The sequence below is a fragment of the Heloderma suspectum genome, chromosome 1 (assembly GCF_057233095.1).
Source record: "Heloderma suspectum isolate Gila_16-S chromosome 1, 16-S_ref, whole genome shotgun sequence".
In the NCBI taxonomy this organism is placed as follows: Eukaryota; Metazoa; Chordata; class Lepidosauria; order Squamata; family Helodermatidae; genus Heloderma; species Heloderma suspectum.
Genome location: NC_139458.1, coordinates 246,289,911 through 246,344,598, shown reverse-complemented (window position 1 = coordinate 246,344,598; position 54,688 = coordinate 246,289,911). Strand labels below are relative to the sequence as shown.

At 45.6% G+C, this 54,688-nt stretch overlaps 1 protein-coding gene across 1 annotated transcript; it reads right to left on the bottom strand.

Annotated features, from left to right (window-relative positions):
* Window positions 1-11,909: 11,909 nt before the first annotated feature.
* Window positions 11,910-44,492, bottom strand: LOC146358911 (uncharacterized). The gene is made up of 8 exons (XM_084809272.1): window positions 44,378-44,492; window positions 24,201-25,838; window positions 22,992-23,057; window positions 22,403-22,503; window positions 20,201-20,289; window positions 18,471-18,616; window positions 16,485-16,637; window positions 11,910-12,244 (listed from the first exon to the last, which is right to left on the bottom strand). Exons 1-8 carry the CDS (start codon window positions 44,490-44,492, stop codon window positions 11,910-11,912), a joined length of 2,643 nt encoding a protein of 880 aa, XP_084665398.1.
* Between the last annotated feature and the right edge of the window lie 10,196 nt (window positions 44,493-54,688).

Below are 54,688 nucleotides of genomic sequence, written 5' to 3'. Positions count from 1 at the left end.
TCTTAAGGCCCATTCAACCTCACTCTTCAGGATGTCTGGCTCTAGCTCACTGACCACACCGTCAAATCTATCCCCGATATTATCCTTCCTATACAGATCTTCCGTATATTCTTGCCACCTTTTCTTGATCTCTTCTGATTCTGTTAGGTCCTTGCCATCTTTGTTTTTGATCATACCCATTTTTGCCTGGAATTTACCTCCGATGTTTCTAATTTTCTGGAAGAGGTCTCTTGTCCTTCCTGTTCTATTATCTTCTTCCGCTTCCGCGCATTGCTTGTTTAAAAATAATTCCTTATCTCTTCTGGCTAACCTCTGGAATTTTGCATTTAATTGGGCATATCTCCTCCTATCACTGTTGCCTTTTGCTTTCCTTCTTTCTTGGGCTGCTTCCAGTGTCTCAGCAGACAGCCATCTTGCTTTCTTGGTTTTCTTTTTCTTTGGGATGTTTTTTGTTGCCGCCTCCTGAACAATGTTACGAACTTCTGTCCATAGTTCTTCCGGGACCCTATCTACTAAATCTAGTCCCTTAAATCTATTCTTCACCTCCACTGCATATTCATTAGGAATATTAGTGAGCTCTTATCTAACTGCTCTGTGGGTCTTCCCTATTCTCTTTAGTCTGATTCTAAATTGTGCAATAAGAAGTTCGTGATCTGAACTACAATCAGCTCCAGGTCTTGTTTTTACCAACTGCATAGATGTCCACCACCTTTGGCTACAAAGGATGTAGTTAATCTGATTTCAGTGTCTGGTGAAGTCCATGTATAAAGTCATCTCTTAGGTTGTTGGAAGAGAGTGTTTGTTATGCACAGTGAGTTGTCTTGGCAAAATTCTATCAGCCTATGTCCTGCTTCCTTTTGTTCTCCCAGACCATGCTTGCCTGTAATTCCAGGTGTTGTTTGACTACCCACCTTACCATTCCAGTCTCCTGAAATGAAAATAACATCCTTTTTTGGCGTACTATCCAGTAGGTGCTGCAGATCCTCATAGAACTGATCTGCTTTTTCAGCATCTGAGGTTGGGGCGTATATTTGGATCACTGTGATGTTAAATTGCTTACCCTGAATTCGAATTGAGATCATTCTGTCATTTTTTGGATTGTATCCAAGCACTGCTTTAGCCACTTTATTATTAATTATGAAGGCTACTCCATTTCTTCTGTGGTCCTCTTGTCCACAGTAGTAGATCTGGTGGTCATCTGATGTGAAGTGGCCCATTCCAGTCCATTTCAGTTCACTGACACCCAAAATGTCTATATTTAATCTTGACATCTCCCAAACAACCACATCCAATTTGCCCTGGCTCATAGGTCTTACATTCCAGGTTCCTATGGTGTGTTGATCTTTAGAACATCGGATTCATCGTTCACCACCAGCACCATTGGCCGCTAGCCGTCTTTTCAGCTTTGAGCTAGCTGCGTCATCAAATCTGGGGCTAGTTGAACTTATCCTCTGTTCCTCCATCTTCCGACCTGGGAGTCCCATCTTCCGATGGTATACCGACATATCTCTGGTTGTACTGATCCATTTAGTTTTCACAGCAAGAATACTGGGGTGGGTTGCCATTTCCTTCCCCCGGGATCGTATTTAGTCTGACCTCTCTGCCATGACCTTCCCGTCCTGGGTGTCCCTTCATGGTTTAGCTCATGACGTCACTGAGGTGCTCAAGCTCCAGCACCTCGACAAAGTAACGCTCTCCTTTGCTGAAGCCTCTACTGTGTACCTATTTTCTAATGAAACTTACATCTCTGAATATGTATTAAGGTTATATTAAACAATAATGTACTTCTATGAAAAGTGATGATTAAATAGAATCTTCCTCACTAGTGATTTGAACTAAATCATTAAAACTGAGTCCTTCAGAGAAGTGATTAAAATCATGATTTAAATCAAATCAACCCTGGATGCGGATGGACTTAATTCAACACTATTGAATGGGATAGCTGATAGTGTTATTATCTGCCCATTAAATAAGCAGATGTAAAATATACCTAAGGAGTAAGCACGCATTCATTGTACCCTGACCACCTTGAACCTCCCCCCCCCTCCACACACACACACTTCTGGGGTCTCTACATCCAAAGAAAACAAGACCGGCCCTCGGTTAATGGGCCTAGACCAGTCTAAAGATGTGGCCAAGTGTCCCATTTTACAGAGGACAGTCCTCTGTTTGAAGGGCTGTCCAGTTCAAGTCTGGTTTAAAGATACAGAAGGTGAGCAACAGGGCTTTGAAGCTGCCTATCAACAGGAAGCACCTCGTCAGCAGACTGAACAGGCACACAGGCCGCCTGGTCAGCCTTCCCTACTATGGTGAGATGCATTGTATCTCTATTTAAATTGTAGTTATCATTTCTAAATTTGCATCTATACTTATAAATTATCACATGTAAATGTTATGGAAACTGGTGTCCTCTTTTTTGGTAATACATTTCCTCTTTTATGGCGATGTGTAAGTGGCCGCCTGATCTCACGATTTCCCATCGATTCCTTTTGCAAATGAAGCTTAGCCAGTGTTGCATTCAGTGTGCTCCTGATCCAGATCAGAGCCTTGCACTAGTTTCCTGCAGAAAATCCCCTCCCCTGCTGCTCTTCTGCAGTGAACCTTTGGGAGAAAACAGAAGCCGGCGGGGGGGGGGGGGATGCCTACAAGAGACTGGTGTGGAGCCCTGAGGCAGATCACAATCCACATTGAGCTTTTTCTTCAAAGTGGCCAGTTCAGGCATGCTTTTTAAAATGGGTGAATAATGCAACAAACTCAGAACCAAACCGCAACTTTAACTCCTATGTTGGGAAAAAAATAGCATATGAAGGAGTGGCCAGATGTGTAATGAATGTAGCTTAAGGTCTGCGACAAGAATAATATGGGCCTCTTTGGCCTGCGGTGTTCACGTCAGGCTAGGTCTGCTCACTTGCTGAATATTGGCACAGTTGTGAGCAGGGGCAAGATCTGCGAAGTGCTGAGCAATGATTCTTGTAGTTCTCAGAGTCCCCCAGGCACAGGCAGGCCTTTCTGATCCCAACAATAGTCTCTTTAGGAACTAGCTAGTCAGTGGTCAATCTGGCATGCAGCAACTGTCACATGAAAACCTGGGGTGAAAGACTTGGGCCACAGAAAGGCTGAACCTTTCCGAAGAGCTCAGCAAACCCAGAAACCTAACAAAGGAAGGCCTTTGTAAGTCAAAGAAGAAAGAAAAAACATACATTTGTAAGAAATTATTAAAAACTGCAAAAAAGAAGGACTCAGCATTATCATTAGCATTGTAATTTGCTCTTGGCCTCACTGCAATCAGTTACTTAGCTCTGGGAATTATCATACATAAAATCTTTTATCAGGTTGCCATGCTCTGTTGGAATGAAGCATGATGTGTGGGTGAAACAAAATACTTGTGAGGCTCAAGTTATTTGTACTACCATGGCAGTTCCCTCCCCAAAGGCTTTTAGAAATCACCCCTGACCTAGGCACAAGCACATTTATATACCTCTTCACTACCACTACTAGAACTATCATTAATTTCCATAGGATCCACAACCACTGGACACTGAAATAATTCTAGAAAGGCTCTGAGATTCAAGAACGGTAGGGCAGGAAAAGAACTGCAACTCCAGAATGCTCTCCCACAGGAGGTACACCTGAAATCAACATTAATGCCCTCACCCCGGCGCCAGCTTGTCTGGCTGAAAGGGGGGGGGCATTGCTGGCGGGTGGGGTGACAAGACGTAGGGGCCTCTGATTGGTGCACCCCAGTGGCACCACCATGCAGGGAGGGGCAGGCTGAGCTGCCTTAAACTCAGCTCCCCCTCCCAATCTCAGCTCTCTGGCTCTACGCAGCTAGACAGAACTACAGCTCCGCCAAGAAACAACGAAGGAGACTTCGTAGTTGTTCCAGCCACTTGAACTCCACATGCTATCAGCGCGCCCAAAAGCCTCACTACCACGGCTCGGCGCACCTGCTGCGGCTCCGGGTTTGCCGGTGTTCGCAGCGGGGGCGCACGTTGGTTTGTTCCCATGCGACGACCCCAGCGGTTGTGGTGTCAGCGCTCCCGCCCCCTCCTTCTCCTTGCTCCTGAGGGCTCGGCGTGCCTGCTGCGGCTCCGGCTTTGCAGGCAGCCGCGGCGGAGGCGCTCGGGTTCGGACGCCGCCCCCTCCACGGCCGGCACTTGTCACACTGGCGGGGGTGCCGGCTGCTGCGCCGGCAGTGAACTCCCAGGGGCAGCGCCTGTTGCCCCTGCTCCTCGAGCGCAGCCCCTCCGGACGAGGCTTGCCCTCGCTCCCCCCTTTCTTGCCTCCCCGGGCGGCTGTGCACGGGTGCCACCCCCTCAGCCGGCACTTGAGGCCCAACGGGAGAAACACCTAGTGCACTCCCCTGCTGGGGCGCCCGCGCTCCAGGAGGCCAAGCGCCCTCTCTGTCTCGGCCCCGGGATTGCTGCTATTCACTGCGAGGGCGCGTGTGCGCGTGCGCCGCCCCCTCGGCCAGCGGTTGCTGCTCGCCGAAAGTGCCGGCGACTGTGCCGGCGCGCGCCCGGGCGCGGCGCCTCCTGGTGCACTCCCCTGTTGGGGCGCCCGCACTCCCGGTGGCTGCGCGCCCGCTCCAACGCAGCCCCAGGGTTGCTGGCGCTCGTGGCGGGAGCGCGTGTGCAATGGAGCCGCTTCCTCGGCCGGCACTTGCCGCCCGGCGGCTGTGTTGGCATGCGCCCGAGCGCCTCCTCATCCACTCCCCTGGTCGAGCGCCTGCGCCGGTTGTGTTGGCGCTTCCTTGTGCGCTCCCCTCCTGGGGCGCCTGCCCCCCCTTATCGCTTCTAAAGGCAGTTGCCGCGCGCCTTAGCTGCCGTGGCCCCAGGGTCGCGGGTGCTTGCGGTGGGAGCACGTGTGCGCATGCGCTGCCCCTCGGCTGGCGCTTGCCGCTCTGGCGAGAGCGATGGCGGCTGTGTTTGCGCACGCCCGGGTATGGTGCAGGTCCATCTGCCCCCTGCTGGGACGGCGGCTGAGCGCCCACCCCTCTGGCAGTTCCACGAGCCCGGGCGCCAAGCAAATCGGCACCAGCTCTTGCTGCCCCCGGGCGCTGGCGGCGGCAGCACGTGCATCCCCCCCCAAAGGGTGGGGAACCATACACGAAAATAAACAAAACAAAACAAAAATAACCACCTGGGGGCACCGCGCTCAGGAGCGGCCCCCGTGGCCGCGGGCCCTTTCTGCGCCTCTTGGGCACGGGGCTTGCAGCAGGTGGCAACTGCGCCCTCTTCAAAGCTACTGCGTGGTAGTAGCTAGAGCGTCGGACTTGGACTTGAGACACCCAGGTTCTAGTCTCCTTTCCAGTGACATCATTAGGGCTGGAGCCCCTGCTGGGCATGCAGAAGGTCCCATGTCCAGTCTCTGGCATTTCCTGGTAGGGCTAGAAAAACCCTATCTGGACCCCTGCAGAGCCACTGAGGGGGGCCACAGATTCTCCACCCCTGCCCTATAAGCCAATAAGGTAAATGGCTAGACACACGTAAATATTTACGTAGGCTAAAATGGCGAATCAAAAAGGGACGCAAATAGCGCCCGCTACGCTATTTGCATTCCCCTTTGTTTTCGCCGTAATAGTCTACTTAAATATTTACGTAGACTAAGACGGCGAAAAATAAGGAATGCAAATGGCGGCGGCCGTAGCGGCCGCCATTTGTGTACGCGGTTGTTTTTTGTTTTGTTTTTCTACCCAGAGCCCTCCGTGGCCAGAAATCCGGCTGTGGACGGCTCTGGCCTGGGCTGGGCCTGGCCAGCTGCTCTGCGGAGCCGCCACAGAGCACAGCTGGCCGTCGAGTATTCCGGGGGGGAGGAGGAACGGATTGCCTTCCCCCCCTGTTAAGGGTTCCGGGGGGAGGGACGGAATGCCTCCCCCCCAAAAACATAATCCGCGGAAAGGTAAGTGACTTTCGTACATCCCTACCCCAAAATACACCACTGTAAACCTACATGGGAGTATGTTGGTGTAGCTAAGGTCTGCAAGGTCCTGCTCAAACACTGTGGTTGCTAAGCTGTGGATAGCTTAGACATCTGATGCAAGTTTTCACAAACTAATGATTGAAATCAAACCACAATTGCCTTTCCTCCTGATATATTTAATATATCCTCTCTGTAGCCTGAGTAAAAAAGGCCATACGTTTCTCAGGCTAACACAAAAGGACTAAGAAGCTAGTCATGCACAGCTCACAGCCTGCTCTTATTCCAATGGAAATGAGTGACTCAGCTGTGAAAGGAGAAGTATCTCCTAGCAATAAAAAAGTGTTGCACTGACTCCAGTCAGCATAAAAATGCAGCTCAGTGATTATCACTGATATTAGTAAAATAACATCCACAGAATGAGAACTAAATTTCTTTTAATGCCAGTGATTAAGAAAAATTGTTAAATAAAAGAAATAAACTCATGCATGTTCTACAGTTCATGACTGCGACATCCAAGCCCAGTGCAATTAGAATCATGTGAGGGGAGTACAAGGGTACACTAACTAGCGCTGCCCACCTTGCTGCATCCCCACAAGTGGCTCGGTCCTCCACACATTGGAGGGGAAATTCATGCAGCACGGAGCCTGTTGTACTTGTGTTGGCCCCCAGCACAATACAGAACACAGATCGTGCTGCGTTCTAAATAGGGATGTACGAAAGTCATTTACCTTTTTGCTGATTGTGTTCACGGTGGGGGGGAGGTGCTCCATCCCTCCCTCCGGAATCCTCGACGGGGAGGAGGCAATCTGGTCCTCCCACCCGGAATCCTGCCTGGCCGGCTCCGCTCTGCAGCTGGCCAGGCCCGTCCACAGCCGGAGTTCCGGCCACGGACGGGCTGCTGCGGACGCAAATGGCGGCTGCTGTACCGGCTGCCATTTGCGTCCAGCCAGGCAGCAGTGATAGGCTACATAAGTATTTACGTAGCCTATCATGGCTGGGCAAACAAACAAACAAACCAACAACAGCGTAAAACAAATGGTGGTGGCTACAGCGGCCTCCATTTGCGTTCCCTATTTTTCACCATTTTAGCTTACGTAAATATTTACGTAGGCTAAAACGGTGGGAAAAAAGGAAAGCAGATAGCGCCCACTACGCTATTTGCGTTCCCTTTTTTTTCGCCGTAATAGCCTAAGTAAATGTTTATGTAGACTAAAACAGCGAAAAATAGGGAATGCAAATGGCGGCCGCCATAGCTGCCGCCATTTGCGTACGCCGTTTTTTTTTTCTTGGCTTGCTGTGATAGGCTATGTAAATTCTTACATAGCCTATCACAGCAAAGACCCGGATGTAAATGGCAGCCGCGGCAGCTGGTCGAAAGACCCGCCGCACCTGCCGCCAGAGGAGCCGCCGTCCGGAACATCCGCCCCAGGTAAGCCTCGTCCTGGGGGGAATCCGTGGGGGGGCAGGCCGTTCCACCACGGATTTTGGGAGGCCAAATGCCAGTGCATTCCTAGTTCTAAATTATAAATTGGAGCCAGGACCAGCCTGAGACACTCTGTTGCCTGAAATGAAGCAGTGGATTATGCCCCACCCATGTCACGGTCCATAATACCCAAAGCTAACCAAGTTATTTTGGCATGTAAGGCAGAAAATCCCACAAGCACCTCTCCCAATCCCTAATAGTAAAAATACCACCATCACAACAAATTAAGTAATCGACATAAGAACACAAGAAGAGCCCTACTGGATCAGACCAAGGGTCCATCTAGTCCAGCATTCTGTCCACACAGTGGCCAATCAGCTGTCAGCTGGGAACCGACAAGCAGGACATGAGTGCAACACCACCCTCCCACCCACATTCCTCAGCAACTGGTGTATAAAGGCATACTGCCTCCGATACTGGACGTAGCATATAGCCATCAAGTCTAGTAGCCATCCTACTGTTACTATTAGTAGTGGTCCTCTCCTCCAGGAATTTGTCTAACCGCCTTTTAATTTTTTTTTTTTATTATTGCAATTATATCCTGCCTTTTTTCCTCTTGCAAGGAACCCAAGGCGGCTTACATTATCCTCCTCCTCTCCGTTGTATCCTCACAACAACAACCCTGTGAGGTAGGTTGGGCTGAGAGTCTGTGATTGGCCCAAAGTCACCCAGTGAGCTTCCATGGCCAAGTGGGGACTAGAACCCGGATCTCCCGGCTCCCAGTCCAACACTCTTGCCACTACACTACACTGGCTCTCATTTTACAAGCCATCCAAATTGGTGGCCAGAGAAAAATGTCTCCCTATCCACATTCTCCACACTGTGCATAATTTTGTACACCTCTGTACACCACCTTACTTGCCTTTTTTTTCTTAGCTGAACAATGCCAGCTATTGTAACCTTCACTCACAAGGAAGTTGCTCCAGCCCCTTGATCATTTTAGTTGCCCTTTTCTGTACTTTTTCCAGCTCCACAGTATTTCTTTAGGTGCGGTGTTCAACAATTTGCTGCCCTTTCATGAGACTCACAGTCTGCTGCCTGAGCCATTTGCTTCACTCTGCCTAATGGTGGGGCTGGCCCTGCAGGGAGCCAACACGAGTGCAGGAGCCAGCATGAAAATAGCAGGCTCCATACTGCAGACATTTCCCCTCCAATGTGGGGAGGGTGCTGGGGTCAGCAGTGGAGATGCGATGGAGCAGGCAGAGCTAGCGAACGCATCCCTGCACTCCCTTCACGCGATTCTAAATGCCTGTATAGGGCTCCAGTGATCATGGGAATTATGACTGGCTCATCGCAGCATTAACCCTGCAGGCAACTCTTTCATATCATTTCACATACCATACTTGCTCGGTGGAGGCAGCTCTAACCTTCAACTGTCTATGAGTGAACCGTAAATCGAATGCAGGAAATCGCATGCATGTGACTCTGCCTTCGGCTATAGAGGATGTGAGTAAAAGAACCCTCATGTTTATTTGAATGGAGAGGGGGAAATGCTCATGGAGTAGGTGTGAGAATTACCTACATCTCTGCTTCCTTGTTCATCAATTCTCAGTGAGAAAGAGAAACTGTGAACACTTTGGCTAACCAGTCATTAGAAATGCATAGTGACAATCTCCAACTGTAGACCAAGCTAGCATTACCTGATATAGAACTCACTGGTCCAAGAGCTTAGACTCGGCCCCTTTTTAACTTACATTCCAACAGCAGTTGACTTTTTTCCAGCAAACCTTCGATTCTATTGCTGTTTATGTTTTGCTCTGGCCCTCTGGATTCTTTTTGCTGCTTTTAGCTTGGTTATAGGTTCATCATATCGGTTTATCCTCTGAATTTGTTGGCTTGTTTTTAACATATTATTTTAAATATAATATGAGGTATGATTTTCTACGTTGCATTGGAGACACTTTGTGAAAGCTTAGGTAGGTCTTGAAAAACAGGATAAATATCAATATAGATTGATAAATATTGTAAGCCAGACTAGGGTCAAATCCTAACTCACAGCCCTGTACTCCGCTTCCTAATTAAGACTTATTTCTAGGAAATCGGACACATTACTAGGGGATCAATATCGCTGCTGCCCTATCCCAAAGGCCTTGCTGCCTAAGAGAGCATGTAGGGATTACCTTGATCAAGCCAGCTTGCTCCTCAGCTTAGACATGCTTGCATTAGGGACCTGTGTAGAAAATAAAGAGGCCTAAGGGCTGTTTTGGATGCCTAACATAGTAACATAAAATGTGTTCAAGGAGTGCTAGTGTCATCAGTTGTAAAATGATTGTTAGCTAAACACTTCAATCTGTGGGAAACACTGTCGCCTTGTGGACACAGCTCAGTCTTCAAAATTAGGTACTCCTTTAGAAGCTATTTAAGGTGAATGTATACTCAGAAGTAAGACCCTTTGAATCCAATGATGCTTACTCCAAGGTAAGTAGGAACAGGAGTATATACAAGGGGCAGAAGGAGTTATCAACAGCAAGACCTGTATTTGTTATTGTTATTTATTTAATACACATACATAACATGCTTTTTCTTTGGGCAGCTTACAGAAGTTTAAATGAGGTGCCCAGAAAGGTACTAGCAAAGCTTGTCATTACAGTATATTGCGCTTAAGGGTACTGCCCACTTTGGGAAGTTGTAACAAATGGAAAACCAGGGTATAAATTCACTAAACAAAACCTTTTGAGCATTAACAATCTCACATTATGTGCCCTCACACCATACTCTGGTCCATGGTAACACTGTTAAGTGATATAATCCAAATGAATTGCAAGTATCCTTTCTGTATGCCTCTGGGATTCTATTCAGCAATCTCTTTATTTTTTTTAAGAACAAATTTCTAGTCTGCATGGTCACAGCAAAAAGCCAAGAAATACAGGTAGGAAGGTTTCCATAGTTGTTATCTGGCAGAATTTCTACATACTGCCATGTTTCATAGTCCTCCTACTTCTCCTGTACGCAGGCTTTTTATACAGTCATATGGGCCACCTAAGCCCATTTTCCACACCATCTGCTCCTTCCAACCACTTTTACAACCCCAGTCCCTCAACAAAAGGAGTAAAAGAGGGGTAGAAGAGGGAGCAAAGCATAAGTTCTTAGAAAATGCAATGTAGATATGCAAAACTTAATAGGCGTAATAGGAGGTGCAAAAAAAAAAAATTGCAACCAAAAGCACCACCACTGAACAATGGAAAGACAAATATGTGATTATACCACAGAGCAGAGGAGTCCTGTACTTGCCAGTGTGTTCTGGTATCTTCCAGGAGGTGCTTACTATAGCACTGGTAGAAATTAAGTTTACCTTGAAATCAAGTCTTGGACTTGGGAGCCCTTACCCTACTAGTGGATGGCTGCTGGCTGAGATAAGAAAGTAGTAAGATGGTGGTAACCAGCTTTCTGCCCCCACCCCACACAACAGCACAGCAGGGAGAAAGAGAAATCTGCTTCCTGCTTCAGGAACTCAGGCACCAGGCAGGAAGGAAGGAACCCTCATCTCTGACACCACTTTGTCCCCCCTTCACCATGTCCCCCACATTTCAAGTAGCAGAAGGTAGGAGAGCAATGCCTAGACTTACCAAGTGCATTTGGGGTGAAGCTAGTTGGCCAGCCCCTCAAACGTACCCCACCTCCAGCTTACTGCTACCAAGAATGTAGAAACACAGAGGAGATGCTGGGTAATAGGAGGGAAATGAAGTATGGCACTCTGGAAGGTAAAGTCACCATTCATCTTGGCTACTGGAACCCAGATACACAGAGTAAAATGTATTCGCTAACAGTAAACCCTAAAGAACTAGAAACTTGCTCTTAAAAAGAAAAATGCAAGCTGGGATTTTCAGTTCCTAAAGTACCAGCTGGCATCAAGCAGATGATAGATTATAGTCTATGGCATGTTTGATTTGCTAAGGGCCAAGCCAGATGTTACGAAGGGCACTTGGTCACCAGCAAAGACAACAGCACTACATCTGCTTGGTTATCCCTTGTAAAGGAAACACATGAAAAGAGGTTTCCCAACCCTTGCTAGTAATAGCCATAGAAACAAAGTGGAGACTGATCATGATGTTTAGTGAAAGATGGTATAACGTTACTGATGAGAGGTGGAGAGGAGACTCAGGCCTACTGCTCTTGGTGGCAGCCAAACATCCCTTGTAACACTGAGTTTTACTCTTGACTCAGTCCTTCCCATTCCCCATGCATCTCTTGAATATCATCTAAGTTGCTCAGTTACAGGAAGACCAAAATGCCAGATGTATTAACAGTCATGAACAGTAGCTAGATTCATTCCTGTTTTATATATAAAGCCAGACAGACAATACAGTGGACAAAGAGAAAAATATACTACAATATATTATAGTTTTCATTAAGATATGGGGCAAAGTAAACACAGGGGAAAAGGTAATAAAATATTTCTGCACAATTTGCCATGAAACAAAAAGTTGAATCTGCTCATCCACAATAAATGAAAGATTAATATTAAATAAGGGGGGATTGCAACTTACATTGCTTTTTGTTGTTGTTACAAGCATTCAGACTGCTCAACAGATACTGTGTATGTTTCACTGGGGCTACTTCTCAGCTGCAAAGGGCATTCCGGCAGTTTGGCTCTGAGTTTTAACTGGGCAGGGTCCAGAGTAAGGAGGGGACGAATGTTGTTCTGATCGAAGGCTGTTGGTTGCAACCGTGATGCTGCTGGCGTCCCAGGCAAAGCGGCCTCTTGAAAGTGCACATCCTTCTTAGTGCATCTCTTCTTGACTATTGTACACAGCACACTGATCACTACTACAAGGACAGAGATGAAAAACACAGTGGTGCCGACAAGAATCTCGGTGTAGCTGTACAAGGAGCCAATGCCTGCAGACAAATAAGACAGTTTTGTTGAACCTGTTCCACTTGAATCCCTTCCACACTGAAAATAGTCTTCCACATTCAAAGTAGTTTGGTCAACAGAAGGCCAGCATTCACATAGCTTTCTCCTCTGCACCCAGAACCTAGTTGTTTAGGTTTACCATCTCAGGGTGAAGGCAGGTGGATCATTTTAAAGTTAGGACAGTATGACCAGTTTGGAAACATTCTCATCACATTCAGTACAAGTGTTAACTTTTCCTCTTCCTGGGTGAGCTCTGAAAAACAGCTGATTTTTGCAGCATGATGCACAGTTTGAACATTTTTGTTTAAAAACTGTGAAGGTCACTAGTTGGCTAGCGCCCATGTGTTTCTAACCACCTCCCCCCACACACACACATGCATGCCCCTGTCCTGCCTGGAGCAGCTTTGCAGCTGTTGTTAAAATGCTTTGCTTTAAAGATAAAAGAATGTGACGGATGAACATAGAAAAGAACATGTGCCATTTTAAATGAAAGAAGGACAGCCCACCTTCCTTCTTTTAAGGAGAGGCAAGACTGAGGGCTCAATCAGTGTCAGAGTTGCTGGCAGGCATGCCTGCATACATGTCTGTCATGCAAATTGTAAAGCTGAGCTCACACAATGGGTGTGCAGAGCTTACTGTGACTACTCTGCAAATAGCATGTCCATCTTCACCTTTATATGCGCAGGTGATATGAACAGAAGCATAACAACATCAAAGACTTTCAGGAGCCACAGCATAACTGTTAAGGCCTAATCTTACTCTGACAGCTTAGGAAGCTGCCACGCTAAACTGTCAGTTGAATTTCTAATGCAGAAAGTGTAGTTCTGCGGGCATGGACAATCATTCCAAACTCACTGTCTGTCAGACTCTAAAAGGTTTGTTTTTCATCAGGGAGACCTATGGCTGCACGCGCACACTCTTGTTCAAGATGGCACATTTAAAATGGGAAAGCACATGCAAATGTGCATCTCACTACAGGCAAGAGAATAGCATCCACATTCAGCCATGGAGAGCAATGGAGACGATCTGCATTTGGATGCATTGTGGTGTTCAGGCAATTTGCATCTGTGGTTGCTAAATGGAAGGGTACTTGAGAGACTCCAGGTTTCCATAGGTAGTTGAAACCCCAAGGGTGGAAAAACAGACTGTTCTGTAGAAATGAAAAGGGCAGGTGTTGCACATCCCAAGATACATTTTGCATTTGCCGTATGTTTTTGCTATGCATCTTGAAACTTTGAGGCTTTCTTTGAGAGCTTCTTTGCCCTGTCCGATAGCTATGACGTTGCTGCTACTCTTGGGACTTCAGTACACCCATAGGGAATATATATCCTAGCATGCCAACTACCTGGGGAATGGGAGAAAAAACGTACCCCTGCAATTCTCATAGAGCAATTACTGCTCTCCTTCTTCCATGCTTAGCACAACTTGCAATTTTCAATAGGCATACCCAGAGTGCACCTCTTCAGTGGTGGCCCCGCATCTATACTATTCCCGCCACATAGAACTTGATCAGGCCCCTTCTTCTCTAACTGCTGTTAAGTGTGCTCTGAAATTTGTTCTGCTTAGCCTTTCCTGACTGGGTTTTAAAAATATATTTCTCTCTGGATGGGTCTCTTTCAGGCTAATCTCATGTTGTTGATTTTACCTGGTGTTTAGTTTTAATTTGGATTTTCTATTCGTATTATTATCTACTGTTGGAAGCGACCTTGTGAAGATGTAGTCCTAAAAGATGAGGTAAAAGTACTTTAAATAAAAATAAATACTGAAGCCCACTGAAATCCCTATGTGGACATACCCTAAAGAGGAGGAAAAATGTCTTATCCATCTTTGCAGGACTCAATATGGATATTCAATAGTTGAAGACTTCTAGCTAAGTTTCAAGGTGGGATGGAGGAAGACACTTCCCAGGCACTTTAATCCCTTTCAGTCAAGAAGTGTAATCTTAAAGTTACACAGGATTATTTTTAGAAGTCAAGTCCACTGGGGATCTCTTGCCAGACACATCGGCATATCACACATTCAACAGCGATATTGCTCACACCCTTCAGCGTGCCTCATACAAAGCAGGTCTTGGAATATAGTATACAGTGAACAAAGAGTGCAACTTCAATTTTGAGTACAGTCATAGATGCTTAACCACACAGCTCTGTTGCTTGTGCCCATCCTTCTTTGGAGCGGCTGGGTGGGGAGAAGGACTGACCAGCAGTAGTTGATTCTAAACCATGATCTAGAAGTCAGAATTGCCTTACGCAGGCTGTCACTAATCTTTCTTGGAAGTCACTGAACAGCTTCTTATGCATAGCAACTCTCAACACAGTGGGAGATAACAACCATTTGGGGTTAAACCAGTCATACATCAGTCTGAAATATCCATTGTGGTGTCAGGTACTACTATGGGGCACAAACTGGGAGCCTTGGGGCATCTCTGCACCTGCAATTTATCACATATTCATGACTGGCCGCTCACAGAAGTTTGAGGGTACATTACACAGCATCATAATCCTCCAGTGATTTTCCCACCATTTCCCCCTGCCTATCCCATGTTATCCCCAACTGGAAAAAATTCAGGATTTTCAGCCTGTGCCATAGCCTGCCCATATACTTCTCCCATAGCATGAAAAACTGTCTTTGTTTGGGGTTGTTGGGGGTGTGGTCATGATGACAATGGCAGTGAGATCAGGGTGGTGGGTGTGTTGGTACACTGACCTGCCAGCTTGCCACCATGCCGGCTTGCCTCCATGCCGTGACTAAATGCAATGCACCGACTTTTGCTCCCGACTTCGGCTCCTTACTCCACAACACAGAATGACCAACATGCTGGCATACCAGCATTCGAGCAGTTCACTGGGAAACCAGTGCCTGCAGAGGTGGGGTTCAGACAGTTCGGTGGAGCTTGCTGTCCACCCGCATTACTGTCAATCGCAACCAAACCACCAGTAATCTGTGAGGGGAGGGAAAGGGGCAGGAACCCGGGAAGAAATTTTGTGATGCCCCCAATGCGTGTAATGACTTTTCGCAGAAAAGTAGCCATCCCATGGAAAGGTAAGGAACGGAATGTAACGAGATAAAAAGTACTGTGTAAAGGAACCCGATTTAATCCCGTGATGAAATCGGATGGAGAAAAAAAGCCCCAGTCTTGATGCACATTTCTGCCCCCACGTGATGAACCCCTTGGAAATCAGGCACTAGCTCCTTGTTTACTGCACCACCAAGGAGGCTGTTCAGAAGCAGGAATGGGTCTGTTCAAGATGGCAGGCAGAACATTCTGTGTAGAACCAGGGAGCCAGGTGATCCAGAAAAGCCAATGTCTGCCAAGTTCCTTCTGTGAACACCAGAGCCTGTCAATTGTTCTTCAGTGTGAGCAAGAGGGTGCCCAGAGAAAACACTTGGCTCCTGCTTTCTGTCCTTCTGACCCTGCCCTCCTTGCCTGCTTTTGCTCACTTGAGTACTCTTCAGTGCCCTACTTGTCCCTGTCTTGCTGAGATGATGGTGCTGAGTGTCCGATCGGTGGCAGCTGGTAGAGAGATGTTCTGTGTAAAGGGGCTGACTCACAAGGCATGTGCCACATGAAGCACCAGCACACAGAAGCCTTTTTCAGCATTCTCCATGTCAGGGCGAGATATCAGTTGGCACTTTGCTTCATTGTTCCTTACATTGCCTAACACAAACTGCTAGCAAGCTGTTGATGCTCTCAAGGCTCCTTTGACCTACCACCTTGGACTCACTGAGGGTGCTTCCAGACAAAGGGTCCTAGTGCTACCAATAGAAAGGCATTGTGCAGCTATCCCGTCTTCTCTTAATGGATTATTTGCGGTATATGAGAAGATGGTGGAAGCGGTGGGAAAAGGTTTATAAATTGAAGAAGTCATCTGAACCCCCTGTAAAGTTGTGTGAATGAGGCACAGCAATAGCATCCTCCTCAGGAAGCACCCATAATCATAGTTTATTTGGAGCAAGAGTCTCCTTGGAGTGTGTGAAGAACAAGTACGGCTGCAACATACTACCTCTTGCTGCAGAGCTCTTATATCCACCATATACCCTCCACAAGACCTGTTTCTGCAACTATTTCATCTCACTTAATTCTTCACTGTGGAGCAGCACACCAATCGCTGTCTTTTGTGACTTTGCACATCAACGACATACTGTTACGCGGTGCTTTGCACCTCTAGGTCCTAGCTTTAAGAGCCCAAGGACAGGTGGAACTGTAATTTGACAAACACATACCTGACCGTGGGCTACGAACACACAGGGTACCCAATTTTGTCAGAGAACGGTCCTCATACTCTTCTTTACACTGACATATATATGTGCCATATCCATTGACACAGATTGCTTCATCACCACATCGTCCAATCCCAGACTTGCATTCATTCACATCTGGCACATGTGGACAGAATGGAACAGTTCTCCATTAACATGGCTTCAAACTTCCAACAGCATGTTGTCTAACATAAGCCATGCCCAGTCAATGGGTCAGTCTTCCCCAACCTGACACCTGCCAGATGTGTTGGACAATAACCGCCATCATCCTCAGCCAGCATGGGTAATGGGCATGCTAACTGATGATGGGGCTTGTAGTCCAATACATCTGAAGGATGTCAGGCTGAGGAATGCTGCAGCAGGTAGTTGCCAATGTACACTGTCGTCCTATCCTATCACCACTCATACCTCTGTCCCCACCCCTGCCATGTCTAGCAAAATAAGTACAAAGATAACAGGCGTGAGTTACACGGATGTGAGGAGAGGCAAGTAAAGCTTAAGCACTGATTGTACCTGATCTGAACTAAACAGTTCAATACTAAGACCAATCAATACAAACAATTTCTGAAAACAGGGCACATCAAAAGAGTAAAAATGTATGAACAAACCCAACCATTTGGATTATGCATTGCCAATCCATGGCAGCATTACATAGAATGGGTTCAATTACTTTTTGCTGAAACTTTGGCTTCTCCTGGATGGAAAGAGCCAGTCTCTGTCTGCATGCAGGAAGGATTTTTTTTAATTAGATCCTATGACCACATAGTTATAATACTTCAAATGCTCCAATTCTACCTCCTTAACCTCTTGCCTTCTTCTCTTTTTCTTCTCCCCAATGGCCATATACTTTTCAAATCCTTTCCCTTCTCTGTAACATTCCATGCCCCCTTCCTTTACCTATTTCACTTGCCCCCAACACTTCATGCTGGGTACATGGTATCCATTATCTCTGTTGAGCCAGCATCAGAAACATATAACCCACCCATAAATTCAGCCTTCAGCAAATGCAGCTGATTAGTAAAAGCCTGCATAATGGCTTGTCTTGCCGTTCAACTATCTCTAAGGCAACTTCATGAGGTTTGCAAGACCTCAGAGTCTGGGGGGTGGGAGGCAGAATCCAGAACTAGACACATCTATACGGCCTTCAAGAGGGGAAGGGAAGAGAAGTGGCCAGTCAATGTAACCTACAGAGTGTCCTTGAGGAGGGATATTTTTCCTTCTTCACTGATAACAAACTTGCTGAGTATTTGAGACCCTAGATAGGTGTACAGATTTTGCTTGGGACAACTGGTACATTTGATGAATTTAACACTTTCCCACCAGTCGCTTCTATCCCAATCAGTCACACACACCCATTCCCAGTTGCTTTCCCATGAAGTCTGAAATGAGAAGGGGGTAGGGAGAAGTGAAGGTGACCCTGCCCAAACACAGGAGGGTCCTTAATACCCATCAACTCTTCACAGGTTAGCCAATATCATTCAAATTTTGGTGTGCTGTGTGCTCAAGCAAGAATTACTATCCTTCCTTTATTAACAAAAGGCCCCTCTGCTCCAAATTGCCCCCATTTGAAGGGCGAAAACAGTTGTTAGGCCTTTAGTGATATGGATTAGACTGTAAGGCTGCAATTCACAGACATAGTACTCCAGGTGCAGCCTTCAATTGTCGTCAACTGCACTGAAGCTGAATTTATAAGGGATATCTATTTAGAAGTCAATCCCATTGATTTCAACATAATTTACTTTTAGATAGGTTTGGGACACACTGACACGAGGTTAAATGACCAGCTTGGTTATTCTGTGAATCAAGGACTGTTCTTTCCTCCTGCCTAACAGTTAACTGATACAAAAATGTGAAGTCCAAGATCTTATTCATTGGATTAATAAAGCTTCTATTTTAACTCCCTTTATTATGCTATATCATCCATAATTAGTGTAACTATTGTTCACATACCTCTCACCAAAACCATCTGAACCTCACCAGCTCCTGTAGATGTACCACTGAGGTCTTCCAGTTGTGAATGTAATAAGTGAGATACGTTCTTTTCTTCTGGTGTTAGATGCAACCAGAACAGGAATATCAGGTTTGGGCCATTTTGTCTATGTGTAAACATGGAAGTGTCTTAAGTTATTTTCCATTCAAATAAATGGACACACTCCCTTTCTCTAAGGGCTGAGTACATGTATAATAAAGGTGTAGTATAAAATTGGGAATAAGAAAACATAGAATGCAAGTTTAAGGTTTACTACAGGGGAGGAAGTACCAGATGAATCTAACCTCCCGCCTTTCCTCTTTCTGGAAACGTCTCTGAATGAAGAACACGCCCAAGCAGTTAAGGACACCGATCTACACATTCCAAGCTGAACCTCCCTCAGAATCAGCCGTATGTTAAATAGGTACTGTACACTTGGAGGCTGCATGACTAGGTCTTTCCAGGTTATTGATTAGTCAGTTTGAGTTTCCCTCTTTGGCAGCTGCCAGCCCCCATAGGAACACCTGTGTTTGTGAAAGAATTATCCTTTGTCTCCGACTGGTTGGCACAGTGGCAAAACAACATGCCAATGGAAGGTGACTGACTTCATAGAATCGAATAGCAGGGTTGGAAGGGGCCTACAAGGCCATCGAGTCCAACCCCCAAGTACAGAATATTTCACCTGACTTGAAATTATACTTTCTACAGCAGAAATGGCTCTTTCAGGTGTATTGAATGCCACAGCACCTGGAAGGTGACTGACTTCAGTACAGAATATTTCACCTGACCGGAAATTATACTTTCTATAGCAGAAATGGCTCTTTCAGGTGTATTGAATGCCACAGCACCTGTTTCAGAAAAACCTGTTGCCCTCCAGTAATTACTGGCACTTTGGGATGACAGATGCATCCTTGGTGCATATAATTTGGGCATATGTAGTGGTGGATCCCTTCTGGGTAGATAATATTTGGCACATCAGTATTGTCTTGGATACTTCATTACAGCTCAAAGATGTTCATGCATTGCTTAATTATATTCCCAGGGCATAGAAATTGCCCATTGGTAATCAGAAATGGATTATCCAGGCTCTCGGGATGGCTAAAAAACTCATATTACAGGGGTGAAAAGACAAGGCACCCCCCTCAACCATGCAATGGATTGAGGATCTCACTGCTCTTGCCTCCATTGAGAGAGTATATTACCAAAGACAGCTTTGCCCTGACAAACATTCTGAAATGTGGTCAGCGTACCTCAGCCTTTATGAGTAACTTAGACTTGGAATCTTTGTATAGAGATTCAGGTTTTGTATTGCATTTATTTTTATTATTGCTTATCTATCGATATTTATAGTTTTTAAATTTTATTGTTATGTCATTTATGTCTTTGTGTGTGTGTAAATTTGGTTATATTTGGAAATTAATAGTTAAATCAAATTGTGAATATTAAAAAAAACAACCCTAAGCCTCTGGAGTCCCAGGGGCCTTCTCCTTAAGCTGGTTGGGTGAGTCATTATTAAATTATGGTTAGCTAAGTTTACATTCATTTTATTTTAAAAAGCAACTATTTTGGAACTTAGGGGAGGAAGGATCAGAAAGAATATTGTTGTTTTTTTGCCTTAAGTGCAACTGATGTAGGATAGTGCTTAACGTCAAGGTGTATGAACAAAACATTTGCTATCATCAGTGGGCAGTCTACAGCTTAGCTGCCATACCTATCCATTTCAGTTCCTTCCCTCTTCACAATTCCCTTTAACTTGACTTCTTTGACCTTGTCTGAGAAGAGTTTCACTTTCTCTTGTACCTGAAAAGAAAATGCCCCACTGTGGGTTTATATGACAGATAGCCAATAGTTAATTAATGGCAGCTAAAAAAAGATGTGTCCACAGCATAGTTAGTAGCCAGTTCAACTCCACCCCCATCCCCTCCATGATGGGTGATCACACTAGGAACCACTGATGCCCCATCTTTTAGGAACCACTGATGCCCCATCTTTTACATTGCACAGGGGTCACTCCCATCTACTACCTACAGCTACGACAGATATAAAGCCAAATAACTTTACAGTTCTTGCTAAGGCGATTAGTTTTGTGTTTTTCATTCTAACCTGCCTAGTAGATGCTTTATTGCTTTCCCTGTTCATAGCATGTGATTCATTGCTTCCAACATCTTCTTCCAAAAGACATGCTAACCACCCAGAAATCATCACCCTTTTATCTAGGAATCAGTGGGATAAAAAAAGTCCATAAAATGCTCTTAAGTTGTCCTAATGACCATTTTCATCCTGCCTTTTTATTAGTTATCAAACCAGAAAATCCAACCAACCCCAGTCTCATTTTGTTACTAACGTCACCTTTCATCTGCCAGAGCCCAAGTGTTTTGCCCCCCTCAAGGGCGTGTTTCCACGCTATCGGCATCACTTTGTTTGCAATTTTGTTGTGATGTTTCCCCAATCACATCTTCTCCTTTTCCAGTTTCCACAGTGCTTAAAAGTCCTGGCTTATTGCTGTAGCCTGGGGCTTTGTGCTGTTTCCACTGAGCTCTAATCAAATTATTTTCTTGATGGCTGGTGGGTGGAGTCTTGGTTGGGTCTGATTACCTTATCAGTGTTCCCACCTCCTTGGCCATGTTTCCAGGACAATGGAAGGAGAAGCTAATGGAGGAGTATGGGATTTTTAAAAAGGAATCAGCTTTGCTGTGAAGAGAGGCTTGCCCCCTCTCCCCTCCTTTCTCCTTTCCCCTGAAAGTGCAGATGCATCTGCATGTCAGGAGCAAGCCTCATTGAGCACAATGGGAGTTACTTCCGAGTAGACACACATAGGCTTGTGCTGGGAAAGGGGAGGGAGAACAAAGAGGGAAACCACCCCCCATTTTAACCCAGAGGACCTCACTGACCACAATGGGAGTTACTTCTCACAAGACAGTAATGGGTTTGTGGTAGGAAAGAGAGCAAAACCAGCCCCCAGTTTAATGCACAGGATCTCTATATGGAAGCTGTGAATGAGTTACATCCTGAGGCAATGGACTGGAGCCTCGAGATCACGCTTAATCGCATTTATGGAATTGAGGGCTTTGATATGTGCTGTGTCAATTGAGGGGCTTCTCTGTTATTTCTGTGGTCATTGAGAGGGCAACCCTCATTCAGCACAATGGGAGAAAAAAACCCTTGACTGGGGTCATGGGCTGTGTTCTAGTGCTTATTTTCAATGATATTTTAAAAGTTGGTCCCTCGGCATCCTGCTCCAAAATGGCAATGACACTTCTGGAAAACAGGGAGGCAAAGGGTTGGGTCACTGAGGTCAGAGTGACATACCCACAAAGGCTAGGCTACATGCCCCCTGGGCAGGACTATGATATCAGATCCAGTGCGGTTGTGGAAACAGGTCAGTAATGGAGCTGTGATAAGCTGTAAAAGTCGGACTATAAGCAGTCTCAGAAGAAGTGGTTTTTCAGTGATAAAATGCAGGGCTGGTGCTGAATGGCCACGACGTCATGGAAACACAGAGACCTCACTGTTCAGCCAGGTTGGAATAAATTGCTGGTGGAAACACAGCCCTAAAGAGGTAATACTGAGGACTTTATTTATTTATGTGATTTATATCCTGCCCTTCTTCACAAAGACCCCAGGTCAGCTAACAACCTATATAAAACACAATATACCACCTAAACATTAAAATCATGACTCTTAAATCACAAATATATAACAAAATACAATAAAACCATTAACGCAATCAAAAAACAAAAGGAGCACTTGCTTATATCCCAAAGACTTGGAACTGCTCTGATTAAAAGAACTGCCATGAATAGCTCTGACTGCATATTATTGAATGGAAAGACTGAAATTAAGTGTGAAGATCTACCAGCTACTTACCAAGCACAATCTGCTTTGGTACATTCAACACCATGAATTTTCTTACCTGATGCTTTATGGAGTCTATGAGGGCTTTTTCCAGATCACTTCCAATGGGTGGGATCCGTCCTTTGTGTTCTATACCAAAAGTTATTTCAAACAGAAGATCTGTAGAAGACCCAAAGGTTACCAAAGCACAATAAGGACAGTAAAAATGGCAAAACCATTCCTGCATGCTCTCACTACATGTATTTCACTCTATGAAAAACACTTTTTGTATTGCACTGTTTTCTATTATGTTTATGGTGTTTATTTTTATGTGCTGATTATGGTTTATATTAATTTGGGTTTTTTCTGTTCTGTTTTTCTGTTGCGTGTGTGTGTGTGTCCCTTTGAGACTGCTTTTTTGTGATGGGAAGCAACACAGAAACAAACAAACAAATAATGTTTATAGCCAACAGCACCCTAAGCACAGTAAAGAATAGTGTTCCCTACTCCAAAGGGCTTACTTGACACCTGAGCATCATTTTTAAACAGTCAGTGTTGTTTCAGGTTGCCTGACCATATGAACAGCCACTTTATGTTGAGAAATCACAGCTTAAGAAGTTCTTCCCACCCCTGATGAAGGGGTATGAAGAAGGAGAGAACCATATTACCTCCAGGATTGTGCTGGGATTCCAGTACAGAATAATTTTCATGAGACCTGAATAGAGGATCCATCTCTATGGAAGAACAACGAAAAGTCTAGCATCAGAACATGACAAGCCTATTGCAATTTCCATAAACACAGTCAAATAGTATTCAGAAGTGTATCTGTAATTGTATACAGTGTTTATTGTTAAAAAAAACAAAAACCCTCCCCCACTATTCCATCAACATCTCAATGGCAGAAGGCCACTTCACACATCATACAGTGGCAAATCTGTAGCAAGCTGCCATATCAATTCCTGGCTCCCTGGCATGTCTACCAATGCAGTACATGGAGAGTTTGCATTATCACGAACAACTGTTTTGTGAACAGCCATGGTTAATAATGTAACTGTTACTGTTTGCACCTTCTGCATTTCATTTCCTTCTTACCTCATTGTCAACTTCTCCTCCCCACAAACTTGTGTACTGAAGCTCTGCCAACTTCAGAAAACATGTCATGTATCTGATGAAGATGACTCTAGTTCACAGATACATTTGTTAGCTTTTAAGGTGCCACAAGACTATCACTCTGGACATTTTTGATGTACTTGTAAAAACATTCTACATGAACACCAAAAAGCCTTGACAGCTTCCAAGGGTTAGCCATGTTAGTTTGTTAAAGACAAAAATAAGTCTTGTGGCACCTTAAAAGATGTAAACAATTATTAGAGAACAAGGTTTTGTGGACTAGAGACCACTTCATCAGATGTATGAAATGTAGTCCTCAGTTTGCTGGAAAACCTGTACATATAATACATGCACATACACAGTTGTAGAGACAGAAACAGACAAATGGCAAAGAAATGCAAGAAGTACATAAAGTTCAATTAAAGTTTAAATCTATGCTAATTTAAAACAGTGGCCATTTACAACAGAGTAACTGACAATTCCTGAATGTGTGGAGCAGCTCTGATTTGGAGTGGCAATTTTGTTTTTTCTACTAACAATTAAAAAAAACTTTACAAAACAAGAACACATATCACATATTCTGTGTTCAGAAGATTTCAGCTTCAAAGTAATTAGGCCAGCTGTCCTTAAGTAAACTGTGATACACATCTCAGCAAGGATTTAGTCTGCACCACACCATTGAACCCATTTCTTCCCCGATTATTTATTTGCTCAGTGAGTTTATCAATCACAATAAAGAGATAAACAGTTAAGAGAACAAGACTTGCCATAGGAATTATTTTCTACTTTCAGAGAAGTTTTATTGCTTGACACCCAACTAGAAGAGGAGGAGGGAGGACTCAGTTTTGAGTACTTCCTCTGTGGGTGCTCACTGTATCTGGTTACTGAATCCTTGGGATGTGAAGTAACAGCCTCCTCCACTTGTGTACTCTTAGGGTTACTTGAGAGAACAACCTCAGGATTCAAAGTGGTGGTGGTGGTGGTGTCCATGAGGTTAATATTAAGTGCCCTCAGAAAAGAAGCATGCAACACACTATGGTGGCCTGAGGTGGTCAGATGAGATTTTGTTTTAATTGTATATTTTTTTGACATTTCTGTAGCAAGAAGCTTGGCTCCATGAGATTCATTTTTCCCTGCAGCAGCAACCGCCATATACTGATTACTGTTGCCATTCTCTTCTCTATAGGCTTGATTGTCTATCTTTTTTCCTTTAGGTGCTTCCTTCAGTTTCAAGTGTAGTTGAGATTCCATTCCATCTACAATTTTCCTGGAGAATCCAGAAGTTGATTGTGATGACTCAAGAATCTGTTCCTGTTTCTTCACTGAGATAACTTTAGAAGATGGAATCGGAGTCCTCTGCTCTTCCATGGAATCTTGTGGAAAAGTAATGCCAGTCTTGAAGGCAGATTTCCCAAAGAGTGATCTTCCAGTTTCTTTCATGTGTGTTGATTTCCAATGTGTGGTTAAGTGACTAATGTCTGGAAGGTTGGCAGATTCAGTGGAAGTTCCATGATCTTTCACTGCCACCAATTTTGTTATGTTTCTAAACTTTTGGGACACATGTGGAGAGGTAGGAGGAAAATTTGGTTTGTACATAGGTGGTTTTTCTTCATTCTCTGAACTGTTTGATCCTAAGCCTATAGTCCTCTTCAAATTTCCAGAAAGGGTTGCATTCCCAACTCCAGTATCATCAATAGATGGTTCTGCAACCTGCATCCTCGTCATACCAAGAGGATTCAAGGTAACCTTTTTTGAGGATTTCAAGAGAGAAACTGGTGTATAATTGCCAATAGCTGGCCTGAGGAATGCTCCCAAGCCTGTAGCACTGTTGTTTTCCCCCCACCTCTTTTGACTAGTCACAGCCAGCCAGTTCCCATTGCTAAGCTTTCTGCTGGTCTTTTTGAAGTCCAAAATACGTCCTGAGTGCATTATATACATCTTAGGGGGAAACCCAACACTGCTGTTAAATGTCAAAACTGGTTCCTCACTACCCGTAGAAGAACTTTCATAATCTTCAAATATATAATACCGTCCTTTAAAGTATTTATGTCTATGACTTTGAAAGGAAGCTTTTGACAAAAACACTATGTGGACAGCCAGAGCTTGTGTAGCAAAGATCAAGGTACCATGGTTTCGACATGCAGAAGCTACTTTGCTTTCAACACTTGACAAGACCCCTTGGAATATGATCTTATCCTGATTTTCTTCGCAGTCTGGCTTCCCTTCAAATCCTTCTATGTAAATCAAGATATGCTTGTGGGGACCAGCCCAGATGGTCCAGTTGCACCAGTTATTGGTTGAAATTCTGCTCAGGGTTGGGGGAGAGAAAGTTCCAGCTTCATCCTTCAGGGTAACATGGCAACTTTTTATAGGAAGATATGCCAACAGCCAAGGAAATCCCAACTCTGTAGGTGGAAGAAGAGGTAAAAGATACAAAGTCACCATCATCTTATTGATCAAGTCTGATTTATTCTGCCGGAAGGTACTGTATAGAAATCAACAGGACTCTTTTTCTTTTTTTTTTGAGAACAAATGGCTAGAACAGCATAGATGCCACAATTCCATCAGAGCCCACAAAAAGCAAACTACTAGGCACAGGATTTGAGAATCTGACCTTTAATTTTGAAGGGGTTTCTAGACTTCATGGTTAAAAAGATATACTTGAAAATATGTGGGAATGGCTGCTGAAATCTCAGAAGCCAGAGGAGTGGCTACATAAGATTTCTAGTGACTCAGGGCAGAACCTCAATGTCCTACGTAGCTCTTTGCGCCTCTCCATGGCAAGCAAAAGGAGAGAGAAATTATGCAAGATAAATTAATTGAAGTTGCTCAGTTTGTATTATTTGAAAGGTCACAGGATGCAGTTATTATGGCATAGGACTTTCAAACACACACACACACACACACATATATATATATATATATATATCCCTGGAAACAGCCATTAAATTAACCTCATTCACTTCATTTAACCACTATTATTTTCTAACGCCGGTATCGTGTAGTGGCTAGAGTGTTGGACTAGGACTCAGGTGATGCAGGTTCTAGTCCCCACTCAGCCATGAAGCTCACTGGGTGACTTTGGTCCAGTCAGTGCCTCTCCACCTAACCCACCCCACAGGGTTTTGTGAGGATAAAATGTTCGCTGACTTGGGCTCCTTGCAAGAGGGAAAAAAGGCAGGATAGAAATGCATTAATAAATAAAGTCCAGAATCTCACAACTAGTGATCAAACTGACCTGGCCACATTACATGGCATTGCAAGTAGTTGATCCACTGGTACCCTCTCATCAATACTACGTTCTCCATATATTGGCCAATTTTATTCTAAAGTTGTCTATCAATGTGGTTTAATGTTTGGGCTCCTTCACTCATAATCTACAGAAATGAATATTCACAAACAGCTGAGATTTACCTGATTGTCCAGGTTTGCCAGTCACATTTCTGAATGAGAAATGTTAAAGCAAAACTCAAATTCACAAATTGAAAATGATATTTTAAACTCAGTATTAAAATGCTTTAGATTTCTTAGTGTGTCTTATGATTTGACACTGAATAGTCAGTTCATAATAGATGATGGGGAAGCTCAACACTGGCCCTTGGGAATTGAATGTGTACTTGGACAGGCTCCTTGTTTGGGGCTGATATAGAAAGTTTTCCCCAAAGGTAGACAGCTTTAAAGAAACTGTGGTTTTAAATTGCTGTCAAGATACCACAGCATTCCAACTATGAAATGCAGCAACATATCTGTCAAGTATTAAAATAAAGCATTGTAAGGTAACAAATATAAATATTCAGAGTATATGCAGGAACTGAAAACAGATCTTGAGAATACTTGCAACCAAAATTTGCAAAGGAAAATGTTAGGGAGCAAATTCATTTCCGCTCTAGCCCATTCCAGCACCACAGCAATCCTATGTATGCTTGCTCAAAAGTAAGTCCTATTGTGTTCAGTGGGTCTTATTCCCATGATTGTCCTCAACACCCAGGAGAAGAGCCACATGGCATCTAAAAGACTAAGAAATGTATCATGCCATAAGCTTCTGTGGACTATATATAGTTGTATTGGCCCCAGGAGCGTAGCCAAGTCATTTGTAGTGTTAGAGGGGCCTAGAGATCCATAATGCTTGCCTAAGTTCATTATTGTTTATTTTATTTATTTTATTTACAATATTTATATACCACTCATCAGAAGATTTCGGAGTGGTGAACAACATAAGAATAAAACAATGGTTAAAAGAGTTAAAGAAGTTAAAACATTTTTTAGAAAAGACAAATCCCAATGAAGTGGACTTCAACAAACCACGGCTGGTCTTGCAAGGAAGGCCTCTTGAAAGAATAACATCTTCAGGAGGCGCCGGAAAGAACACAATGTTGGCGCCTGCCTGACCTCTAAAGGCAGGGAATTCCACAGGAAGGGGGCCACCACACTGAAGGCTCTTCTCCTGGTGGACTCCAACTGGGCCATAGGTCCATGTGGAACCACCAGGAACATGCCCTCTGATGACCTCAGTGACCGGGCAGGTTGGTAAGGAAAGAGGCACTCTCTCAGGTATCCTGATCCCAAGTTGTTTAGGGCTTTGTACACTAGTACTAATACCTTAAGCTTGGCCCGATAGCGAATAGGCAGCCAGTGCAGTTTCCTCAGCAGAGGAGTTACACGCTGAAAAGGGGCAGCTCCTGACAACAGCCGAGCTGCTGCATTCTGCACTAGCTCCAGCTTCTGGACCAGCCTTAAGGGCAGCCCCACATAGAGCGCATTGCAGTAATCCAGTCTTGAGGTTACCAGCACCCGTACCACCATGGTCAAGCTATCCCTGTCCAGGAGAGGCCATAGCTGGCGAACCAGCCAAAGCTGGTAAAAGGCACTCCAAGCTGCCGCGACTACTTGGGCCTCCGGCGACAATGATGGATCTAGGAGTACCCCCAGACTACGGACCTGATCTTTCAGAGGAGTGCAACCCCATCCAGAACAGGCAATGAGCCTATCTCCCGGACCCGGGAATCACTCACCCACAGGGCTTTCATCTTGCCAGGATTCAGCTTCAGTTTATTGGCCCTCATCCAGCACATTACTGAGTCTAGGCACTGATTCAGGACTTGCACAGCCTCTCCTGATTCAGATGCCACAGGGAGACAGAGCTGTGTGTCATCAGCATACTGATGGCATTTAGCTCCAAATCCCCTAATGACCGCTCCCACCCATCCCATGGAGCTGATCCAGGAGGATACCATGGTCGATGGTATCAAAAGCTGATGGTATCAACCTGCCCCATCAAGCAGAATTAACAGGATTGCACTCCCCCTGTCCCTCTCTCAATAAAGGTCATCCATCAGGGCAACCAAGGCTGATTCAGTCCCATAACCAGAACAAAACCCAGACTGAAATGGGTATAGATAATCAGTATCCTCCAAGAGTGCCTGCAATTGGTTCGCCACAACCCTCTCAAGTACCTTCCCTAGAAAAGGGGTATTTGCGACTGGGCAGTAGTTGTCTAATACTGTTGGGTCCAGGGTGGGCTTCTTCAGGAGTGGCCGAACTACTGCCTCCTTAAGGACAGCAGGGGCCTCCCCTTCCTGTAGGGAAGCATTTATCATTCCCTGGACTCACCCAGTCATACCCCTTCGGCTAGCTTTTATTAGCCAGGAGGGACAGGGATCAAGAGGGCATGTGGTCGGTCGCATTATTGCAAGCATCTTGTCCACATCATCAGGCTGTAACAACTGGAACTGATCCCACAAAATCGGGCAGATGGTGGTATCAGACACCTCGACTGGTACTGCACTAACAACAGCATCAAGGTCACTGTGGAGACAAGTGATTTTGTCCTCAAAGTGCGATGCAAAATGGTCACAGCGGGTCCTTGACGGGACCAGGGCCCCATTTACTGGGGAAGATGTTAACAACCGCCGGACCACCCAGAAGAGCTCCGCTGGATGGCTACTTGAGGACGCAATAAATGTCAAAGGAAGCAAATAAACCTTCTTTGCTGCCCACACTGCCACGGAATAGGCATGATTGATTAAGCACTCTAGAGCATGCTTGGTCATCTTCACTTCGAGTCTTGCGCCATTTGCACAGCTGACGTCCAGCCTGTTTCACTGGCTGCAGCTCCCCAGTATACCAGGGAGCAGAACGCACTCCACAGTGCTGGAGAAGGCACTCAGGTGCGATCATTTCGATGGCCCTCCGCATCTCACCGTTCCACAGTGAAGCTAGGGCCTCAGCTGGATCACCAGCTCTCTCCACTGGAAAATCCCCAAGAGCATTCAGAAATCCATTGCATTCCATCAGTCTCCTAGGGTGGACCATCCGAATAGGTCCCCCACCCTCGCGGGAGGAGAGTAATGCCATAAGTTCAAATCTCACCAGGAAATGGTCTGTCCATGACAATGGGGTTACTTGGAGCCCCCCAATCTTCAGACTACCCATCTCACAAGTTGGAGCAAAAACCAAATCAAGGGTGTGCCCTGCTTCATGTGTTGGGCCGATGACATACTGACAGCCCCATGGTTGTCATGGAGGCCATGAAGTCCTGAGCTGAAACTGGAGACAGCCTCAGCATGGAAGTTGAAGTCACCCAGAACCACTGTCCTGGGTTCCTCCAACACCACACTTGCAACTGCCTCTACCAGCTCAGTCAGGGAAGATGCTGGGCAGCAGCGTGGGCGGTACACCAGCAGCATCCCCAATCTGTCTCTATGGCCCAACACCAGGTGCAACCCCTCAAAGCCCGCTCCAAGGTGGAGTGGTCTCCTGGTGATAGAGATGGAAGTTCTATGAACCATGGCAACTCTCCCCCCCGGCCCTCCAGCCTATGTTGGTGCTGCACTGAGTACCCAGGTGGGCAGAGCTGAGTCAGATTGACTCCACCCAGCTCACCCACCCAAGTCTCAGTGATACACACCAGGTCGGCCCTCTCATCCAAAATTAAATCGTGAATGAGTGAGGTCTTATTGCAGACCTATCTGGCATTAAACAGCAGCACTGCAAGACAGGAGGGCACAGTGGAAGAGCTACCAGCTACATGAGAGCTAGAGGAGGGGGGGTAGAATAATTGCAATTATTGTTGCAATTCCCTTGCTAGTAAGGCTCTGAGCATGTGAAGATGATTCAAAGGGCCGATAGCGCAGCCTAGCACATTCCATACTAATGAGTATCAAGCACTCTGCCTGGGAAGCAAAGTTGTTTACAGGTGGCTGTGCTGAGAACCAAGTGCTGTTAGTTTATGCTGGGAATGACTGCTAGGGGGTGCTTGCTGTTGTTATTCTGCTAACATGTATGGTATAAAACCCATTTGACCCAATGGCTTGTGGTTCAGAGACACTATCTGATCCAACCACTGGGTACGCCTGTATGCTGTAAGTTACCCAGTGAAGTCTCCTTGTAAGTAAAACTTTGAATCTGATTCATCACCATCTTGGCACCTCTAACCTAAGAGTTCAGTGCCCACGGCTGGGTCAACACAATAGTCCATTTCGTTAGATGCAGCTGCTGCATCTAATGAAGTGGACTACAGTCTACGAAAGCTTATGTATCTGACTATAATCCACAAAAGCTTGTGGCATAATACATTTGTTAATCTTTAAAGCGCCACAAGATTCTTTGTTGTTTTTGCTGCAACGGACCAACACGGCTCCCTCCCTGGAAACTGTTACTGAGGAGGAGGAGCCACATCTCGCCCACTGTTTCCACCTCTGACCTCACCCCAGTGACATTCTTGGGGTGTGTTTGAACAGGACTCACTTCGGGAGCCAGTGTGCCCCATTCCTGAAATTCACACCCCCTCAGGCTTCGTAGTCACCTCCCCCTGGACAACAAATACAGACAATAACAGGGACATCCCTGGGTTTATTATCCATAACTACATGGCAGAGGGCTGCCCTGTACTGCATCACATGCTCTCTGACTTTATTGGGCAACACTGGCCAAATCTCTAGTTTGGTGCTACAGCATCGAACTGGTTCCAGATTTTGACTGGGGTTTCTACTGGCTGCAGTAGCCCTCAAAACAGCAGAAAAATAATCTAAGGTACATATAGCAACTGAGTGACAGTTCATCCATAATGGACAGAGACATAATCTTCTTGCACTGTACAAACAATGGTAGGAAAACTGCACTACCTTGGCTCTGCCTTTCCCCTTCCCCTTCTTTTTAGACTAGTGCTTGATGGGCATAGCCCAGTGCAGGATTAGCACCTGAACATAAATCATGAAAAGTATACTTATGCAGTTCAAAGATAGCTCTACTCTGGAAGCCACTTCACTCTCAAAGTCCAGTGGTGCCTGCAGAGTAGGCAAATCCCTCTGGTTTGGTGCCTCAATGACAGTTCCTGGAACATTAAGATTGGCAATGATAAACTTCAGGGAGCTCCATTGGCAGGTAGCATTATATGGCATTTCCCAGGAATGAATGGGCTCTGGGGTTTGCCTTCTTTCCCTCCTTCATCACTTCTATGTCCTGGTTCAGAGCTATACTACACTAACTCTACAAAGCCAGAAAAGGGGACAGGAGGGGCCGTAGCTCAGTTGGTAGAAAACCTGCTTTGCATGCAGCAGGCCCCAGGTTCAATTCCTGGCTTTTCCGGGTAGGGTTGGAAATCTCTACCTCAAATCCCAGAGAGCCGCTGCTGCCAGTCAATGTTGACAATACTGGGCCAGATGGACCAGTGGTTCAATATAAGGTAGCTTCCTATGTTACAACAAACCTCTGTCCTGTCCAACTGCATAATGTAGCCTGAATAGCATTCAAGCTCTCACCCAAAAATTATATAAAGATATATATGTATGGATGTGTGTGCTCACGGAGCTCCTGCAACCCATGCCTGAAGTGGAGTGCAAATGGTGACAGCTGATGGTGCAGTAAGTGCTACCTTGTGTGGATTCAGGTAGCTTCCAACGAATTCTAGATCTAAGGGGGCTTGTGGCTCTTAAATGGGGCAAAGGTGGCTCACTACGTACCATTTTCCAGTGCTGGAGGAAACATTTCTAAAGATTTCTCATAGAGCCACTTAATACATCCTTTCCAAAGATAAAATAGAGCTTTACATTATCCAGGATTAAGAATGAGCCTATTTCACTTACAGCAATAGGCACATAGGCAAATACGGCATATATATCAAGAGCTGACAGCATTTGGTCCTCAGTGCTGACTTGAAGCTACTGTTATGGCTTTGGCAGCACTTAGACCACCACATCACTCTACTAATACTGACCAGTCAATCGCTGCACCCACATGGACAGAGTCTGTTAAAAAGAACATTGAGTTCACATGTCTTTTCTCCATAGGCAGCACTGCTATCAAGAACACACAATATTGTATCAGATTGAACTACAGGTGCATCAAGTTTATAATCTAGAACCACAGGCTTCAGAAGCAGTTGTGGATAGAAGATAAGCAATCTACAGAGTGGTCCAGCTGCAGTTATATCACATCTCAGCCGTCACAACCAATGGCTGTTGACAGGTTTGTCTCACTGTTATAGCTCTGCTTGCAACTTCAGGAGATGGATCCAAAGCCCCGAAAGTGTCCACAACACAGATGTTGCTTCCAGGGAAATGCTGCTTCTGCTGCCGCCTGTTTCCCTGCTCATCTGAACCTTCTCCAAAGCCACTGTTTAACTGCAAGGTTCATAACCTACACCAGAAGTGGGTAGAAGGTAGACCAAGATCTGCTGATAGATCTCTGGGTGATTTGAAGTAGATCAGCAAAAGGGTCTCCAGCTCCCAATTATTTAAAACAGCACATTAAGATCTAAATTCGACAGAATCCCTGATCTGTAGCACCATGTAGATTTGCATTTCTATATGCAGGTCATCCCAGTGTATAGGTCATAGGGTTCAGTAAGTAACTTGCTCTTCTCCCAAGTCATCAGTTTGCACCCTGGCTCCAGTTGGTCAATCTCAGGGTTCTAGTAAAAAAATAAGTAGATCCCACAGGTCCTTCCCTGACCTGCACAGCTGAGCCTGAAATATTGGCTTGACAAAAATTGGGGAAGAGGCAGTCACATCACATGAAATGGGGGGAGGGGTCAGCTGAGGAGCATGAAATCATCAGGTGGGGGAGATTCAACCCATTTTCCAATGCTAGTTTTTAATGCTCTTCTGTCATGAAAGTGACATGGTACTTTAGAAACACCCCTGTGAAATGACTGCCCTAGGAAGGATCTGTCTTTTGAATCTACCACACTACCTCTCCCCAGGTTGCACACAAGGACTGCAAATTGCTCCAGCAATTTTTGCTCCTTTTTTTCAGGAGAACCCAATGAAAGGCCTTAATCGGGACAGAACAACACTGGTGAAGAAATCCAACACTCATAGACTCTTTGCCTTGCTGCAGCACTGCCCTCTGGAAAAATCCTGGAAAAAAGTAGCTATTCAGTACTTATTACATTACCATTTGTACCACCTAATTTGTATCAATTTGTACCAGCAGCCATATTTTTTCTTAGATGCAAAACACACAAGCCCCATCCACATTTAGGAAGATCAACGCACATGTACAGAAAGGCTACTGAACACTAGAATGAGCCAACTTGCTCTTTTAGACTACCACAGATTTAAAGCTTACCTGGTTTCAGGTGCTGGGATTCTCCAAGAGACATGTTTGGCTGTAAAGAAAAGCAAAGGACCAAATAATGTTATTATGTAGGCACATACTCACGTGCCTGCATGTCACAGAAAAGATATGCGCTCCCTTCACTAATCCCACTCACTGCAGTGCTTCACCTGGGGCTCACTGCTAGGTTTGCAATAGTTTTTTTTTTTAAGGGCAACATTAGTTCTAAAGAGGAACCAGTTCATTTACTTGGCCTATTTGGATATTTGGGGCAGTTCCATATGGAATATCAATGGGATGGAGAAGTGGGACACGATCACACCAGCACATGGGGAAAATGGGCTTTGACTTGACACTTTCAGGCAATGCCAATACTTACCCGTTCCTCATCTTTTACACCATACTGACTTGGGGTCAGGAAAACACTGGGAACTTGATTGGTAGTATTCTCCCCCAACAAGGAAGTGAAAAACAAAAAAGGAAACAATAACAAAGGAAAGAGCAATTTCATTGTAAAGGTTTGCCAAGCACCTTCATTAAATATATCTATCTGCCTCTAACCCCTCCCCTCCTAGGTCACTCATGATATACTGCGTGGCTTTGGGAGTGAATAGCTTCATTTGCTTGCTTGCCTGCTCTCTTACTAGGGGGAAAAAAAGCCTCTCAAGGCCATTCATTTATGCATTTCCTCTGCACTCAAATGTACTCTATTATCTAATCAGATTAAAAGGTGCCAAGAAGCACTCATTAAGTAGCAGAAGACTCCTTTGCTTGGGAGGGCCTGAAACACAGGACAGCCAAGTGTTTGCAGGTCTACTCAGAAGTATGTCTAACTGTACTTGATGAGGCTAATTCCCAAGTAATGGGTTTGGAGGCCTATGAACAAACTTCTTCTCATAACACAGGATAATGGCATCTGCTGTGTGCTTTAATCAAAAGTAAGTCTCATTGAGTTAAATCACATTCTTAATGACTGAATAGCATTTAAACCCACTTGAAATCAAATAATGGAACAGTTTATGGCACACTTACAATAAAGGGCAATAGCCTAAAAGCCCAACATTTTCAAATCATATATTGGTAGGTTGCAACAATGCTTACAACAGTCTGTCCTTTTAAATAGCTCATGACTCCTACATGGAAGCTTTGTTTGAAAGGATGGAAAACTTGTCCTCTAGCTCACTCCAGTGGCTATATTTGTTTTAGCAACAGCCAAAACGGACATATAATAATAGAAACCAGAACTATGCTCACTGTCTAATGCTTTTTTTTTCCTCCTTGTACTTCCATATGTTACTTTCTCACAAACCCATAAGTTATTTACTTCAGTGGCTGATTGTGTTTCAATGTGCTTATTTTTTAAAAAAGAAATACAATGCACAACTTATTATAGTTTAATGAATGATGGACCAAAGTTTCAGGTTCACAACATTCAATGGGGTCAGTTGCCATCTTTTTTTCTGACAGGGCTCTTGTGCCCTTAACAACTGCACAAGAAGCAGAAATTGAGTAGGGGAACCTTCTCCTGGCATGCAGATGCAGAGACTGAGAAATCTTTGCCTGGCCCTATTTCTCTTTTCACAGAGATGTTATGGAGTTTGTCAGAAAACTTAGGCAACAGGTCCCTTAGGCTATAATCTTAGCACCCCCTTATCTTGGAGCAAGCTCCATTTGATGTAAGAGAACTTATTTCTAAGTAAGCATGCATAGACTCAAGCTATAAGTAGGGCATTAGCCTGCCTGCCTGCCTGCCTGGTCACTTGTCACTACCTCTCAGCTTAAACTCGACACAGCTGATATAGGCTTGGTTCCTAAGTTTTCACTCCATTCACAGAAAGAGAATTGTGGTCAGGGAAGCACCTTCTGTTCATGGAGCAAAAGCTTAGGATCTATGCCATATGATATAAGAACAGTGATTATAGCAATCATATGATCTCAGGGCTGCTGTTTTTAACTGGCCCCTCTCCCATGGCTTCAATAGCAGGCTCACACATGGAAATTAAGCAAATGAAGCTTTTCCTGGTATGGGGATAAAGCAATGGGGAAAAGCTTCAGCTGCTAAACTTCTGTGTATTAAAGACAGAGCGAGGACAGCAGCAAAGGTAGCAACCCTACATTTGCAAGAGGTTAGCTGAGTGCAACAGCACTTTGTTTTCAGTGTTGAGGCTTAGCTCCAGAATGCTGAAGCAATACTAATAGCATTAACGCCTGTCCCTCCCTGCTAGCCACAGCTTCCACCAAGCAGCTGGGGTGAGGGAAGGCAGCTTCCAAGTGAGAGGCTGTGCCTTCCAGGTGGAGGTGAGTCTCGGCATCTCTTTTTAAAACACTGTCACTCACTGCCCTCGCTTGAGTCACTGAGATTGTGATGGGACAGAAGGGAAACAGAAGCAGTGAAACTTCAGTGCTTTATAGAATCAAGCAATGTGAGTTTTCTGATGGTTTTTCCTAGAAATGCTGTAAGACAGGAAAGCATAGTAACTCTGTTTCATACCTTGGGCTCTAATCCTATGAATATTTCTAGGGTGTCTACGGAAGGCAAAGAGCTTGCATATAAACAGTTGCAAAATGGTTACATCAGGATGCAAACAATACCCTCCTATGCTAAGATATAGCTTTGAAATGCCATCAGAGCTGGAGCAGAGAAGGTCATTTAAGGTGAGTGTCCTTTAAGTCTGGGGAACATTGGCTTCCTTTCAGTGCTGACCTGCTGGGATGTTAAACTGAAATGAACACTGTTGCCTTCAAGGAGAGACACTATTGACATAACACCTAATTTAATGCTTCTGGAAGGGAAGGCATTCTGGGGGCTAGGAGACAGATGAGATGGTTGCATGTGATTGGCCTGGGATGGATGGGCAATGGATGCCTCCCAAGTAAAACATTTATTCAAAGTTTGTTGGATTTTTCTAAACAGTGTCTTGAGAGCAGGAACATATTTTTGGGCTTTGACAACTAAAATTATGGTCAACACCTGAATCACACACACAAAATAGATGGAAATCTTATAAACAGGGGTTGAGCACTAACAGTAGTAATGCCAGGAATGGTATGGCCAGTGTGAGCAGATGCCAGATAGAACTGTAGAGCTCTTGTTATTTTAACAGTTGTGTAGCTCCAGTAGATGCAGCTTTCCATTCAAGGGTGAAAATTGCTGTAGCTGATAAAACTCAACTTTGGGTGGATCTACACTTACTACATTTTTTCGCTTCCAATGAGGTTTCACCGCCCGCCTTTCACACTACGCAGTAGCCGCCTCGAATTGGAACCAGAATTTCCCACTTCTGTGCTCCCGCTTTCAATACCCTAATATCTCGGTATTTCCCCTTAATGTGCTCTGATTTTCCACCTTCGCTATAGTATCTAGTCATAGTCCCCTCCCCCCTGCCCATACACGGTGGTGTCTGTATTTCCTTCCTGTCCAATCACAGCTCTCGATGGCCCCAAGTCTTTTTCTGGCTACTGATCGCATAGCTTCCTCAGCAGCCCCGATTTCCTCAGCAACAAGCAAAGGGTTGGATGTGCATGTGCTTGACTGATCTCAGAAGCAAAGCGGGGTCAGCCCCGGTCAGTGCTTGGATGGGCGGCCGCCTGGGAATCAGGCTTCCTGCATTGAGCAGGGGGTTGTTCTACCCCTTCAAATGAAATTAAGTTTTATCCCCTCCTATCCCCTGCTCCGGATGTTTTGTTTTTAATTAAGGTGTTATCCTTGCAGAATCGGGGCTTCCCCACAAGTTTGTTTTTCTAATTCAGGCATGATCTGTGAAGCTTCAAAAATCATGCCTGCATTAGAAAAAAAAAAACCCACGGAGAAGCTCCGATTCTGTGAGGATAATGCCTTAATTAAAAAAAACACAACATCCTGAGCAGGGGATAGGAGGGGGTAAAACTTAATCTCATTTGAAGAGATAGAACAACCCCCTGCTCAATGCAGGAAGCCTGATTCCCAGGTGGTCACCCATCCAGCTACTGACCGGGGCTGACCCCGCTTAGCATCCGAGATCAGGCAAGCGCATGCAGGAAAACAGCACAGCGCTCAAGTGTGAACTGAGCTCACGCATTCGATGAAGCACTGCAACGGGGAAAATGGGTGAGTGTGAATAATCACGTTTTAATGTGAGAGCATTTAACCCGATGGGACACTGAATTCATTGCGATGGCAGGTGCAATGTAGATCGGCCCTTTCTAAACATGTATTGAAAAGGACTCCTCCTGTTATCTGCACCTGGTGGCCCTAGTGCAATTGATGAGATCAGGCTATAGCTACAGGAATTTGTTAATGTTATGTAAGTGTTGCTAGGTATTTAAAAGAACCAGGGCACAGGCCCATAACACAAGTTTGAGTGTGCTAATATACAGACACACATATACATGCAAACTTAGAATTAACATTTCACCAATATTAGCAAAAATAGTGAAATAGTTCCTTTGAGCATATGCAGAATGCTTTTCTCTCATCACTGAGCAATTACTGCCTCCCGCTTCCCATCACTTAAGAGTAATGGACTATATCCCACACAGATTAAAGCCTCAGCATTCCCCTTCTAGAGTTTAAACACTGATCGTACTTGTTGCAAGAAAACTACAGCCAGATCACATACATTCTTTTCCCTACCACACAAAAATCCCTCCTTGTTTTTCTGTCCTCCAGCAACACTTCACAAGAACAGATAGTTTGTTTTGCTTTTTGCAACTCTCCTTTACCTCCTTGCTACGTGAAAGCAATGGAGGAAGTACTTCTGAGCATGTATCAAGTGCCTGTCCCTCACCACTGCAGCTACAGCAAAAAGGAAAACCCAAATAACAGAATACACTTAGATTTGGGCCAAAAGGGTAGCTAAGGGGTGTCTCTACATTAAAGGATATTCCTCAGGCTTACCAGGCATTTTTCCTCCGTTCCCAGGGCATGATGAGGGTGTGCTCTTTCACAAGGCAGAAGTGAAAATGCCATTTTCTGGTGGCTGTACTGAGCTGAGCTTCTTATTGTTAGTAATGGAACAGCGCCATTTAGTGGCTGCCGAAAACTTCCTTTTTTCTTTTTCTTTTTCTTTTTCTTTTTTTTTAACTTCCAGCTTTTTTCTGGGTTTTTTAATGGCACGATTACCCAGGGAAGGAGCGGGAGATGTCCTGGAGGCTGATGATGTCATGTAATGGACCCACAAACCTCTGTGAGTGGCCAATCATGAGTGCACAATAAATGCCTTGCGTAGAAACTGCCAAGGCAGTAGAGTGGGATGGGTGAGAAGGAGGAAAACAAGTCCTCTTATCTGTTTGTATAAAATCAAATACTGTTTAGAATTAAATACTTACCACCATCTTAAGAATCCCCAAGACTTGCTCTGGGTGGAAAAAGAAAACAAAGAAAGACCAGGATAGGGGAGGGAAGAAGAATGATGAACCAGAAGGGGAACAGATAGAATTTCGCAAGCCAAGTGGCTACTTTCAGAGGGGTAGCTGTGTGTGTGTGTGTGTGTGTGTGTGTGTAAGGTTGGGAAGGTTGTACTTAGCTTAATACATTTTATGAGGTGAAGTGGCTGACGGTTTTTTTTATTTTGTTTTTTAAACTGGAAAGCTTATTTAGAAGCCCCATGCCTGCTGGTAGTGCCATGAGGTGCAGCCTCCCCAGAACTTAATGGAACATAGACTCGCGTACATCTAACCCTTCTTTTGGTATGATATGCTGCCTGTAACTATGTGGGAGAAGTTAAAGGTGGAGAGTGGGAGGAGAGGTTTGTGGAGGGTAATTAAACCCTTTGCTATGCTGAAGTCACTGAGCTTCTGCAGAAGCCAAAAGTTCCAGCTGGAGCAATGAAATCAGCTGGCTGGGTTCAGATGTAATGCTAAGTCTTGGTGGGTAAGTGGCCTGAGCAGCCCATGATGGGCTAGCATGTCATGGAGTGAGGGTGGGGTTCTTGCCCATGGTAATTTAATTCCCCCAATTAAGCCACCCTCAGAACTCATGCTCTGCAGTAAGGGTTATTTTACCTATGGTGGGTTAGCATGTTGTCTGTCATGCCAGCATGGGTTACAGAGACCACCTACAGAGCTGCTTGGCAAGAACAGCCAAAAACACTGCCACTGCTCTGCTCCTCTTACGTGATGTCTATTCCCACTGTAAAGGAAGCTGTGATACCTGCCCAGCTGGATGGGAGGACTACAGGTGGTGGTGGTGGTGGTGGTGGTGGTGTGTGTGTGTGTGTGTGTGTGTGAGAGAGAGAGAGAGAGAAATAAACTACTCTGTGTAGCTTGTTTGCCTGATTGATGGGAGCACAGTAGATTGTTTTCATAACCACCTACACAGCATACCTTGCCACCCACCATAGGTTAGCATGACATGTAAATACTCCCACTGTGTGAAATACCAGTATACACAGGGAACTCTTCCTGCCCTTTCCCCTCCCTCTTCAAACTTTAATTGAAAGCAAGCCCCCAACAGTGGGAATGGAAGACTAGAAAGGCTGAGAGAATAAAAAACACACAATTTCTCTACTGTGGAAGGATAGGTGGCAGTGTATTATAGTTTATAAGGCTGCTAGGGGTTGACTTCACTTTACAGCATCGGGGTTCTTTTTCCAACAGCAGGTGTCACCGTTTCATACCAGTAAGTTGTTGAGCACTAAAATCAGCTCTCAGACACTCCCCAAAGCATACTTTCATTAGAGTCTAAACTGCTCTAAGAGGTATGTAGGGAAACTGAATATCATGCTCATTTCAATGCAAATTTCCTTGTGTTGCCAATGCAAATGCAAATTGCCTGTACTGAAGCCTAAAGATTTAACTGCAGTTTTCTTCGTGACCTTGGAGAGCAAAAGGCAGCTGTGGAAATTTGTTGACAGACGAGCCTCCCTCTAACTTGCTGCCCACCAGATGTGTTGGACTACAGCTCCCATCAACCCCAGCCAGCATGGTCACCAGGCTGGGGAAAGCTGGGTGCAAGTTTTATGGCCAGTGCCCATGGCCTTTCAGCACGTGATAATCATGGTTATCCAAACACCATGTGCAAAAATAACGGTGGACCAGTTTTCCACTTCCCATTCCAGCCACTGCTTTTTTGAAAGCTGGTGTTTCTTTTCCATGAGGCCTCTTACTTAGCCCCCAATTCCCATGCCCTTACTGCAACTAAGCCTCCAACCAAGCTTAAGCATGTCCCACTGAAACAACCACATATTGTTTCCCTTGTGTCAAATTTTAGATTGTAAGCTCCATGGGGCAGAGTCCTGTCCTCTTGTTCTCTGTGAAGCATTGTCTGAACTAATGGGTCTATATAACTAATAATAATTTTAGTGGTGTCATGTAGGCTTTTGTCAAGGTTATTGTCTTGTGTTAGTCTCATTGAATGCTGTGCTGCAACTTTTTAATTTTTTAAAAAATATAGGTTTTTTTTCACTCAGATATCAAGGAATGTGGACATAGGTTGCATTTTGAGAGAACCATGTGCTATATTGCCTGAACAAAGGTGGCATTAATGCAGTAATTGTAAAACCTCTAGCTGTTGAGACCTGAGATGAAGGAGTGACAATACATGAGTGGTGATGTAAGGTGTATTTTAATAATCTTTTCTGAAGTAGCTCACTCAACAGTTACAGGGCCTGATCCAGCCAAAGTTAAACAATTTCACAGATGAATGGGCGAAAAATAAGAATGTGCTTGACTCTGTTTTATTGAACTGAATGGGGCCTCAAAGAGCTTAACTTTGGCTGTTGGTCAATTCCCTGACTTTCTACACATATTTTTTTGACATCTCTGAGCTCCTGGGTAAGTTTTGTATTATTATTTTAGTTTTGGTAATGCTTTTCATCGTTTAATTTTTTGTCTTTGCTGCTGACAATTTCCAGAGGTATAGCACAGTTAGCATATAGCAGCAAGAACACAGCAGCAAGAGTCCTGTGGCAGTTTAAAGATTAACAGATTTATTGTACCACCATGAATTTCTTAGTCTTTTAGGTATCACCAGATTTTTTTATTGTACTTCATAAATTATCTGCCTCCTTTGCAATGTCTCCCTTTGCAGAGTTGTCATTAGAAAGCACTGTGATACAACTTTGGTCACAGGCTTGCCGGTGAACAGTCTCTAATATGTGTGTCCAGAGCTGATCGTGTGTGATGCAGACTGAGAAACGGGCGGGGGGGGGGGGCTGAAATGCAACCAAGACAGTGGTATGCATGAAAGTGCCTTATGCTGAGTCAGCCCATCAATCCATCTCACCCAGAGCCATCTACTTTGACAGGTAGTAGTCCTTGTAGCCTTTCCTATCCCTGTTCCTGCAATACTTACCTAGAGATGCCAAGGATTGAACATGGGACCTAATACACATGCAGAGCTACCTTACAGAGGTCTCTGGGTAAAGCTGTGTGATAGAAGATTATCCCTGGAGCAGCAGGAGCATCAAAAGATCTGTTGCTTGCTGCTCCAAGAGGAACCATCGTTGAGCCCTGCATTTTCTGGAGAGAGGTGGGTGGATTGACAGGCTTTGGTGGAGAGCCTCATTACCCAGCTTATCGATATTGACTGGGCAGAAAGGTGGCTGCTGCTGCTGCTGGATCTGCAGCTTTTTAGCCAGACCTGTCCTGGATGGCAGGTCACTCACTGGTAGGGTGACACCAAAGGGGAGTTGCCCATTTGGGGCACCACAAGCGTGAGGGTGGTTGCCCCTTTGAGACTTGGTCTGGATACACTTGTAAGTCCCTTGGGTGAAAGCTAGGTGGTTCTGGGTGGGGTTTTAAGGAACTCCTGGGTGAGAGCCAGGCTGTGAAAGAAGCACACAACTAGCATGAGGGATTCGCTGAGTGCTGGAAAGCTGGACCCAGCTGTGAGGTGGGGGCGAGGCTGTGTTGTGAGGGGTTCCAGCCTGGGTCTAATCTACATGGAGATGGTGTTTGAGGCAATTCCGTTTAAATATGGATTTTCATTAAATCAGGTTCGCTCCTCCTGGGGCAAACGGTAGCCAGTAATGCAGTGTATTCATTAAAAAAAAACCCTGAAAAAAACCACATTGGTTCGGGGGTTGGGTGGGCTGAGCAAATGAGTGGAGATTTGCTCTCTGCCCCATCCCTCCTCACTCAGTGAAGCTTTTAAAATCAGTACAGGTCTGGGTACCTTTGCACATACTCTGCTCCACAACTGCAGTTCCAAAGCAGCAGGACTGGCTCCCCTCCATTCTCCCAACCCCTCTGTTGCACTAGTGTGCAGTTCCAAAGCTTCAGGGATGGCTCCTCTCCCCAGTCTGGCAGACAAGCTACAGGCAAAGGAATTCTCCTGACCCCTCTGCTCCTGTACTTGGTGAAGTACAATTGAAGGCAATGAGTTACTTCCGAGTAGACATGTTTAGCTCTCTGCTGTCCCCACGCCCACTCCCAATGCAACTCCCCCTTCCGTCAATCAACTCTGCTTCCATCAGCCTGCGCCGAAGCCAGCTGGGCCACACAGACTCCCAAACTGCACTGAAGCCACTGTGATGGGAAAATCCGTCACAAGATGAGTTTGAAAAAAAAAAACTGGATTTAGGGGAAGAAACGCCACAGGGAAGGGCATGCGTCATCTGACACGATCGTCTTGGTGGTGGAGTAGAACCAGAGTAAAAGCCCCGTGTAGATTGGCCCCCGGTTCCATGACCCACCATCTCTGTGAAAAATACCTGCCTGGGGTACTTGCTGGCTTAGTGGTGTTTTATTAACAGTAGTCTTGGACAATTATTGGCAAGCTGTTGGTATGAAAGGAATGAATAAACTGAGTGGGGAGGTAGATGAATAGTGGTCTGGTGAGTGAGAGTAGTTATATGAGATGGCTTGGAAGAGGGAAGAAAGGATTGTGTGAGGGTGGGCTGTGTGTGTGTATGTTGTGTGGATTGAGTGGTGTGTGTGTGGTTCAGATTCATCATGTGCCTTGGTAAATTAGTGCAGTGGAAGATTGGGAACTGTATCCCTATATAGTGGCCAAGGGAGATATGGCATTGGTGGGAGGGTGGATCATCTGAAAAGGAAGGACATATGTCTGCAGTCTTTCCCCCTTTTTGGACCTTCCACTATCTCTCTGGATTCTGGTAGCTCTACCAGTGTGCCTGGTGCTGCTGCTGTTGTGGAACACCAGGTTGATTCATAATACAACCTCACTCATCCATGATTTAATCATGGATGGGGAAGCCAACCAGACATGTATCACCAAGACTTGGGTTGGTGAGCTGGGAGGAGTTGACCATACCCAGCTGTGCCCACCAGGGTATGTGGCATAGCACTAGCAAAGGCTAGAGGGTTGGAAGGGGAGTTGCTATGGTCCAAAAAGCTTCCATCATCCTCACTAGGAGACCCCTCCAGGCAGGACTAGGGTTTGAGGGCCTGCACCTAGTGTAAGGCTATAGGGACAGACTGGAGATGCTGTTAGTGTGCCACCCACCTTCCTGCACTGCAGCCTGTTCCTGCAGGATTTCAACATCAACATCCACACTGAGGCCACTGCTGGATCGGCTTGGGATGTCATGGTCTCCATAGCAACCATGCAGATGTCCCATGTTGTGATCAGGTCTGCTCATAGAGCAGGATATACCCCTGTCTTAAGAGCTTTCTACGACTCCCCCATTCCAGGCATAAGAAGACAGGCCGTGTCTCTTTACAATGTAATTCTCTCCTACTAGGCTTTGAAAGCTAATATTGTGTTCTCATTTGTTAATTATTTTATTGATACCAAACCTTTTATAAATATACATTCCAAAAACTTTGAAATGGTTTAATTTTTAATCATGTCATGGAAAACTTACTGTTTTTAATTGCACTCTTGTCCTTTTCTCCTTCTGTTACATGCATTTTCAGGCCAGGGAGTTATTGTTTATGACTAAACCACTAATAATAGTGGTGCAAAGTCATTCCCTCCTAGATTTTTGGTGTGGCCTAGTATCTTTAAAAAAAAAAACTGGGTGGGGGGAACCATCCACCTGCTTGGGTGGGAGAAAAAAAGGCAGCTTTGGACTTTGATCTGAGGTGCTTTGGCCTGAGAATGATAAAGAATTTGATTTTTTGTAGCTGGCTTGCAAGAAGTGTGTGGGGAGCAAGGGTGTGCTGTGTAGGGTGGGGGGTGGATTTTATCACTAGCACTGGCAGTTTGTGTGCCAGGATACTTCCCATATGCTCAGTCAGTATATGTGTAAATAAATATCACAAAACACTGGGAGTCTTGAGTATTCTCTCTTCACAAGGAAGCTGACCCTCTAAAGCAGCCTCCCCCAAAATGGGACCCTGCAGATGTGTTAGACTACAACTTCCATAATTCCCAGTCAGTGATGGCAGTTGCAGTGCAGCACAGCTGCAGGACACCCGGTTGGGGAAGGCTGTACTAAAGGCACCCTGGGAACACCTACTGTTTGAAGACGAGAACAGGTTTTGTTTGGCACTTCCCCCATTTCCCCACCCTTTTCATTTGTGGAATTGCACTTGGTTGGCATTCATCTCCTCCTGCAATTCCCACCTGGGCTTCTTGTCTGCCAAGCTGCTGTTAATATTATCCTGAACTTGGCAGACCCCAGAGTCGTCACATGTAGTGCTTTGGCTGTGCAGAAAAAAATTCTGCTACACATCAACTTCTGATTTCAGTCTGTTTTTACTGATCAAACTGAAGTGATAAAAGCTGAAGGAAGTCTCAGTTTGCTGTATTTTTCTATTATGTGAGACAAAGTAAAAAAGCATCACTTAGGTAAGTGGATGCCAATTAATGCTGATAATGCTTTGTTTATGCTGCAGGAAAGTAATTAACTCAACACACACAGATGTGGTCTACCTTCTTAGAACAATGAGGACATATGAACAAACAGGCAGTGTCTGTGTATAACAGAAGAGTGTGGCCATGGGGCATTCCATTTTCCCTGTCAACCACATCCAGCTTCTTCCAGAGCTGGAAAGAGTGCGCATGCCAGAACTGCAGATGATAACTGCCAGTCCAGCACACTTCTGGATTCCCATCCATTGAAGTCCAGACACTGAAGTGTTTAAAACTCATGGATACCCCAGAACTGATCCAGCTGGAAAATGAAGAACATTATCATTCGACGTATACACCGACCAAGGGGCACATCTATTACATTTGCTTCTCCACTAAGACCAGTATGGAGATAAAATACTCAGTGGTGTGTGCGCACAACAAACAGATACAGGGACAGAGAGAGGGCTCCTTCACACAGAGCTTTTATCCTGCGATTGAGACTGCTCCTTCATGGAAGTTTGTGAGCTCTTTACATGACACCTCCAGGGCGTCTCCTGCGCTAAATGCCCTTTGTTCCACTTTTAAATAGATCACAGATGATGAGCTATCAAATTACCCTGTTGTGTTCCGCTTCAGTTTCCTCCATGAAAAGAGTAAAAGCGGCAAGAAGAGGAGCGAGATCAATGACAGATAATGGAAGACTCAGATACAGGGAGAATGGGGGGGCAGGGGGTAGCGGAAAAGGAAGCGGGTGAAAAAGGGAGTCGTTGTGATCCTGCATTTAAAATGGAAGCAGAAAGCCCTGTTTTAAATGCAGGATTTTAGGCTGGTGTAGCGATGCCCATAGAATGTTCAACTAGCTACTGTATGTTTTCCAAAGACACTGGAGCTGAATCTACACATAGCAGTTATACCATTATCATAACTATTGGTGCCCATTGGTGCCGTGTGTACCAATAGTTATGATAACGGTATGATAATGGTATAACTGCTGTGTGTAGATTCAGCCTGGCTGTGAGGTCAGTTGCTAGGTGAGGCATGACCACTTCCCTGCAGCCAATGTGTCTTCTTCACTGAGGCAAAAACATCATCTTTTGGTTAACTATCACCAATGTAGGATCACTGTTTTTAGATGTGGAGGTAAGAATAGAGGACTATAGAATCCAGACAGGTGTGTATACAGGAAAGTGATGGATGATGGCTTTCATCCTGGCTATTTAAAAAGGAATTTGTCATATTCCCAGTTGATCAGATTGCAACAGCGATAGAGTGTCTTCTTCACTGCTGCTCCCAGCAGAGATGGGGGGCTGAAGAAATTGCCTATTGTGCAAAGCTGGACAAGGCAGACAATAGGAGAAAGGCAAGTGATGCAGCTGCAGTGCGAGGGCTGGAGGGATATTTTCTCACAGCAAGGGAAGATGAGATACTACCGGGAGGACTGAGAGGTGGGGAGGGTGTGGGGGATGAATCAAGCTATGCACAGTAACTTAATAAGCTCCTCACTGCAGCTTATTAGCCTGTTCATGTGGCGGGGGATAGTGGGCTATTTCAAAAATAAACTACTGTGTGTAGCTTATTAACCCATCATGGGTTATTGTGACATCTGAACGCAGCCATAGTTATCTGACTATTTCAGCAAGCAACAGCACCTCAGATATTTCTAAGTCTGTGTATTTTTGTTTTACAAGTTCTACACAGGACATTTAATACTATGAAATATTAGTTGCAATAAGGGCTGTAATTAGAGTTCACATGTTTTTCACACTGATGAAGACCACCAAGGTTGAAACACGTTTGGGGTAGAGGCACTGTGTTTTTATACAGCCCTTTGTAGAAACCAGTTTTGAAACTATGTATGCAGGAAAAACTATAGGACTGCTAATCTATTGTTTTAAATTTTGTATGTAGTATTCTATTAAAATTTGTTATATATTTGGAATATTTTTGTGTATACAATTTTCCTAAAACCTATTTTGTTTTGTTGTCTTGGAGAATGCCATGTTGTTGAGGCTTGTCCATTTCAGATTTGTCAAGAACAAATCCTGCCAGATGAATCTGATCTCATTTTTTGATCAGGTAACCTCCCTTGTGGACCGTGGGAATGCTGTGGACATCATATACCACGACTTCAGCAAAGCTTTTGACAAAGTGCCCCATGATATCCTGATGAGCAAACCAGCTCAAAGTGGGCTAGATGAAACAACAATCAGGTGGATCCACAGTTGGCTACGGGATCGGATTCAACAAGCGCTTATCAATGGGATCTTCTCAAACTGGGGAGAGGTAACGAGCGGGGTGCCGCAGGGCTCAGTCCTGGGCCCAGTGCGCTTCAACATTTTTATTAATGACTTGGAGGAGGAGGTGCAGGGAATGCTGATCAAATTTGCAGATGACCCAAAAGCAGGCGGGATAGCTAATACCATGGAAGACAAACAAAATTCAAAGGGATCTTGATAGACTGGAGTGCTGGGCAGAAAACAACAGAATGACATTTAATACGGATAAATGCCAAGTTCTGTACCTAGGAAACAGAAACCAAATGCACAGTTACAAGATGGGGGATACATGGCTCAACAACACTACAAGCGAGAAGGATCTTGGAATTGTTGTAGATCACAAGCTGAATATGAGCCAACAATGTGATGTGGCTGCAAAAAAGGCAAATGCTGTTTTGGGCTGCATTAATAGAAGCATAGCTTCCATATACCAGGAAGTACTAGTTCCCTTCTACTCAGCACTGGTTAGGCCTCATCTGGAGTACTGTGTCCAGTTCTGGGCACCGCACTTGAAGGAGGATGCAGACAAGCTGGAGAGGGTTTAGAGGAGGGCAATAAAGATGATCAGGGGACTGGAAACAAAGTGTTATGAAGAAAGACTGAAAGAACTGGGCATGTTTAGCCTTCTGAAGAGAAGACTGAGGGATATACGATAGCGCTCTTCAAGTACTTGAAAGGTTGTCACAGAGAGGAAGGCCAGGATCTCTTCTCCATCATCCCAGAATGCAGGACACAGAATAACAGGCTCAAGTTACAGGAAGCCAGATTCCGGCTGCACATCAGGAAAAACTTCCTGACTGTTAGAGCAATACGACAACGGAACCAATTACCTAGGGAGGTGGTGGGCTCTCCCACACTGGAGGCATTCAAGATGAGGGGACAGCCATCTGTCGGGGATTCTCTGATTTGGATTCCTACATCGAGCAGGGGGTTGGACTCAATGGCCTTGTAGGCCCCTTCCAACCCTACTATTCTATGATTCTATGATCAGGCGTTCTCAAAACCAGCCCGGCAAAATTGCTCAGATCACCTGAAACCTTGCTTTGGAAGAAAGCGTTGGAGGCAGTGACGGAGCCTGCTCCAATATACCTCAAACATCAACCCCCCCACCCAACTGGGGATATTTCTGCCACTCAGGAGCTTGCTCAAGTGTCGGGGAATATTTAGGGATGTCAGAGAATTCTGCCACGGCCCCCCGAACTCTGGCGGAATGGCCTGCCACCTCCCTGCCCCCCGCGGATCCCTCCCGGGACGAGACTTACCTGGGGCAGATATTCCGGATGGCGGCGGCTCCAGCGGCGGCTTCGGTGGCGGCGGCTGGTCTTCCAAACAGCTGCCACCGCCGCCACCGCCATTTGCAGTCTTCCCCCCCCCCCCATTCGTGATAGGCTACGTAAAGACTTACGTAGCCTATCACGTCTGGGTTAAAAAAAAAAAATGCGTATGCAAATGGCAGCGGCTACGGCCACTGCCATTTGCGTTCCCTATTTTTGGTTGTCTTAGTCTACGTAAATATTTACGTAGACTAAGACGGCGAAAATAAGGGGGAACGCAAATAGCGTAGCGGACGCTATTTGCGTTCCCCTTAGTTTCGCCGTCTTAGTCTACGTAAATATTTACATAGACTAAGACAACCAAATATAGGGAATGCAAATGGTGGTGGCCATAGCCGCTGCCATTTGAGTATGCGTTTTTTTTTTAACCCAGATGTGATAGGCTACGTAAGTCTTTACGTAGCCTATCATGGCTGAATACAGGGACGCAAACGGCAGCGGCTATGGCTGCCGCCATTTGCGTCCCTGCTAGCCAGTGGCCGGATGTCTGGCTGCTGGCAGAGCCAGCCGGTGGCTCTGTGGAATTGCTGGCGAGGATTCCGGGGGGAGGGACGCCGCGCCTCCCCCCCAGCGGAGCCAGGTAAGGGGGGTTTTGTACATCCCTAGGATTATTTTCCCCCAGCATTCTGCTCAAAAATCACTGAGCAGAAAAAATCCACCTACTCTGGGGAGAATGCTGACACTTTCTTTTGCCAAGAAACTAGTTAAAAAGGCCAAGACGCCGAAATAGGCTATACTCCCTTCTTCAAAAGTGAAGAAGAGGAAGAGGAAAGCTTTTAAGAAGCTAGCAAGCTCCGCTCAGGATTGAGCCAGAGCACAATCCCCATTTCAGGAGAGGTCTAGGTTGCCGACACTGGCCACGCCTGCTGACGTTTCCATGAGGCCTTGGGGTAGACCAGCTTCTTCGGTACCGAAGGCAATTCCCACTGCTCTGCCAGTGCTTCTCTCACCCATCTCTATGGCCATCTCAGCATCGAGATTGGGCCGGATTCCAATTACTTTGACTTCGGAGGGTGAGATTAGGGATTTATTTCCCCTAGGGATGGCGGAGATTTCCGCCACGGATTTCAGTGAGGCCGAATGCACTGGCATTCGGCCCCCCAAAACCCATGGCGGAACGGCCTCCCACCCCCCGCCACCCCGTGGAATCCCCCCGGAACAAAACTTACATGAGGCGGCAGTGGCTGGTCTTTCAGCCAGCTGCTGAGGCTGCAAATGGCAGCCGCTGTAGCGGCCGCCGTTTGCGTCCTGCCAGGCTGCCGTGATAGGCTACGTAAGCATTTACGTACCCTATCACAGCAAAGAGCAGGGACGCAAATGGCGGCTGCTATGCCGTTTGTGCCACTGCTCTTTGCCGTGATAGGCTATGTAAATACTTACGTAGCGTATCATGGCAGCCTGGCAGGAAGCAAATGGCGGCCGCAGCAGCCCAGCTGCGGCTGGAACTCCAGCTGCGGGCGGCCCTGGCCGGCGGCTCCGCAGAGCCGCTGTGGAGCACAGCCGTCCAGGGAGGATTCCGGGGGGAGGGATGGAGTGCCTCCCCCCCCACTGCAAATCACATCTGCAAAAAGGTAAGTGACTTTCGTACATCCCTAATCTCCACCTGAACCACCCGCTCTGCCTCCACATTTTTCCCCAAGGGGTGACAATTTCCAAGACAGATGGCTAGGCTCACCTGACTCCTTGGTCACTTCCGTCAGGCAGGGTCATCCCCCTAGAATCTATGAGCAACCGCAAGAGCGGTCAAGGTTTCCAGTTTTGGAGTGGGGCAGACACTGTGAATGGGATCTGCCATACAAGAGACCCCAAGATTGGGATGATCATCAAGATGATACTTATGGCTGGCATTGCTACTAGTGTCACGAGGGCCCGTTGGATTGGGATCCCACCCAGTACTGAAGCCAACCCTCGGCTATGGTCTTGAGGTCTCCTGAGTCTCAAGGGACCATTCCTTGCCTCTCCACCAGTCTCCAGGAAGTTGCATGGCCCATTGGTTCTTCAAATGCCACCATGTCATCCACCTCCAATGCAGCAAGTGCCACCTCCAGCCTCAGCCACACTGCTGCCACCTCCGCTGATGCTGTGGCGCCCACAGAAGCAGGCCTCTGAACACTTTCCCATTGCCTACAGAAAGGTCTCTGCTCTTGGGCATAGAGAGTCTGATTCCACTTCTCTTTCATCATACTTTGTCATCTCCAGATGCAGCAGTTGGGTCTCAAGTCACTATATCTCCATCAGAAGATCTGGGGCAATTCTCGGATCAATTCTCAGATCAAGTTATGAGAATGGCCCAATTGTTGGGGCTTGCCACTCAACAAGCAGCGCCTGTGGTACAAGACCTGGTCTTCGACACTGTCAACACAGAATTACCGAGACCGGTGGCAATTCCGCTCTTACCTGCTCTGCGGGATACTATTAAACAGTCGTGGAAAGCCCCCTCCACCATGCCTCCCACATCTAAGTGACTGGAGGGAATGTATCAGGTGCAGGATGTGGATGCTGAATTTCTAACCACCCTGCCCCAAATTCGATTGCAGTTGAGCCAACCCAAGGGAAGTCCTGCAGAGTCCATTCTTTGCCGGTGGACAAAGAAGGCAGGTGTCCTGATTTGCTTGGACAGAGCATGTACTCCTCTACCACTCTCAGCCTGAAAGTGTCCAACTACCAAACCGCCATGTCCGGCTACCAATTGTTTCTGGTAGGGGGACTGTTCAAGGACAAGAAAGACATAGCTCGCATCTTCCAAAATGAGGCAATGAAGCTTTCCAGGCAGCAGATAAATACCTCCAGAAACCAGGTAGACTGTGATGCCAAGCTCTTGGTTAGTTCTATCACGCTCCAGTGACACATATTGGATCAGGTCAGCAGGACTTCCCCAGGAAGCTCAGTCCTGAATAGAGGATCTCCCATTCAATAGCCAAGGTTTATTCAATGACAAAACTGACAAGGCATTGGGCTCTGTTCAAAAAACCAGAACCATGGCTCACTGAATGGGCTTCCAACAACAAACCCCAGCTCTGTGACAGCGCTGCTGGTTTAGACCGTCTACAGGTCTATACCAGCTTTCCACCTCGGTTGCCCCACAACAGCCATGCCAGTAGCCTCACAACCAAGAAAGCCCTATTTGGCGTCAAAGCACCATTTTTTCGCCAAAGGTGTGATGAAGGAAAGAAGCAGCATCTTTGACTGTCTCTCCTTTTCTCTTCATCCAGCTGCTCAGCCCCCCCACCTTTGGCACTGTCTTATCCCATTTTCTCTCTGCCTGGATCAACATCATCACAGACTCCTGGGTTCTTTCCATTGTACGGAGGGGCTATAGGATCGAATTTGATGCCCTCCTTCTCCTCAGTACCGTGCAAGTAAGTGCTCCATTACCAGTTCTCCACTAAGTGGTCAAGACACTTCTCAAGAAGGGAGCCATTGTCCGCATCCTGCACTCACATCTCTGTGATAGCTTTTACTCGAAGTACTTCATGGTACCAAAGAAGAATGGAGGGTTCTGTCCAATCCTGGACCTTCAGGAGTGGAAACTGTACATATCACCCAGGAAGTTCCGCATGGTTTCTCTGGTGTCTATCTTCTCTCTCCTCTCCCGAGGAGATTGGGTTGCCTCTATTGACTGCATGGTCACTATTTTCACCATAGAGGAGTCGCGCCAATGCTATCTCTAATTTGCAATTGGTACCGATGCCTACCAGTTCCAGGTACTGCCCTTCAGCCTCGCCACTACTCCAAGGGTATTCATCAAGTGCATGGCGGTGGTCTGTTCCCATCTTCGGGTACAAGACATCGAAGTGTACCCATACATGGACAACTGGCTGTTAGTGACATCCACACGGGACTGTCTCTTTCAGTCGATAGATGTGACCTGCAATCTCCTCCAGTGCCTTGGATTTTGCATCACCGTAGAGAAGTCTCAGCTGCAACCAGCTCAGAGACTTCAGTTTCTTGGAGTGCTGCTAGACTCTCAGCCAGGTCGAGCCTTCCTACCCCACGATTGCATGGAGGTACTGACTTCTTTGGGAACAGAACTAATACTCTGCAAATCCACTACAGCACTCAAAACCCAGCACCTGCTGGGTCTGACGGTTGCAATGACAGCTGTCATTCACTATGCTCAATTGCATATGAAACCACTCCAGAACTGGCTCATATGCAATTCTGATACTGAGTGGGACACTTCCCGAACCAGACTGCAGCTTCCACCAAACTTCAGAAACTCTCTTCAGTGGTGTACAGTGCCAGTCAACATAACCAAGGGCATGCTGTTCCTTCAACCCTCTCCATCCCCAATGGTGACTACAGATGTGTTGCTCTCAGGATGGGGAGTTCACTGTTTGGGCATCATGGTCCACAGATGATGGTCGACCAAGGAAGCCAACCAGCATATCAACCTTTTAGAGCTTAGGGCAGTGGACAAAGCTCTTTGGGTGTTTGAGCTGGATTTGCTTGGCAGACTGGTCCAGGTCATTTCGGACAACACCACTGTGGTTGCATATCTGAACAAACAAGGTGATACGAGATCACTTCCTCTCCTTGCCCTGACACTCAAGATTTTTTATTGGTGTGCACCTTGCCTGGTTGAAATTGTCGTGACACATGTTGCTGGGGCTGACAGTGTATTGGCCAACCAGCTCAGTTGGACTAAGCTGACCTCCCATAAATGATGGACAGATCAGTCTTGAGGATGCTGTTTCAGCACTGGGGCATGCTGGAGGTGGATCTTTTTGCCACAAGGGGCAATGCCATTTGCCTGGTCTTTTGCAGTTGAGTGAGCCACGGCCCAGGCTCATATGAAGAAAGGAGCATTGTACTACTTCTTCCCTCCTTTTCCACCAATCACCAAGATCCTGGAAACTTTGGGATAGATGGTACCGAGTGCATACTCATAACCTTTGTAAACTGCCCAGAGAACTTCGGCTGTGGGGCAGTATAGAAATGTAATAAATAATAATAATATTAACCCCATGGTGGCCTCGACAACCTTGGTTCACCCTATTACTCAGGATGGGCCGAGGTCAATACCGTTGTCTTCCATCACATCCACCCCTTCTCACCAGGGAGAATGGCAGGATCTGGCACCCAGATATGGCGACTCTCTGCATGATGGGTGACAACTACTGAACTGGTCCCAGTAGCAATACAGAGAATCCTCAATGCCACTCGCAAACCTTATACGCAGTGCTCCTATTCCAGGAAATGGATTGCTTTTTCTTCTTTCAGCCACATTCATGGGTTTCATGATCCACTCCAGTGCTCTTGCAACATGTTCAATTTTTCCTCTCCCATTTTGAGAAAAGTTGTTCAGTTTATTGCTTATTAACCATTCAGGCCATACACATACAGAAGCATAATAAAATGCCCCTCTTAAACAGAAAGTGACACCAAAATAAGAAATATTAAGG

Bases quoted from the DNA above. Each gene is read 5' to 3' on its own strand.
- LOC146358911 (XM_084809272.1), bottom strand. From the start codon at position 44,492: ATGGGACATCTGCATGGTTGCTATGGAGACCATGACATCCCAAGCCGA. The intron at 25,839-44,377 runs GTGGGTGGCACA...TTCCACCTACAG, and splicing joins ACAGGCTGCAGTGCAGGAAG to AGTTGGGATTTCCTTGGCTG. The intron at 18,617-20,200 runs GTATGGCAGCTA...GTTTACACATAG, and splicing joins GAAGGAACTGAAATGGATAG to ACAAAATGGCCCAAACCTGA.